Source organism: Gopherus evgoodei, chromosome 6 (assembly GCF_007399415.2).
Source record: "Gopherus evgoodei ecotype Sinaloan lineage chromosome 6, rGopEvg1_v1.p, whole genome shotgun sequence".
NCBI lineage: Eukaryota > Metazoa > Chordata > Testudines > Testudinidae > Gopherus > Gopherus evgoodei.
The window spans coordinates 63,666,526-63,738,614 of record NC_044327.1 but is presented as its reverse complement, the minus strand read 5'-3'; positions in this window follow the sequence as shown (position 1 = coordinate 63,738,614).

The following is a 72,089-nucleotide window of genomic DNA, read 5'->3' as shown; positions in this document are numbered from 1 at the left end:
CCTCCAGACCTTGGGAGTTTTGATGTTACCTCTGCAAGAAGTGCCACCGGAGCAGACTCCATAGCTAGTGATTAACAGAACATGGAGAAAACAGAGCGCAGGAAGCGTGCAGAATTTTTGAGCTCCACCATTGTCCTAATTTAAAAATACATAGAGCAGGGGGGGGAAAAACAGGTGAGAACATATTATGAGAAGAAACAGTTCAAGCAAGAGGAACAGCACAGGCTTTTCAGTTTCCCATTGTGTTCCCCAACAGCACTCTTTCTAACCATTGCTATATCTATGCATTTTGGTTATCCACAGTGCCCATTCTACAGTTCCCAGTATAGCTTCCTGAAGCAGGGGCTAATGAGAGAGAACCTGCAAATTACTGTGGCAGCATATTATTTGCAATAATGTATGCTGACAATATTTACAGGAAGTCCTTTACCTATATAAACTAACCATACAAATTGATAAGGGATTCATGTCAGTTGTGGTCATTGCAAGGTGGCAGATAGCACTATGGGATTGTAGTGGGAGGACCAACTGGACTAGTACTGCTGCAGCACCTCTGATTCCTGCCCACAACAGCACCAAAATGATTTGCGCTGAACTGGAGGAGGACAGAGGTATCCCCAAGTTTTGGTCAGAGGTGGTGGCTCATGTTGGTACTGGGATCACGTGAAACATTAGCAGCGCTTTTGTATATGGAAACTAAGGGTACATGCTACACTGCCATCGGAGGTGTGATTGCAGCTCAGGTACGCATACCCATGCTGGCTTTAATCTAGCTAGAGTGGCTAAAAATAGCAATGAATGTGTAGCAGTGCAGGCTGTACAAGCCCACCCAGAATCCGAGGTAAATACCTGCATTACTAGCTTGATCTGGGGTCTGTGCCACCATGTCTTCACTGCTGTTTATAGCCACACTAACTAGATTAAAGCTAGCCCTGGTATGCCCACCAACGATGCAATAACATTTCTAATCACAGTGTAGACTGTAAATGTCAGACAAGCATTTCAGGTATCTGAATTGGAACTGGAAACACCAATTTTCTCCAGCATAGACAGGGATGAAAAATAGTGGGACAGATCCTCCATGGGTGTCAATCTGTGTCACTCCATTGTCCTTAGTGGACCTTTGCCAATGTATAGTCCCTGAGGGTCTATCTTATAAATTGTTTGGGTGAATTAATGCCACATTCAATGAGTATTCTTGAGCCAAATCAGCTCCAATAACAAGGCTCTGTTCTCACTATTTTTTTCTTATGTCAGAGATGTGTCCCTTTCAAAGCAGAAAATGAACACAGGCCAACAAAGCACTTTTGGCTAGCCCCCAAGCATCGCAAAAAGAGTTGTGTGTCAAGCTGATGTTTTCAGTGGAAATGAAGAGAGCATCAAGATGTACCAAATACCTCAGCCTACATTGGAGGAGCAAATTTCCTTGACATGCATAATATGATATCCAATACATAAGGAACTGTAGGTAGCTAGAATAGAGCAGAGGCAGCATAATACAGTGAATAGGAAATACTCCAACTCTGCTATCAAATTGCTGTGTGACCTGGCACAAATCATAATCTTTGTGTGCACCCCTTCCCATCTTTACCATAGGGGAAATACCTTTCTTTGTGAAGTACTGTGAAACTATGGATGGAAAATGTTATGTAATTACTACGCATCATTATTGTTACATATTTATGTTGTTCTTAAAATAAGAGCCTCAACTTTATTTGATTATGTGGATTGAAATACAAATACACCAAATCATTTTGAATATCGCTGGCAGTTTCCCTCTCACTTTAGTGACATTGTGTTATCCGATTTAATATCTCTGTATTACTTGTCAGCCACATGTCTGAAAGACATTGTGCAGAAGATACATTTGACCAGACAAACATGCAGTCTGTGGACAGTAGCCTCTCCATTGTAACTAGCATGTATCATAAACCCTCGTGAAACAACAGCAGTTAGTTATATAACTTGCAGAAACTTGTTGTGACTGAAAAGCCATTGTAGGACATGGCAGCGACTGTGAAGTATGCTCATTTGCCCCCGTCACAGCACTGACAGAATGTTGTAGCAAAATGAATTATATTTTCAGCCACCAGGTATTCTGCAAAATTGCTCAAATAGTGCGGAAAGATGAGGGATGGTAAGCCTGATTCTCCTCTCATTTACACGGGTGTAAATCAGAAATAAGTCCAATGATTACACTGGCATAAGTAAGAGGAGACACTATCTGGCTATGAAATGTATCTTGGGAGATGAGTGAGGAGGGGGTATGAGCAACCATGCCATCTGTTGCATAGCTCACTGATAGCTTTAGCCAAAATGCGTTGAGCACTATACCGTACAGCTTTAGGACCTGTTAATCAGCTGAGACAGTTAATAGGGAATCACAAGGATAATGGCAGCATAGGAATTGCAGCAGATAAAAGTAATCATTTGTAGTGAGCTGAATGCAAGTGAACTGGAATCTAAAGACTGAGACCAGAAGGCTAGTAGTTTAAATGCAGGGTAAAGCAATATACTCATGGAGCCAGCTGCTAAATCAATCTGTGGTGATGTCTGTGAAACTGCTTAATGGCATGTACAGGAGTCAGTTTTTCACATTTCCCATTCATACTAAAAACAATAGTCCTCACCCCATTAATACTATGGATGTTTCTAGTGGCAGATATTATGGTTCTGATTCTTCTCTCACTTATATCAATTTAAATCAGGAGTGATTTTATTTTGCACTTGTGTGAGAGAAGAACCAGGTCCTGCAGATTTGGTCCAGGCTCACACTATGACCCTCTTTGTGCTGTTTTGGGAGCACAAAGGGGCTTTAATGTTGTTCTACATGGATAACTGAGGACAGTCTCATGCTGGCACTATCCCACTCACTGTCATTTTCCCTAGACTAACAGGTGTGGTGAGGACAAGCCAGTGGTGAAAGGGGGTATAGCTTCAGTGCTTAGTCCTTGAGGTCCAGCACAAGTTGTCATCATTTGGAGTCGCCTTCAGGCTGCTCCAATTTACGTCCAGGGCTAAACTACTCCCCGAGCAGTCCTGGGGGCATGAGAAGTACAAAGACAAATTAAAATTACCTTTGCCCCAATCCTACCTTCCACCCTGCAATAGTTATCTGATTTGTTCACGTCAGCTCTTGGTATCCACATACTACTGAACCAGCTTCTAGACTGCTAGGCCTGCTTTCCTTTCCAAAGGCACACAGTCATAGAACACCTAGACCCTTCTCAATGCTGTATAAAGAAAACAACTTACTGAAACAAAACACCATTCAGACTGACAACTTGCATATTAAAGCCTATGTTAAAAAGGGTATTAAACTGATGGCAGAGGACTGCAGTATTTCATTTGGTAATGTAAAGATTTGGAAAGCATCTTTCAGATAATCTAATTCAAGCAGAAAAGGACCTACCCTATAAACATTTTCCTCAGAAATCTTTAGTGATTGTTCTGCAACATCCTCACCATTAGGCAAATTGTTCTAACCTGCCTTATCTTCTCAGCAGAAAGCTTTTCCTAATATCCAAGCCAAATTCTTATTTTTTTCCAACTTGGCTACTTGTTTTATCAATTCATTCCACTATGAATAATGCTCTCCCCTCTTCTAAACCATCTCCTTTCAGTTAGTTAAGAAGAGTTATCATGTCTATTCTCATTAAATATAGTTTTCCTAGGAGGAACAAATACAGACCCTTCAGTCTCTCCCTGTAGGTCAGAGTCTCAAGATCATTTAGCATTTGTGTTGCCCTTCTTTGAACTTTACCTTTTGCATTGTAAGATTGTTTGTTTTGGTTCTGCAAAACCAATTCATGGAGAATTTCTAAAAAGTTTATCAAGTGAAACAGCCATGTGCTAGGTCCTGGGGATGTCTCAAATGGTTGTATGATTGGATCCTTCATTTATACTTCTGCTCTGTATTGTTCTTTACATTTAGAGGATCCTGATTCTCTGCCCAGCCCCAGTTTAGTTTAGAGCCGCTTCTGGGCTTCAGATTCATGGATTCCAAGTCCAGAAGGGACTATTGTAATTATCTCGTCTGGCCACAGAACTCCCCAAAATAATTCTTAGAGCAGATCTTTTAGAAAAGCATCCAATCTTGATTTTAAAATGGTCAGTGATGGAGAATCCCCCACTGGTTAAAAATGTTTGCATTATTTCCAGTATAAATTTCTTTAGCTTCACCTTCCAGCCATTGGATTGCATTATATATTTCTCTGCTAGATTGAACAGCCCATTATGAAATATGTAGGTGCTTGTAGACTATGATGACTCTGAACCCACTGAGGATCTCCTATGCTTGGACAGTCCCCAGCTGGGGGAATATGGGTGGTTTCCACTCTTTTTGCATCACCCAACTGGGACAAAAGGAACAGAGTGTGGTAGTGAATCGGGCCCATTATCTTGTACATCTTTACATTAAAGCTCTGAAGTCAGATCTTCCTGTACAGTAAGGCTGCTTTGTGTCATGCCTCAAAGCCACTTGAACAGGACCTGGAGGATTTACCCTATGTTGGGGGATCCTCAAGTGGCACAGAGCTACCATAGTGGCTCCTATGAGTTCCTTCTTCCCTGGCTGATGATGCAGAGGATGTGGCTGGGGAAAAGCTAGCTTGTCTGGAGCATCCCTATGCACTGACTGCCAAAATGTTGGGTTAGGGATATAAGCAGCTGGTGCAAAATAGAACAGTCCTGAAGTTGATCTCCCAGTGGTGCCTTGTTCTATAGCTTTTTGGGGGAAGGGATAGCTCAGTGGTTTGAGCATTGGCCTCCTAAACCCAGGGTTGTGAGTTCAATCCTTGAGAGGGCCACCTAGGGATCTGGGGCAAAAACCAGTACTTGGTCCTACTAGTGGAAGCAGGGGGCTGGACTTGATGACCTTTCAAGGTCCCTTCCAGTTCTAGGAGGTAGGATATCTCCTATATGATGGGAAGCAGCCTGATGGCTGGACATTGCCAGGAAGAGCACAGCTCACCTGCAGCTCAGGGTTTGGGGAACTCCTTTCCACCCTAGTCTCATTGTGAGCACAATGCATTATAATTTAGACATCTAATGACCAGGTTATTTCCGTGCACCCTGTTTCTTCCCCACCAGCTGCACTTACACATTACTGCATGAGCAAAACTGCATGGAATTGTGTGTCCCCAAATATCCTCTCACAAATTAGTTTGACAAATTTTCAAACTATGCAGAGTCCTCTTTTTTTCCTATGCTGCCAGGCTTTATATCTACAAATTTAATCTTTGTCAAATTTATAGTCTACACCAAAGGCTGGATCCTGCAACCACTTATACATGCAGCTAACTTTACTCACTTGAATAGTCCCCATTACTAACATAAGTAAAGTTATGCACATTCAATAAATATTTGCAAGGTTGTGCCCCAAGTTATTAATGAGTATGTTGCATAACACCAGTCTCAATACAGATCCTTAAGGGACTCCTCTTGGGTACATCCGACCATTCTAATTTAATGCCATTGATAATAAACTTATCTATCATCCCTTTATTTTCTTAACTTTGTTGTATAATATCCAGGTATGTCCCTATGAGCTTCCTCTGTAGTAATGTATCTTACTAAAATCCAAATAAATTACTGTCTGTCCACCCCCTTGTTCTAATCCATCTGGTCTGTTGCTGTACCTTGCAAGCCCTGTTGGAGGGGATAGTTTAAATTTGTAATCTGTATTTTTACAGAGGGTAGCCTTCAGCTATAGTTTGAAGATGTGGAAAATGAATAAAAATTCAAGAAAGGTATTTTATCTTAATTCAACCTGAGTTTTACTGTCCCCTGAAAGAATGACTGAAATCTTTATAAATATCCCAGAGGTATTTCTAAAGAAAAACAAAGCCATCTGCTGGGGTCATGATCGGCAATTAGGGGAAATCAGCAGCAAGGGAATCTACGCTGATTATCTGTGTCTCCTCAGTGCAGCTCCTGAGAATTAATACAGAAGAATTATTGCCAACCAAAATACACAAACATCAAGCTTTTTCACATCCGTTCCACTTGCCTAGTTGATGTTGTGGCAGATAAGTAACAGCTAGGTTTGGGTCAGAAAGTGTTCTGTAGTGATATCAAATCAGGCTATATTTCTCACTACAGTAAATCCACCTTAAACAACCACCCAACAGACAGAAAAAATGTTTGTATAATTGAGGGTAGTCTTCCCAATAAAGGTGAAATAAAATTGTACTAAATGGGTCAGATCCTGATCTGTGCTATGCCTGCTTTCCACAACACAGGCCTGGTCTACACTACGCGTTTAAACCGATTTTAGCAGCGTTAAACCGATTTAATGCTGCACCCATCCTCACTACGAGGCCCTTTATATCGATATAAAGGGCTCTTTAAACCGGTCTCTGTACTCCTCCCCGACAAGAGGAGTAGCGCTGAAATCAGTATTACCATATCGGATTAGGGTTAGTGTGGCCGCAAATCGACAGTATTGGTCTCTGGGCGGTATCCCACAGTGCACCATTGTGACTGCTCTGGACAGCAATCTGAACTCGGATGCAGTGGCCAGGTAAACAGGAAAAGCCCCACAAACTTTTGAATTTCATTTCCTGTTTGCCCAGTGTGGAGCTCTGATCAGCACGGGTGGCGATGCAGTCCCAAATCCAAAAAGAGCTCCAGCATGGGCCGTATGGGAGATACTGGGTCTGATCGCTGCATGGGGAGACAAATCTGTTCTATCATAGCTCAGTTACAGAAGATGAAATGAGAAAGCATTTGAAAAAATCTCCAGGCTATGATACAGAGTCCACAGCACAGTGCTGTGTGACAAGCATAACAGAAAGCCAAAGAATCAAATGGACGCTCATGGAGGGAGGGAGAGGGTACTGAGGACTCCAGCTATCCCACAGTCCCCGCAGTCTCCGAAAAGCATTTGCATTCTTGGCTGAGCTCCCAATGCCTGTAGGGTCAAACACATTGTCCGGCGTGGTTCAGGGTATATGTCATCAATTTACCTCCCTCCTCCCTGTGAAAGAAAAGGGAAAAAAATCGTTTCTTGACTTTTTTATAGGTCACCCTATGTCTACTGCATGCTGCTGGTAGATGCGGTGCTGCGGCAATGAATAGCAGCATCCTCTCCCCTCCCCTCCCCGGTGGCAGATGGTACTGTACAAAAGGACTGATAGTGGTCCTCATCATCCTGTGAGTGCTCCTGGCTGGCCTCAGATGAGGTCAGCCGGGGGCACCTGGGTAAAAATAGGAATGATTCCCGGTCATTCCTGGTAGATGGTACAGAACGGCTGGTAACCGTCCTCATCATAGCAACTGGGGGCTGAGTTCCATCAGCCCCCTCCCCCCCCCTTCATGTCTAAAGAAAAGATTCTGTACTGCCTGGACTATCATAGCAGCGGGATGCTGGGCTCCTCTCCCCCCCACCATTTAATGTCCTGCCTGGACTATCATAGCAGCTGGAGGCTGCCTCCCCCTCATTTTATCTCACTAAAAACTCAGTGTTTCTTATTCCTACATTCTTTATTACTTCATCACACAAATGGGGGGGACACTGCCATGGGAGCCCAGGAAGGTTGGGGGAGGAGGGAAGCAATGGGTGGGGTTGTTGCAGGGGCACCCCCTAGAATGGCATGCAGCTCATCATTTCTGCGGGATCTGACACAGAGTAGCTGTGCTCTCTGCTTCTCTGATACACTGGTTCTCTAGTACACTTGCCCCATATTCTAGGCAAGACTGACTATTTTTAGATAAACCATAAAGGAGGGATTCATTCTCATTTTTGTATTTGTGCCCCCGGCTGACCTCAACGAAGGCCAGCCAGGAGCACCCATGACAGCAGCAGACAGTACAGAACAACTGATAAGAGTCATCTCATTGCCAATTTACAATGGCACAGCAGACAGTACAGAATGACTGCTAACCGTCTCTGCTACCTTGCAATGGCAAATGAATGCTGCTGTGTAGCACTGTAGTACTGTCTCTGTCAGCGGCATCCAGTACACATACGGTGACAGTGACAAAATGTAAAAAGGGCTCCATGGTTGCCATGCTATGGCGTCTACCAGGGCAATCCAGGGAAAAAGGGTGCGAAACGATTGTCTGCCGTTGCTTTCACAGAGGAAGGAATGAGTGAGGACATTTACCCAGAATCATCCGTGACACTGTTTTTGCACCATCATGCATTGGGATCTCAACCTAGAATTCCAATGGGCTGGGGAGACTGTGGGAACTATGAGATAGCTACGGAATAGCTACCCAGAGTGCAATGCTCTAGAAATCGATGCTAGCCTTGGTACATGGACGCACACAGCCAAATTATTGTGCTTTGTGTGGCCGCGTGCACTCAACTTTATACAATCTGTTTTACAAAACCGGTTTATGTAAAATCAGAATAATCCTGTAGTGTAGACATACCCACAGCTAACACAAAGTACTCCTAAAGTGTGCATACCTGGACCTGGGATGATCACTCCAGTAGGGGTTCTTTCAGTGTGGTTGAGCTGGAATAGCAGCTCTGATTAGAGCTAGTCAAAAAAAAAAATGGGATAGAATGGTTTCTTAGGTCCAGCATACATATAAAGAGAGACTACCATACCACTAGCTCTCTCTCAAAATTTTTCAAAAGGTCTTGGTTTTGTTTTGATGCAGAACAAAAACATTTTGAAAACTTAAAACATTTAACGAAACTGAATTCTTGTTTTCTGGCCATCCCTAGCTCCTACACCACCTGCTTCTTCCTGCAACCTGTGTAGGGGGTACAGGTAGAAGACGTAGGAACTGCTTGTGTTATTAACAGCCAGTGCAACACACAGCAGGTCTAATTGTTCATTTCCACTGTTTGCTGCCTAGTTTTTATAACAATCACTATCAGATTTTGCTGAACTCATCTAAATTACACAAACATAGTTCTCTGTGGGGTTGAGGTCAATACTCAGCAGGCTTTGGGGAACACCAACTCAGAAGCTTGAAAGTTTGGCCCTTAAATGACAGATCATGTGACCCTTCAAATATATTTCACTTACTATATTAAAAAGTAGGAGCAAGCTATTCAAAGAACAAAATATGCAGGCTTTTAAGATGGTCCTTTTTGGATAAGGTTTGGATTGAGATTTGAGTCATTATCGAGGTTTTGGTGCTATCATTGTATCTGAGCACCTAAGTGCATAATAGATATAACAAGGAACTTTACAAAACTGCACATGATTTATTCCAATTGTATATCAGTGCATTACAGGAGTGGAAAGGGGAATACAAGAAGAGACAAAAAATGAAGATTAAAGTACAGAGAAGGAAAAATATTATTTTACAGAGCAGCCATGGAGTGGCATGGAGTGATTATGATATACCAAATGATTAAATCCATATAACTTTTATTATATAGATTCTGATCTTGGAAGGAATAAAATTTTGGATGTTGCCTCAAAGAGAAGCAGCTGTTACACATGCGTTACAGATATACTGTCCACTGAATGTCAGCTATGCAGTGCCAAGAGTTATTCAGGATTATATTGGAATAACAGGCATTTTTCTTAAACTACTATTTTAATCTTTGTCAGACTCAAAAATGCCAGTTTTTTGGGGGGGTGGGACTTAGATGTTAATAGATATTATCATGAGCAAAAGAGTCTTTAATGGATATTTTAATTCTTGCATACCAGCTGCTCAATTTTCCCATTGCAACAAATCTGTGGCTGCATCATAGTTGTCACCTATTGCACAATCCTGCACCATGGAAGGTAAAATCAACTTAGGCTGTTTTGTTCCAAAACCAAAGGCTCTACCATTTGAACTATAAAATATTTTCCCTCGACTATTAGCAGTAGTAGTAGAGCTTATATCTTTCATAGGCCAAGCTCTAGTGGGCACTAGTCCCTGTGCAATAATACATTCCACTAGCATGAAGACCAGAATTAGTAGTGGACTCACCAAAACTGTCAGTGTGAAGCAGTTAAACATGCATTTTCTTTTGAAGCATCTCCTCTGAAATGTCCAAATGACAGTGACACAGCAATAGCAGTATTACAGATTTTACACACTTTCAGCAAAACTACTCAAAAAATTATGCAGACAAGAAGCATGTTCATGCCTTATGCAGGCTACCCTAAGTATATTTAAGCCAGTCTGCAAGCACTTTGGTACATACTGAATTAGGCGGTTTACCTCCCATTACCTTCATAATTGCCCATGGCATATTAACAAAATAAAATCCATAATAGATTTTGTCTCTTAAAATGCAACTCTTTATAAAGACCAAAATAAACAATTTAAAGTTGCAAAACAAGAACTTGGATCTTCAATAGCAAACAGGTAGGGTTTATTATTAATTAATAACATCCTAATATTGTATAGGGCAGTGGTTCTCAACTAGGGATCTGGGGGCCTCAGGGGAGCCACAAGCAGGTTTCAGAGGGTCCGCCAAAATAAACCAGGGAGCAGGGTCAGCATTAGACTCACTGAGGCCCCGGGGAGAAAGCCAAATCCCAAGCCGCACTCCTTGGGGCTGAAGCGAAGCTCAAGCCCTTCCTCCCCAGGCAGAAGCTAAAGTCTGAGGAACTTAACCCCTGTGGTGTGAGGCCCTGAGCAACTGCTCCACTGATACCCTCTAATGCCAGCCCTGGCTTTTAATCTACTGAAAAACAGTGGTTGAGGTAAAGGTGGGCCATGGAATTTTTATAGCATGTTGGGCGGAGGCAGGGCTCAGAAGGGAAAAGGTTGAGAACCGTTGGTATAGAAGACAGTGTTCCCCAGTTTATATGCTCACCTCTCTGAGGATATCCTACACTCTGCATAAGCAGCCCTCTGGAAGCCCCATATCCACCCCGTCATATAATTAGTGTGTATGAGATTTTGCGGTATGGTTGTTACTGAAATATGTTGTAAGTTTGGGGGTCTCCTACTGCTCCTTCTCCAGTAACAACATAGGAGCTGATCTACAACCAGGCATTAAACAACTATTAATCAGAAGGGAAGTTGTAAACTAGGGATCTACAATTCTGTAAGACAGTTGTGCAAGTATCACACAATGAGGGATTGCTCACCTCTGTGACTCAGGAAAGCTCACCAGGACATATCTGGCTTAGTGTATTCCAGGATATAAAAGGAGGTCATGTAAAATATATGATAGAAGGATATAAAATAGGCAAAACATGATGGCACTGTCGCCTTTCTCCTACCCACCTATGCTAGAACCAACAAGAATGCTGGGAAGACAAAGACTTGAACTGAGGAGACTGGTCCCAGGCTTAACGGAGAAGTTCATGTATAAGAACTATAACATTTACTAGGGTTAGAAAACTGCTTGATCCAGTCTAATAAGGTTTAAGATTTAGACTGTTGCTTACCTTTTATTTTCTTTGATAACTATCTCTGAACTTTTGTGCATACCTCTTATAATCACTTAAAATCTATTTTTCTGTAGTTAATAAATCTGTTCTACATTTTATCTAAAACAGTACGTTCTGGTTGAAATGCTAGGTAAATCTCATCTCAGTTTACAAAGACTAGTGTGTGTCCCATCGAGGGAAGGGCTAACTGGGTAATAAACGTATACTGGTCAGGCTTCTGACCAGGGCAAGAAGGTACAGTTCTAGGGTGCAAGGCGGGGGGCTAGGGAGATTTGCTGATGCTTTTCTCTGTGTGATTTGTGAGTGGCTCAGGGAGCATTCATGCAGTTTAGATGAGTGTGCGGCTCCACAGGCTGTTGGACTAAGTGACAGTGCCTGGAGGGGTTTGCTGCTTGTCTCTAGCAAAGCATTGAGAGAGACAGCTCAGGCTGGAGAGTTAAGGGGGCACAGCAGTACCCAAGTTCCAGATTGTACCCCGGGGATCCTGTCACAGATCTCCAATAGCAAGCAGGTAGGGCTTATTATTAATTATTATATAACATCCTAATATGGTATAGGAGACAATGTTGTCCAGTTTACGTGCTCTGAATATGGCACTAAGTATATTACAGTTGTATGAATAGTCAATGTATTATGACTAGGCAAGTTCAGTGTTGTTGTCCACCTTGCCTGTTTTGTTAGGCCCGAATGTTTTAATTTTCTTGGTTTTGTTTTAAGACCACATATTAAAAGTCTTCTTGAAACTTTCGTTGAAGGATAATGAAACCAGAGCTTACCCACTAAACCATGATTTCAAAACAAAAGTCAATGTAATGATTCCTACTCATGAACTATTACGGTATCAGAAAGCAGCAGAAACTATTGCTCTAACTTCTATTTATTTTTCATACTGTTACAGCTTTAAAATACATGTTAACTTCTGGCTCAAAAAAACTAGTTTATCCCTGGTATTAAGGTCATATGAGAGAGTTTATGGGACAGGCAAGGTAAGGATTCCCACCACAGTGAAAATATAAGCACCTCTGCATACTGTGTGGAAAATCCATTAATGGTAATGCATGAGCCTTTTGAAGGATTTCCGAAGGGAGAAAAGGAAGGTAAAAGCTAGTGGTAAGAAACTGCCCCTATGAAAAACGATAACCTACCACAATGTAGAGGCATTGTTGTCAGCAAGTGCTAGCCAGAGCTGGCAAACACACACGAGTAGTTCCATTGATTTCAAATGGATTGTTTATAGGAGGGAGGATTTTCAGGATTGGGTTCTTTTGTTGATCAGAAAGACACTAAAGGTAGGAAAAAATCCAGTTAAAGTCATCTTGTTATTTTCAACTGCCTAGGGAATAAAAGGATAAAAAATTGGACTGTATAAGCTAAGCAATTCCAGAGTAGAATCCTTTGGGTTGCTGTTGGAATCTGTAACTAGTACAATGACTGCCCAGAGACACATGGCTCTGGCCAACCAATGACCTGAATTAGTTGTCAACATTGATAAATAGAGTGGAAATGTGCTAAGAACATAAACTTGACAGATATATTCTTACAGGTCTATTCTTTTAACAGATGTTCATAAAAGAGGGCTCCATTGTCTTGTAATGTGTGTTGTGAATGGTACTTAGTTATTTAATACATATATGTCTTTAACAGAAAGAGATTCAGTTTCTATTTTACCATCTGGAGCCCAATAAGGTTTATTCCATTCTTGATAAACAGGTGCCTCATTATACTTCTAAGCAGCTTTAACCTTGTGGCACAAAGCAATATGGTCCAATTTATACTTTTAACAGATATTCTTTAAATTAGCCCTTATTTAAAATCACCCTTGACTATTCAGAGCCTTTTTTCCTTATCAAGTGGTCTCAATACTTCTTGGAATGGAATAATTTGTAAAATATAAAGGCATAGGTGAATGTCAACACCTGAACCTTCATACTCATGAGGCAATGGACTCACTGGCACTCTTATTATTGTGATAATCTGCATTGCAATAGTAACTACAGACCCTAATCAGGATCAGGGCCCCATTGTGTTAGGCACTATTCCAGGAGTGGGCAAACTTTTTGGCCTGAGGGCCACATCAAGTTTCAGAAATTGTATGCAGGGCCGCTCAGGGGAGACTGTGTCTCTCCAAACAGCCAGGCATGGCCCGGCTCCCACCCCATATCTGACCCCCTCCTTCTCACCCCCTGACGGCCCCCCCAGGACTCCTGCTCCATCCACCCCCCTGCTCCCTGTCCCCTGACCACCCCCAGAACCCCCACCCCTGACTGCCCCCCCGCAGCCCCATCCACCCCCCCTCATTCCTGACTGCCCCCCGACCCCTGCCCCATCCAACCACCCCTTCTCCCTGTCCCCTGAATGCCCCCCACTGCCCCATCCAATTCCCCCTCTCCTGCCTGACTGCCCCTATTCAACCTCTGTGGTCCCAGCCCTCTGACTGCCCTGACCGCTATCCACACCCCTCCTCCTAACCACCACCCCTCTCTCTCCTCTGTCCTCTCTCCAACCCCCCTTGCTCCCTGCCCCCTTTCCACGCTGCCTGGAGCACCGGTGACTGGCGGCGCTACAGCCGTGCTGCCCAGAGCACCAGGACAGGCTGCTGCACTGCCCAGCTGGAGCCAGCCACGCCACTGTGCAACACAGAGCACCAGGTCAGGCCAGGATCTGCGGCTGCGCTGCCCCAGGAGCTCACAGCCCCGCTGCCCAGAGCATTACGCCGGCGGCAAAGCGAGCTGAGGCTGTGGGGGAGGGGGAACGGCAGGGGAGAGGCTGGGGGCTAGCTTTCCAGGGCAGGAGCTCAGGAACCGAGCAGAAGGGTCCCTCAGGACGGATCATGGCCTGTGGGCCTTAGTTTGCCCACCTCTGCACTGTTCAAAGGAAGACCCACTCACTGCCCTTAGAAATTTACAATCTAGCTTGTTGCATATGCGCAGCCCCCTGCTTCCATGCAGACAACAGGGCTCTGCAAAGGAGCAGGAGGTCTGCCCATGCAGACAAGTACAGGGGCCAAAGCAGAAAAGCAACATTAGAGGGTGAAGGAGAGGGAGACAATCAAATACATACAATTATCACTTGATTTCACCCTGGGCACTGAGATTCAAAAGATCTGATCAAAAGCGCAGGATGGAATGCCTATGAGTCATGACTAGCAATGGAAATTCTGATGTGGGCCTTGATCCTGCTCACACTGAACTCTCTAGCAAAACCCTAGACTTCAACAGGAGCTGACTCGGGCTCACAGATAAAGAATATAGGCCCTCTATCAAAGAACCCCAATTTCTGTGTAAAAATGACTATTTCTCTAAGGGGCATTTGGGCTCTGAAATTCTAAGCAGAGCAAATCTTCCTAAAAATAAACCCTTTACTCTTTGAAGAACATTGCTTTCACAAGCACTGCTTTGGGAGGAGACTTTGAAGTGAATGTTCCTCTTTTTAAACTCTGTTCTGAACCATGACAGATTTTTCACCCTTGTTTTTTGCCAGGACTTAACTACCTTACTAACAAATCATAAGTGCCAACTCCGTGGGTGCTATGGGGCTGGAGTATACATGGGGGGAAAAAGAGCGGTGACCCCACTGATCAACTCCTCCTCCTGCCCAGTGCCTCTGACATACCAGTGGACCCGGTTGATCAGCTCCTCCCCAACCCTCCCAGAGCCTCCCACCCACTGCAGATAAGCTGTTCAGCAGCATGCAGACGGTGCTGGGAGAAGAGGGCAGAACAGGGTGGGAAGAGGTGGGTGGGGTGGAGATGGGGCCTTAGGAGAAGGGTGGAGTGGGGCCAGGGCCTGAGGTGGAGCAGGGATTGAACTCCCTTGGGGAAATTAGAAAGTCAGCACCTCTGTAACAAATGATGTGTTTATCCGTTCTGAAAACAAAATAATTGCTGGATTTCAGAAAGAGTTCTAATGGAAGTAACTAGAATACTCATTTCTTTTGCTCCTACACAATTTTCAGTATTTCCAAAGGAACCATAAAAGCCTGAAACTGTAACAACTTCTGAGCTCTTTCAAACAGCTGGAAAAAAAAGGGTGGGAGGTGGCAGGTTTCCTGCCTAGTTTTTCAGAATGAAGAGGAAGGTTTTTAATTAAGGAAACCATTCAATTTACAAGAGAAAAAGGGCATGCAAAAGTATGTTTCTTTTCCAAGGGAACTTTACCAGAAGCTGTTCTAGTTCACTTTTAAAAGGGAGCAGCTCAAGCTGTCTCTACAAGTCTAAGTACCTGAATGGTTACGGACACCCTGAACCTTTCCTTAGGGCAAACCAAAAAACGTTTCTAACTAAAGTAAAATTTATGACTTGCTGTGGCTCAAAGTAGGGAGAGGCTAGATTAGCACAGATAGTTGTTATTAAAAACTGGGAATATACAGGTGTAAAATAATGCATGTCAGGTCAATTTCACTATCTGGCATATGTAGGCACAATTCCATTGAATAGATTATATATTTTTACTTCAGTATTGTAATTATCACATTCCGTTCTCTCTGCCTCAGTCTCCTGTGGGGTATCAGCGATACACAAGGGGCCTAATTCTGAACTAACCTAGAGCAGTTTTACATTGGTGTAACTCCATTGGCCGCAAAAGAGTTTGTCACTGAGATCAGAATCAAGCCCAGTATTATTCATTTCATGTCTCAAACTGTTAGGTAGTGTTGCTGTGCGTTTTGAGGGCCTGGTTCAATGGTGGTCTAATGTGAGTTGGATCAGGCCTTTAAACACTATAGTTGGTTGGAAAAATTTTGTGAAATATTATTTTGCCTTTTTTTTTTAAACTACCTCAGAAATGGCTGTATTTTAGTGGTGGGTAAAGAGGTTCTTGTAGGCATGATGCTGCTGCCCTGTGCAAGCTGGATAGTACTTTCTCATGTGGGTAGTCCCATTTGCCTCAATTGGAATATGCATCTAATTACTACTCAACAAGAGTAAAGGTCTCAGAATTGGGTCCTGTGTTTGTAAAGCAATTTAGAATGAAAGATCCCTTCATAAGGTTAAATGATTATCGTTATGGCAATATCTTTCTTGGTTTTGTATTTTTACTATTCATTCAGAAGACTTTCTTTTTCACAAAATCAACAGAAATCCCACTTATTAGGATACCAGAAGAAAAAAATAAAAGTAAATGACATTTTCCTGTCGATATCTGAGCTTAAACACGAAACAATATACTGTTCTACTCTTTTGTTCCTAAGGGGATATATTGTATAATGATTCTAAAAATATCTGTCAAGTAATTTGCAATTATAAGGAGAGTAACTCCACTGGGACTGGAGTCTTGTAAAGTGTCTAAGGGTTCAATGCCAAGATCTCTGCAGAAGGGCATTTAGCACTGTGTACTTTTCAGATCATACACAGTAGAGCCGCTGTAGTAAAACGATCATAATACTTCCTAGTTTCAGCTATTACCTGGCAAGGACATACATAAATCTGCTTAAGTGCTGAATATGAAACTGTTTCTGAGCCCAAATGTGTTATCTGGGTTTCAAAGGAACACACAGTGTAGGAACTGCAATAGCAGAACAGAAGGATGGTCCATTTAGTCCAGTATCCTATCTCCAACAGTGGTTATTGCCGGATACTCCAGAGGAGGATGAAAAACCCACATAAGTCACAGAATGTGCAATACTACTACACCATGGGGAAATTTCTTCCTGACACTAGACAGTGATCAGTTCATGCTCTCAAATTTAAAGCATACATATTAGATTTTCCTTGAAAGTTTAATAATTGTTCCTATGTAACTTCAAGCTATTCTTACTCCTATAAATGCCTATACCTTTTCTCCCTCTCAATCCTGACAGCCTAACTGTTTCCCTCCATTGAAAAAAACTCTTTGTGAATCAGTGGGTTTGCATTTAAAATGTAAATCTTAATGAATAAATATTTAGATTACTTAACCTCTTTACAAGATCTATAAGAGGAGCAATATAGCTATGTTAATACCGCAGAAGAAACAAAGTAATCTAAATTCACCTTTACATTAGAACAAACAAGTGAAGGTCCCATGGGGTGAAACATCTACAGGGCAGGGGAATACTACAGATGGCTACAACCTCTACTACTGTGTGGGAGGGACTCTTGCTCTTGGGACCTGGTACAACCCAAAAAGTGGATGGCACTGTCTTGGCAGGGAGCATGGCCTGAACAGCTGGGCTTGTGCTGATTTAGTTCATCCTCTCAGCGGCTTCCACCATAACTGTATCCACAGAGCTCCACTGGATAAGCTACCTCTGGGATGCAGAGTAACAACCAAACACACAGTGAATCCATAGCACACTGCATAACTGTGTGGAGAGACGAGACAAAAGGAAGAAGGAAGTGGAGCACATCAGGAGTTGCTTAACACAGCTGACTCTCCCTCGTGGCACAGTGACAAAGATTTTGCTGTCATTGGACCAATTTAATAGAATCATAAAATATCAGGGTTGGAAGGGACCTCAGGAGGTCAAGTAGTCCAACCCCCTGCTCAAAGCAGGACCAATCCACAACTAAATCATCCCAGCCAGGGCTTCATCAAGCCTGATCATAAAACCTCTAAGGAAGGCGATTCTACCACCTCCCTAGGTAACCCAATTCCAGTGCTTCACCACCCACCTAGTGAAAAAGTTTTTCCTAATATCCAACCTAAACCTCCCCCACTGCAACTTGAGACCATTACTCCTTGTTCTGTCACCTGCTACCACTGAGAACAGTCTAGATCCATCCTCTTTGGAACCCCCTTTCAGGTAGTTGAAAACAGCTATCAAATCCCCCCTCATCCTTCTGCAGACTAAACAATCCCAGTTCCCTCAGCCTCTCCTCATGTGCTCCACTTCCCTAATCATTTTTGTTGCCCTCCGCTGCACTCTTTCCAATTTTTCCACATCCTTCTTGTAGTGTGGGGCCTAAAACTGGACACAGTACTGCAGATGAGGCTTCACCAATGCCCAACAGAGGGGAATGATCACATCACTTGATCTGCTGGCAATGCCCCTACTTATACAGCCCAAAATGCCATTAGTCTTCTTGGCAACAAGGGCACACTATAGACTCATATCCAGCTTCTCATTCACTGTAACCCCTAGATCCTTTTCTGCAGAACTTCTGCTTAGCCACTCGTTCCCTGGTCTGTAGCAGTTCATGGGATTCTTCCATCTTAAGTGCAGGACTCTGCACTTGTCCTTGTTGAACCTCATCAGATTTTTTTTTTGCACAATAATCTAATTTGTCTAGGTCCCTTTGTATCGTATCCCTATCTAGTGTATCTACCACTCATCCCAGTTTACTGTCATCTGCAAACTTGCTGAGGGTGCAGTCCATGCCATCCTCCAGATCATTAATGAAGATACTGAACAAAACTGGCCCCAGGACTAACCCTTGGGGCACTCCGATTGATACCTGCTGCCAACTAGACATGGAGCCATTGGTCACTACTGGTTGAGCCCGAGGATCTAGCTAGCTTTCTATCCACCTTCTAGTCCATTCATCCAGCCCATACTTCTTTAACTTGCTGGCAAGAATACTGTGGGAGACTGCATCAAAAGCTTTGCTAAAGTCAAGGAATAACATGTCCACTGCTTTCCCCTCATCCACAGAGCCAGTTATCTCTTCATAGAAGGCAATTAGGTTAGTCTGGCATGACTTGCCCTTGGTGAATCCATGCTGACTGTTTCTGATCACTTTCCTCTCCTCTAAGTGCATCAGAATTGATTCCTTGAGGATCTGCTCCATGATTTTTCCAGGGACTGAGGTGAGGCTGACTGGTCTGTGGTTCCCTAGATCCTCCTTCTTCTCTTTTTTAAAGATGGGCACTACATTAGCCTTTTCCCAGTCATAGAATCATAGGGTTGGAAAGGACCTCAGGAGGTCATCTAGTCCAACCCTCTGCTCAAAGCAGGGCCAATCCCCAACTATTTTTTTGTCCCAGATCCCTAAATGGCCCCCTCAAGGACTGAACTCACAACCCTGGGCGTAGTGAGCCAATGCTCTAACCAGTCATCTGGGACTTCCCCCGGTCGCCATGAGTTTTCAAAGATAATGGCCAATGGCTCTGCAATCACATCCGCTAACTCCTTTAGCACCTTCAGATGCAATGCATCCAGTCTCATGGACTTGTGCTCATCCAGCTTTTCTAAATAGTCCTGAACCACTTCTTTCTCCACAGAGGCCTGGTCACCTCCTCCCCATGCTGTGCTACCCAGTGCAATAGTCTGAGAGCTGACCTTGTTCATGAAGACAGAGGCCAAAAAAGCATTTATTTTGCAGGGGAACAGAGAGAGAAATTAAAGGGCTAGATTCTTTACAAAAGAAATTCCATCCTCAGAAAAACGTTCAAAATCCTTAGTGGTATGGAATCAAAGCTTTACAGGGCCAATGGGCAAAAATACTGCCTACAAGGAGTAATGAAGCAACGCTGACTAGGGAGAACCTTCTCATTTCATGGAGAAGCCCATGAAAACATCAGATGAGTTGCCAAATGTCTGTTGAGCCATACCAAAAAGAGTTGATGGCCCTGTCTAGCAAAAAGCAGCATTTAGGAAACTCATGGGAATAAGTCTGTCAATAACATAACATCACAGAACTGATGATAGTGACAGTGAAACCAACACATACAAGCTACTATGTGCTGGAGGTTTTGTTTAGGATTAATCACAACTTACATTTTGTTTTGATGACACTGGCTGAGCTGAGTATGTGCAGATTATATGACTGAATGCTTGTTCTTTCTTCATGGTAAAATATTTCTATTGAGTTTTTTCCAAAATCTAGATGTAAAGTATTTATGGTTTAATATCAGAATGCTGGATGCCAACCCAAGTTCAGGAAAGAGTTTCCGCTCTGGCTGACTGTTTGTGTGTTGTGTTGAAATCTGCTGTCTAGGGTTCCTACTCAAAATCGATTAAGGTGTCATCAGCTTGTCTGTATGGAGTGACTTTTGACCTGATTCTGACTTTGTTTACATCAATTTTGCACCAATGTAATTCCACTACCATCAGTGGAGTTACTCCTTATTTACATCCATGTTCAGGGAGATCAGAATCAAGTTGTCTGTCTGAAGAATGAAAAGAGCTAACCGTAGGGCAAAAAAAAAAAAAAGTATATGTTGTGACAAAGTTCCTCCTCTGCCTTGGTGGGTCCTGCACTTATTGGCAGATCTGCTCACCTCAGTGATCTTCCCCACAGTCTGGATCAACTCCTGTGTCTGATCAGGAGTTGGGAGGTTTAGGGGGGAACCTGGGCCCGCCCTCTACTCTGGGTTCCAGCCCAGGGCTCTGTGGATTGCAGCTGTCTATAGTGCCTCTTGTAACAGTTGCATGACAGCTACAACTCCTTGGGCTACTTCCCCATGGCCTCCTCCAAACACCTTCTTTATCCTCACCAAAGGATCTTCCTCCTGGTGTCTGATAATGCTTGTACTCCTTAGTCCTCCGGCAGCATTCCCATTCCCATTCCCATTCCCTCTCCCTCTCCCTCTCCCTCTCAACTCCTGGTGCCTCTTGCTCCCAGTTCTTCACACACACTTCCTCTCCTCTGGCTCCTCCTCACCTGACTGGCGTGAGCTCCTTTTTAAACCCAGGTGCCCTGATTAGCCTGCCTTGATTGGCTGCCGGTGTTCTAATCAGCCTGTCTGCCTTAAATGGTTCTAGCAGGTTCCTGATTTCTCTAGTGCAGCCTCTGCTCTGGTCCCTCAGGGAGCAGATGCCTGCTTCTCCTGGGGCCAGTACTGGCTCTTCCTTCGACCGCTCTGCTGTAGAGGAAGGAGGGAGAAGGCTGCTGCTGCTGCTGTTTCCTGCTGGGCACTGGGCCCTCGCTGCTGCTGCTGTTGTTCCTGCTCCTGCTGCTCCCCTGGCTGGGCTAGACACCACCACCCACCCCTCTCTCTGCTGTCTGTTTGCTGGTGGTTCCCCCCCACCTGTTACTGCTGTTATTCCACCTACAGCCCCTGGGGGGGAGGGGGCTGCTGGCCTGCTTCCCAGAGAGGAGGGGAATGAGGGACCCCGGCTCTTGTTGCTGAGGACACCACCCTCTGAGCGGGGTCCCTCCTGTCTGGACGCCAGACCACCACCACCTGGAGCTGCTGGGGCTGTTGCTGGGGAGCTGTTGGTGCCAGGAGGAGGAGGAGGAGTAGAAGAGAACCACCTGCTGCTGGAGACTGTGTGAAGACCACTGTGGAGGGGGCTTTTCTGGACTGAGTCTTTTTCAAACTGTGCTCTTGTGGTGGGGGTTTGGACTGTGTCCGCTGGGGCACCGGGGGTGTGGCGTGGAGCCTGTCCCCAGTCCATCCGTGTCCCCCTTTGCCCCCACCACCATCGTTGCCCCCTCCACCATCCCGCTGGCTGTTTTCCTTCTGCTTTAGACTCCAGCCTCTGGGTCTGAGCTGCTCGCCTGGCTCACCACGCCCACTTCCACCATTTGGGCCTGCAGCAGCAGCAGCCAACCATTGACTTTTTGGCACAAGTGCCTGTGGGTGCACCACCTCCCCCCTCATACTGGACTGACCTCCTGCCCTTTGCCACATTTGTCCACCCCACCTATTTCCCTCTGCTGCCTGATAGTTCTGCCCCAGCCCTGCAGTTGTCCCCGTGGTCCCTCTACCCCAATCCCAGCTCGCCCTTTCCCCCCACCCAGTGCTCCCCCAGCCCTGATCGGTCACCCCCCATGTGCCCACGCCCCCTCCCAGGCGCTTGTGCCCTTCCCCATTTGGTTTTCCCTTGTTCACTGTACTCCCCCCTCTGCCGTTGTCCCCCCGATCTCCTAGCGCAACTGGAGGAGCTGGAACCCCCCCTCTGCGTTGGTGCCCTGAAACCCTCCCTCCCTTAGGTCCTTGGTTGCTCCCCACGCCCCTTTAGCCTTCCCCTTCTGGCGCCCTCCTCCCCTGCCTGCAGCCTAGCGGGGAGGGGTGGCCGCCTCCTCTCCTTCCCCACCCCTCGCTGTTTGTCCCCCTCCCCGCTCTCGTTATGGCGGGGGACGCGGCGGCGGGGGAGACCCCTCGTGATGCTCCCACTGCCCCTTCTCCACCTGCCCTCGTGTCCACTGCCCAAGCCTCTACCTCGACTGCCGCTGCCGATTCACCTACTACCGCCCCTGCTGGGGCACCGGCGGCGGCGAGTACTGGGGAGACATCCATTGCTGCCACGTCTCTCGCCCCTTCTGATTCGAGGGGAGCCCCCCAGCTGGTGGGGAGGGTCGGAGTGGGAAGAAGGGTAAGGGCCCCGCTAAAAAGACCAGACCCTCCATGGCGGAGAGTGCCCCCGCTGCCACAGCCCCACTACGGCTGCGGCATCCCTCCCCGCTGTTCCCTCCACCAGCGCTGCAGGTGTCCCTCCCCCGGCCCCCAGGGCGTACGTCCAGGTGGCGGCGGCCCCCCCCCCGCCTGCTGCTGCTCCTCCGACCGCCGCTTCCGCCAACATCTACAGCGGCTGGGGCCCCTTTCCCACTTTGACCAGGAAGCACGGCGTCAGTTGCCTCCTGGTTCCCGCCTCGCCCCACGTGGAGACCTACGTGCGGGCCCTGGCGAGGGTGGTGGGGTCCATGACCATCGTGGCGGCCTCCAAAATGTATGGAAAGGTGGTCTTCTTCCTGGTATCAGAGGCCGCCACCCAGGAGGCGGTGGAGACGGGCCTGGCGGTGGGGGGCGTGTTCATCCCCCTGGAGCCGTTGGAAGACCTGGGGGTCCGCTTAATCTTGACCTCCGTCCCTCCCTTCCTGCCCAGTGCCACCCTGCTCCCCGCCCTTTCTGCCCTGGGACGCCCTATCTCCGTCATCAGCCCTCTCCCCTTGGGCTGCAAGGACCCTGCCCTCCGTCATGTTCTCTCGTTCCGCCGGCAAGTGCAGTTCAACTGCTGCCGGCAGCGCGTGGCAGACAGGCGCTCGAGGGGTCCTTTCTGGTCCCTTACCAGGGAGCCCACTACCGGGTGCATTACTCAACGGGGGAGGCCCGGTGCTACCTCTGCCGGGCGATGGGGCACGTCCGGAGGGACTGTCCCTTGGCCCAGCACGGAGGAGCGTCCGGGACCCCCGAGCCCCGGCAAGGCGCCGGCCCTGTCATCGCCGGTCCCCCTGGCTGCCCGGCACCCAAAGCTGCCCCTCCTCCTCCTTCTCGGTCCACCTCTGTGGAGGAGGGTGTGGCGGGGCTACTGCCGGACGTGGGGGAGGGCTCGTCCCAGGGGGAGTCCTCCTCAGTTTCTGCTATCCCACCACTGCCTTCCTGAGTCCCTGAGCCATTGCCCTTGCCCCCCGAGCCGACCCCTGTTAACCAGCCCCCAGATGATGCCATGGAGGGCTAGTCCTTAGTGCAAGGGAAGTGGGGCAAGCGGAAGGCTCGAGTCTCCTTACATCCTTCAGATTCGGAGGCCCCCCGGAAGAGCAGGAAGGGGGGCACCGATGACGAGTCTTCCGCCTTGCCCCCTGATGACTCCCGTTTTTTGGTGCCGGCTGGGGATGCCGTGGCAGCAGCGGAAGGTGACACCGCCCCTCCTCCGGGGTCCCTTCCCGTGGAAGCCCCCGAGGGAGCTTCTCTCGCCCCATTCCCGCTCGACGCCTCTGCGAGCGCCGCAGTGGGTATCACCTCTGGTGCTGGCGGGGAGGGCCCTGGGGTGGTTGCCGGTGATCTCCCTCCCATCTACGCGGAGATCGAGGCCCTGGGTTTGACCCCGGTCACGCAGGGGGAGGACGACCCTCTGCCGGCGGGCCTCGATCTAGGCGACCTCACTACATCCCCCCTGTCCCTGGGTTCCCTTCCCCTACCCGCTGTTTCTACTCCCACCTCTGAGGGTCCCCTGGAATCTTCCATCGACCTGGCTGCGGGTGGCACTCTGTTGACAGCCGCCGAGCCCCTTGGGGCGATGGCCAGTGCCCCGCTGCCGAGACCCGCTTCCCAGGGGGTGTCCCTCTTGGGTGTGGAGGACCCGCCCTCCTTCCTCAGCGGGGACCCCATTGACCACCATCTCTCTCTGGATGCCGAGGCTGCCGCACGTGCCACAGTGGCTGAGCCCGGCATTGTTAGGGGTCCCCTACCCACTTCCCAGATCCTTGAGCCTGGCCAGGAGGAGCCACCTTCCGGCGTCTCAACTATGGAGGCTCCGGATCCTGCCTCTACCTCCTTCCCGGATTCTCTCCCTGATCCCTGCCCTACTCCTGTTGGCTCTGTCCTTGTCCCCCCCACTTCCTGTGATGCCAGTGCCGCCCCTGGGAATACCTCCCAGGGAGCGGATTCACTAGTTCTTTCCTGTCCCGACCCCCCAGGGGCTGCTATTCCCCTTCCACCGCCCCTTCTTGAATCTGGGAGCGGGGCGGGTCGTGTGGCGTCGGTCCATCTGCTGCCACGTTGGGGATCTGCCCCCTGCCTACCCGCCTCGGTGGGCCACGGGGCTGTGACGGGGGCCCCACTGGGGGCCAGTCATCGATCAGTGACCCCACCCCCCCATGCGCTGAGGGAGGAGCTGCGGGAGTTCCTCGAGGACGTCCGTGGCTCCCAGAACAAAGTCCATCTTGCGCTCCAGCGGTGGGGGGATTTCCATCAGGTCCTCCGGGCCGCGAGAGCCCTCATGGGGGAGGGTAAGAGGACCGGGAAGCAGGCCACCGCGGCCTACCGGCGGGTCCGTGTCTTCTGTGACTCTTTACTCACCTTCGGGGTTGGTCACGGATTGCTGTGTGGCCTGCTGGAGGCCGTGGGCGTGTCTGCCGGCGAGGATCCCCCCCAGCCCTCCTCATGGCGCCGATCGTCCTTGCCACCTTAAACACCTGGGGCTGTAGGATGGGTCTCCGCAGGAGCCAGGTGCTCTCCTTCCTCTGGGAGTGGGGGGTACTCTGTGGTTTTCCTGCAGGAGACCCATACGGATCCAGCCGCTGAAGCTAGCTGGCGGCTGGAGTGCCTTGATTGGGCTAAAGGGACGGGGCCTACTTTAGCCACTTTTCGGTCTGCGCAGCTGGAGTGGCGACCGTGTTCTCCCCCGACCTACGGCCCGAGGTGCTGGGGATCGCCGAGGCTGTGCCGGGTCGCCTGCTGCACCTCCGGGTCCACTTGGAGGGGCTTGTGGTTAATCTCGTCAATGTTTACGCCCCGACATCGGGCCCAGAGAGGCTACGTTTTTATCAACAGGCGTCCGCCTTCCTCGGCTCCCTGGATCCTCGTGAGTGCCTGGTCCTGAGAGGGGATTTTAACACTACCCTCGAGGAACGGGACCGCTCGGGGACCAAGCAGTGCCCGGCAGTTGCGGACGTCCTCCGGGAGATTGTCGACTGCCACTCCCTGGTAGATGTCTGGCGCGACCACCACCCTGACGATGTCTCGACGTTCACCTTCGTACGGGTGGAGGCCCATCGGTCGCGCCACTCCCGGCTGGACCGTATTTACCTGTCACGTTTCCACCTTTCACGGGTCCGCTCCTCCAGCGTTCAGCCGGCCCCCTTTTCGGATCACCACCTTGCCACTGTGACGGCCTCTCTCTGCGCGGAGAGGCCGGGGCTAGCCTATTGGCACTTTAATAATAGTTTGCTGGAGGATGCGGGCTTCGTGGCGTCCTTCCGGGAGTTCTGGCTGGCCTGGCGGGGGCAGAGGCGTGCCTTTTCCTCGGCGCGGCGGTGGTGGGATCTGGCGAAGGTGCGCACCCTGCTCTTCTGCCGTGACTACACTCAGGGTGCCAGCCAACGGCGGGATGTGGCGATAGGGCAGTTGGAGCGGGAGGTCTTGGAGCTGGAGAGGCATCTGGCCACCAACCCCGAGGATCCATCCCTCTGCGGAGCGTGCCGGGAGAAGCGGGAGGAGCTCCGGGCCCTCGAAGACCATCGGGCCCGGGGTGCTTTTGTTCGATCCCGCATCCACCTCCTTCGGAAGATGGATCGCGGCTCCTGCTTCTTCTACGCCTCCTGGCGGAGGACGGAACCCCCCTCACGGATCCAGCGGAGATGTGCCAGAGGGCCAGGGCCTTCTACGCCACTCTTTTCTCCCCGGATCCAACTGATCCTAACGCTTGAAGAGTGCTCTGGGACGGGCTCCCGACGGTCAGCACGGGCGACCGGGACCGGCTAGAGCTGCCTCTCACTCTAGCCGAGTTCTCGAAGGCCCTCCGTCGCATGCCTACCAATAAATCTCCGGGCTTGGACGGGCTGACCAGGGAGTTCTACCGCGTGTTCTGGGATGTCCTCGGCCCAGACCTGGTCACCGTCCGGGCCGAGGCTTTGCAGAGCGGAGTCCTCCCTCTCTCGTGCAGGCGAGCCGTGCTGTCCTTATTGCCGAAGAGGGAGGACCTCCGCGACTTACGGAATTGGCGTCCCGTCTCGCTCCTCAGCCCGGACTACAAAATTGTTGTGAAGGCTATCTTGATGTGGCTAGGGTCCGTGCTGGCGGACGTGGTCCATCCAGACCAGACCTACACCGTCCCGGGCCGCACCATCTTTGATAACTTGTATCTGGTCCGGGACCTTCTGGAATTGGGGTGTAGGGATGGTCTGTCGTTCGCCCTCTTGTCCCTGGATCAGGAGAAGGCGTTCGACCGGATGGATCACGGGTATCTCCTGGGCACTCTGCAAGCGTTCGACTTCGGACCCCTGTTTGTGGGTTTTCTCCAGGTGCTGTACACTTCTGCGGAGTGTTTGGTCAGGCTCAACTGGATCCTGACCGAGCCAGTCAGCTTCGGGCGGGGAGTGCGGCAGGGGTGCCCCCTCTCGGGCCAGCTGTACGCTCTGGCGATCGAGCCCTTCCTCTGTCTCCTCCGCAAGAGGTTGACGGGGTTGGTGCTTCGGGAGCTGGGGCTACGGTTGGTCCTGTCGGCATATGCTGACGATGTGCTCCTCATGGTCCAGGACCCAGGCGACTTGGCGCGGGTGGAGGCTTGCCAGGCTTTGTACTCAGCGGCCTCCTTCGCCCGGGTCAACTGGGTCAAGAGCTCTGGCCTGGTGGTCGGGGATGGGTGGCAGGCGAGCTCCCTCCCACCCGCGCTTCAGGCCATCCGGTGGAGCGCGGGTCCGCTGCTCTATCTCGGCGTTTACCTTTCTGCCACGCATCCGTCTCCGCCAGAGAACTGGCGGGATTTGCAGGGCAGGGTGACGGAGCGGCTCCGGAAATGGACAGGACTACTCCGGTGCCTCTCCCTTCGGGGGAGGGCACTGGTGCTTAATCAACTGGTCCTGTCCATGCTCTGGTACCGGCTCAACACCCTGGTCCCAGCCCCGGGTTTCCTGGCCAACCTCCGGACAGTGATTCTGGAGTTCTTTTGGCCAGGGATGCACTGGGTCTCTGCAGGGGTCCTCCACCTGCCCCTGGAGGAGGGGGGGCAGGGCCTGAAGTGCTTACGCGCTCAGGTCCATGTCTTCCGCCTCCAGGCCCTGCAGAGGCTCCTGTTTGGTGCGAGTAGTCCGGCGTGGAGCATATTGGCGCACGCCTTCCTCCGCCGCTTCTGAGGGCTCCGATACGACCGGCAGCTCTTTTACCTCCATCCGAGAGGTCTTCCGCGAGACCTCTCCGGGCTGCCAGTCTTCTACCAAGACCTCCTCCGGACCTGGAAGCTCTTTTCAACGGCCAGGTCCGTGGCGGCCACCGTGGGGGTTGACCTCCTCGCGGAGCCCCTGCTACACAATCCCCAGCTTCGTGTGCAGGTGGCGGAGTCCCCCACGGTGTGCCAGAGGCTGGTCTCGGCGGGAGTCACCAGGGTCGGAGACCTCCTGGACTACGACCGGGGAGACTGGCTGGATCCCCTGACGCTTGCTCAGCGCATGGGGCTCTCCAGACCTCGTACTCCCCAGCGCGTACTTCAGGAGGTGAAGGCCGCTTTACTGCTTGCTGCTCGGGCTTACCTCGACCGGTTCCTGTGAGACGGCATGCCCCGCCCACCCTCCACCCCAGGCCCCATGGACATTTTTATCGGGCCCCCACCTCGTGGACCCAATCGGCCCCCTCACCCTTTGACTGCCAGCTGGCTGCATGATCTGCAGCCGGTTTTGTTCCAGACCGCGCCACGGAAACATCTGTACTCGCTCGTGCTCCATACCCTTCACTACCTCACCCTCGCGTCCCGCCCCGATACCAAATGGCGGGACCTCCTGCCGCCTCTCGAGGGTGAGGAGCCCCGGTGGGCCAGCTTGTACTCTGCCCTGGTCCCGAGGCCCACCGGGGATATCGGTTGGTGGCTCCTTCACGGAGCCGTGAGCACAGGCGTGTACTTGGCGCGGTTCACGTCTGTCCCTAGCACCTGCCCTTTCTGTGGTGAGAAGGAGACCTTGGCGCACGTTTATTTGGAGTGCGCCAAGTTGCAGCCCCTGTTCCGGCTCCTCCTGAATATTTTCCTGCGTTTTTGGTTGCACTTTCCCCCTCACCTTTTTATCTACACGCTCCCCATCCGTGGCCCCACGAAGTCGCGGGATCTCCTTCTCAACCTCCTCTTGGCTCTGGCCAAACTGGCCATCTACAACACCAGGGAGAGGAGGTTGGCCGACGGGGTTTCCTGCGACTGTAGGGCCTATTTCCGTTCCTCCGTCTGCTCACGCATCCGGGCAGAGTTCCTCTGGGCGGCGTCCACTGGCTCCCTTGACGCCTTCGAGGAGCAGTGGGCGTTGTCCGGGGTTCTCTGCTCGGTGTCCCCATCAGGTTCCCTTCGTTTAGCCCTATGACCTCACTCCCGATCCTGTTTTTTTCATTAGTTGTCCCCCGTAATTACTTGGTGTCCCAGACCTGTGGGTCCTCCCCTTAGGCTGGGGGGAGGCCCTTTAGAAGTGGATGGGCTTCGCCCACCCACCCCCGCTGGATGCCAATAGGACCAGTATATTTGCCCTCTACCAGACTCCTGTACCCCACTGGTCTGGGTCTGTCACAATCTATAGTTTTCTCGGTTTTTGCTTAAAATGAGCCTGACCAAGTACACACACATTTATCAGATGAATGTGCATCATCAGGTATCATTTCCTAACCCACTTGGCTTTGATCATATCTAAATTCATTTGTGAAGCTTATCTTGTGAACGGAATAAAGGGTTCACACAAACATTGCCTGAGCAGAAAATAGACTTTGATCAAATATCAGAGGACAAGAACGGAGTTGCTGAGCTGGTTCACATCAACTTAAAGTGCAACAAACAGTAAAATGTCTATTGTGATTGAAGGGCATTTGCACAGTTTGAATCAAATTGCAAAACTCAGGAGTTAGGAATTATTAAAAAAAATACTTCCATTGGAAACATTGCAAACAGATACAAAAATCAAGATGAACCCAGAGAACATAGGAACATGGACAACAATAAATAAGTGTAGGAAGTGTATAACATTTGCATCCTACAAAGGCAAACAATCATTTGAAATGAAGTCAACTATAAGTGTTTCACGTTTGTGAAAGTCATTACTGTTTAGTTTGAGTCAATAGCTGCACCAACATATAATATCACGTGCCATCTTGTTTACTTTGTTTCATTTTACTCTTCTCCTGTTTTCCCTTGCAAATGGACTCAATACTCCTAGTAGTCAATGTACTGTTTGACGAGCCATTACACTATATAATTGTGTAGTGTAGAATTAATGTGAGCTGTACACTTTTGTTTGCTTTACTTTGTGGTTATAACTTCTTAAACAATAAAAAGAAATCTTAAAAAATCCTTTTGGGGGAGGGCAAAGGTAGTTCTATGCCACCTTTGTGATCTGCTTATCCTGGGGCTGGCTAGGGAATAGTCTGGTCCTCACCGAGCAGCATGAGGGGTGCTCTAAATTATGCCTGACTATCCAAGGGACTGTTCCAATGGCTGAGGGATTGCTGGGGCAGAGGGAAGCCCTGGCTTTGCCCCACTCCCTGAGGAATGCTCACTGCACCAGGGAGCAGGAAGAGGGCAGCACAAGAGTCACTGCACCAGCTCTATGTCACACAGGGTTTTTTGTACACCAGGGGAATCATCGAGGAAGCAATTAAATTGGCGGGCCGGCTGGCTGTTTTATGCCACTGGAGCAGTGCAAGTCATCCGGATTAGAACAGAGAATTGGCCTCTGCATTTATTTACATTTTCTAGTGTTTATATTTTTGTATGAATCATTTGTTATGGATTTTGCTAAGCGTTGATTAAAAAAAAAACAACCTTCCCATTTTCACCTGTCAGCACCAGCTATGCAACAATGCTTCTTCTAATCATAAATCATCCACAATGGCCTCTTTTCTCTGAGTTATGGACTGTTCTTAGCCTAGAGAATACTGTTGTTAAGCTCAAGTGTCAGCAAAAACTTTGAGGAGCTCAAAAATAGACATTGTACCCGCATTATTCAGGGGCAAGTCTGCTGCTGACTAGGCAAACCAGGCATTTTGGGGGCACACACACATGCCAGATTATGCTCTCAGCAGAGGAGCATATTTTATCACTCTGGTGATCATCTTAGTTATTTGGAAAGTCTGGAATTTCCTCTTAGATGTGAACACACATGGATCATTTCCATTGTCAGCAGGCTAAATTAGTGCAATTTGCTCCTTCTCAGACTTCTCTTGAAGTTGCCTGAAAGGCTACTGCTACATTCCAGTATAGTTTTAATGCTGAAATCATGGATAGAATCCCTATCTATGTATTTTATTTCATTGTTGAGGAGTCAACTTAAACACTGTCTTTGCACAAAAGAACATGATGGTTTATTTAGGTTTGTTCTGCAACCTGGATTTGTTAGTTTCTGGCCAGGAATATTTCTGTGACTTTTTCAGAAAAGTAAGAGTTGGGCTTTTATGAATAAATACAATGCTCTAGCTTGTAAATATTCCAAGGCATGACTGATATATGTGTGTGTGTGTGCCTGTATCCCCTAAAGACAGTCATGTCAGATGGTGTTGAATGCTTTTGAGTAGTTAATGAAACACATGATCAATGGGTGTTTGTCCACCTTGCATCTTTCAACAATGTGATGGATATTCATGATATTCATCCCTCTCTGAGACCAGCTTGTTGTGGTAGTAGTTCCACTTCTATCAATCACTTTATGTGATCATGGATTATGTAGTGCAGCATTTCATTCACATGTGTTATCAGGGAGATCTTATGGTTGTTTACACTGTTATGTCTCCCTTCTTTGGTAAGGGTAGAAAGTTTCCTTTCAGCCAGTTGTCTGGCCAATTTCTAGTCATTCATACATTGTTGCATGTTTTCCACATGAGATCAATACCACAGTCAACAATCACTTTTAGCAATTCTACTGGTACATTATCTGCTCTGGTGCTTTCTCAGGCTTCATTTTCATCATAGCCTGCATCAGTTCCTCTGGCAGGTTTGATGGCTTCAGTTCCACACTCTCCTTTCTGTTTTTGTGTATTGTGAATGGCTCTTCAGATGAGGCATACAGATTGGTACAATAATTCTCCATCAGCATTTGATATCATCAGTTTCAGTGAGGACTCTGCCATCATAATATTTTATTATGTTCGATCACAGGGAAAACTTTTTGGTAAGAAGTTTGGCCACTGTGTACAAACCTTTTATATTATTTTTCTCTTTGTAATTCTCAAGTTCTGCACAATTTGTCTCATCTAGTCTGCCTTTGGATCTGTCTGCTCAGTTCTTTATACTCTCTCCTATGTTCTTCAGTCTCCAAGCCATTCTCATTCATCCCATGTTGTTTTTCCTCCAGCTCAAACATCTCAGTTAACAATGGTGCGATCTGATGCTGACTTTTCCAAATGTGTGTTTTGGTGGCTTTCAGCATGACAGTTTGCATTTCTCATCCTAAATTTTGCAGTGCGCTGTTAAATAGCTGCTGCCTCCCCCTATATCCCCATCATACCTGGTTTTGGTAGTGAGTGGTTTTGGTATTTGATTCCTAAAGCACTTTGTGATCCTTTCAGATGACCGATGTTATATAAGTGTAAGAAGTTATTAATTGCTATTACCTTATTTGCATGAGATTATGGTGGGGGAAAAGGATATGAAATGTAGAGACCCAGGGGAAAATTCTGAAAGACTAAAGAACTCCATTGGAAAGCATGAAAAGTACTTACCAGATTTTTCTAGACCAGTTCTATCACTTTTACTCGGATGAAAATAAAACCATCTGAAGCTTATCCAGTGGTTTCTGGAGAGACTGTGGATAAACCAGTCCTCTTTAGCTCATTACCAAAAATGTGTGATTCTTCAGTACTCTCTCCATTTTGGGAGAATATTCATAATAACTAACTAAAGAGAGTCTAGGAACACTGGGACAGATTTTTCAGAACTCTGCAGCAGTAAAGGAAGAACATGCATGCATTTGGGTACTTAGGTCATGATCCTACTAAATCCTTCAGCTGGTCCCTCAACCAGGGTGGGTGCAAGGATATTTCGTGCCCTAAGTGAAACTTCCACCTTCCCTGCCCCCCCCCAGCCCTGTGGCAGCTCTCCACCCCCATGCCCTAAGGCATCCCACCCCAGTGGCAGCTCCGCCCTGTGGCGCCCTCCTCACCCCCCGCAGCAGCTCCCCCAGCCCGGGAAGCTGTGCAGTAACTCTCTGCCCCAGCTCACCTCTGCTCCGCCTCCTCCCTGAGCGCACCGTCGCTGCTCCACTTCTCCCCCTCCCGGGCTTGCAGCACCAATCAGCTGTTTGGCACTGCAAGCCTGGGAGGGAGAGAAGCAGAGCGGGGCAGCATGCTCAGGGGACGAGGCAGAGCAGAGGTGAGCTGGGGTGGGAAGCGGTTCCCTTGCAGGCCGTGCCCCCTCTTACTTGCTGCAGGCGGCCCTTCCCGCATCCCCCTGCACCAGGTCCCTCCACCTAAATGCCGACAACGACAGGAGCGGCTGAAGATCTGGCCGCCGCGGTCGCCACTGAAGGACCCGAGATGCCACCTCTCAAATGCTAGTACCCTAGGTGACCGCCTAGTCGCCTAATGTGTTGCACCAGCCCTGCCCTCAACTCTGATCTGATCCTTCCTAGGAGATTTTAGTTTGAGATTACATCAGATACAATCTTGAACCTTCCCCAAATCAGACTATTAACAAAGCAAAATGCTATTCAGTTGCTGGAAATTTTTCATTCATGTACCAGTAACTATAATAAAATAGATAGTCAGTTCAGCCATAAATACTCTATGATATGGACTCTCTAGTATCCAAGGAAACAGAGAACAAAGGCAACTTGTGTTATAAAAAGCTAAGTCAATTATCCTGTGTCATTTTACTATCCAAAGTGCCTATTCTGTTGTTGAAGTGAACAGGTCTAAAAATACAAACGCACACACACAAAATCAGAAGTCAAAATGGGCCCAAGATGAAAAATTCAGAACCCAATTTCACACACCCCTAAAATCTACGTAGGTGTTAGACCTGGGGGTGTTGTTTGGTCCATTATAGACTGAGACAATTTGAAAATCTTGAGTATGATCCTAGCAAGAGTTGATCTCTCAGGCTCACATCTAGAGCTACATTTGGATTCCAAACACCCGCAAAGTCAGCGTATACAGTAATTCCCTACTTAATGTCCTCTCGCTTAACGTTGTTTCGATGTTACATCCCTGCTGCATTACAGAACATGCTTGTTTAAATTTGTGCAATGCTTCGCTATAATGTTGTTTGGCCGCCAGCTTTGTCCACGGCTGGCAGCCTCCCTATCAACTCCCCTAGCACCTCCCACCTGCTGGTAGACCCCGTAGATCAATGCCTTCCCCGCTTCCTCCCCTGCCTCCTGCCCGCGGCAATCAGCTGGTTTGTGGCATTCAGGAGGCTGGGGAGGAAGGGGGAAAGCTGCACACTGCATCCTCACTCCTCCCCTCAGTCTCCTGAATTCCATGAGACAGCTGATTGCCGCAGGCAGGAGGCTGGGGAGGGATAGGGGAAGCTGCGTGCTGGGTCCTCACTCCTCCCCCCTCCCTCCTGAACACTGCAAGAGAGCTGTTTGCTGCAGGCAGGAGGCAAGGGGAGCAGGGCAAAGGCGCTGATCCGCAGGGTCTGCCAGCGAGTGGGAAGCGTGCGGGGGGAGATTGGGAGGCGTGCGGGGGGGGATAGGGGAGCTGATGGGGGGCTGCCGCCAGCCTGTTTAATACCTGTATTAAATTGCTTGTTTAAAATGTATATAATGCCTTTTGTCTTGCAAAAAAAAAAAAATTTCCCTGGAACCTAACCCCCGCATTTACATTAATTCTTATGGGGAAATTGGATTTGCTTAACATTGCTTCGCTTAAAGTCACATTTTTCAGGAACATAACTACAATGTTAAGTGAGGAGTTACTGTATTTTAAACTGGAGATATACTTCAAGCCCATCAGTAATCATCATTGTAGGAAAAATATTAAAGTACTATCCAACAACCTCATAAACAACAAAAGAAACCCTTATACTGAGGCCTATTCCTGTTTGCATTGCAGAAACACAAATCTATGAGACTTTCCAGCTGTTGGCAAAAGAAGATGCGGAGATCTGGAATTTCTCATGCCAATTGTTTACTCTCTTTCAGGAAAGCAGCAAGGATAATTTTGTCTTTTGCTCTGCTTTGCATAGCACAGGAAAACCTTTATTATGCTCTTAGTTTTGTTGCTTGTATTATATATAAACAAGCAAAGAAAAGCAAATATGTACTTTCTTGCTGTTTTTCCACATACAAAGCTTAAAAGGGTGGGAATAGTGACTGTACACAAACCTTATGCTTTTCCAGTCTCCAGGGCTGCTGGGGGCCTGTTTGGCCCCTGGAACATGTTACGTTGGCTGGTGATAACCCCCAGGGAGCAATTATGTCAGTTGAGGATTCCTATGGTACCTCAGCATTCTGCCCATTTCTCTTCCCTTATGTAGTCCCCTTATTCTGGGAGTGAGAGGCATAGAGCCAGGGATCCTCCCCATGGTGGAGAATTGCTGAGCTTCTCATTTAGGGCTTGTCTACACTTTGAAATAGTAATTATTCCAGAATAGTTATTTCAGTGTAACCCCTGTGTGAACACACTTATTCTGGAATCAGTGTCCACATGGAGGCTTACACTAAAATGACAATTCTAGAGTAATTACTCTGGAATAGCTATTCTGGTAAGTTTCCAAGTGTAGACAAGCTCTTGGGCATGATGAAAAGGGGCCAAATGGGGGCTCAGGATCTGACTGTCAGTCTAGATGACCTACTGTAGATGAAGGAAGCTAAGGAAGAAAGACCAAAAGTAAAAGCTCTGTAACCCTGCCAGGTGGGGCACCAGCAACAAGGGCCAGGTTTAATATCTAACATTTTAAGTCCCTCTTAATTTTTTTTTCACGTGGAAAACACTGACCCAGACACAGGGGCTGAGCTTTAATAAAGTGCCCTTCTTTTTTGAGTCTAGATGCCCCTGTTTTCCAGCGACTGCTTAAAGCTCTTCTTTGTTAGTCAAAATATGACAATAGCTGAGGACTAGGAAACAAACCTTTCATAACTAATACCGAGTTCATTTTTCTTTACACTAGAGAACAAAATATTATTCTGTTCTGAGGAGAGCAGCATATTCATTAAGAAAGATAGGGTGACAAGACATCATCGAAGTGGGGAAATGTACGTTTAAGATTCAAATTAATTGGACGCTCTTTACCAGTTCTGTAGTTTCAGTCCCTGGCAAACAGCTCTCCCCTTCACCATCGGATATTCTATAGGCAGAGCTGGCTGTGATGCCTATAGTTAAGGTATCCTGTTGCTTCCCATTATTAGACCCAGTTTTCAGTTACTTCTACCTTCCACTGGTCAGGCTGAACTTTTCAATTCTAGGCTTCTGCCTTTATATATATTATATATATATTATATATATATATATATATATATATAATATATATATATATATATATATATATATATTTGAAAGTTGCAGCACAAAGAGTCCTGCCATTTCTCAGGGTGAAATTAGGGCAAAACACATTGCTTTCCCTATATTAAAACAATATTACACTCATGTCATTGAGATGGTCTAGCACTCCCATCCTTTACAGCAGGGACTTAGACAGAGCAGCAAAGGAGTCAGACTCAACTAAAGAACAGTGAGGAGGTTTAGTCCTGGTTTGGGAAGGGCAGAAAAGAGGAGATGAGGGAGAATTAGAACATGCCCATATCCAGAGCTGAGCACTGCATGGTACAGGGAGGGAAGGAGGGATCTGAAGGAGAATTATAGCATGTGAACATCTTGAGCTGGGCAGTTATTTGCTGACCTTTGCCAGGGAAGCGTCACTGTAATTGAAGACACCAAGTGAGGGTGTGTAATGAGGTAAAAGTATCCCAGCACTAAGAGACCAATACTTGTTTATAGCGTGACCTAAGTGCACTGAGAGGTTGCTCAACACATTTAGAGCAGCAGTGATTGATCACAACCACCAAAAATAAAGCTGCTGGCATATTCCACTGTATTACATATCATTCTAATGCTCACCAAGTTTGGGGGCCAAATGGAGACATTTCAGTTGCTCTGAAAGTTACCTTTATAGGAGAATCCTACAGAATTCAATAAAAGCCATTTCTTTAGGCTTTTCAGCCATTCTGTAGAATTGAGCAGGACATGGTATCTCTGCAATAGAATTCTATAGAGTTCTTCAAAAACTATAGAACAGAAAGATCCTGCATCTGGAGACTCAGGTACTACTTGTGAATTTCTCCAGTTAAGAATGGATGCCCTGGGGAAGTGCATTGGCAGTGAAGGACTGCACTGCTCCTAAAGGAGGAGATGTTGAGGATGCCCCAGGGATTGGCCTTACTGGAACAGCCGGAGACATTTTCAGAATCCAGGAAGCTGGAACTGAGATTTCTAATCCACCCATGCACCCCTGGGTGGTGATGTTTCTACATCCTCCTATGTGACAGCACCATATCCCCTGGTGCTAAGGCTCTTGTGGGCAGAGGAGAGTAGAACCAAGTCTCTTGCAAGCAGGTCTGACTGACACCTTGGATCTGAGGGAGGCTCAGCACTGACAAAAGCATGCTAAGCCAGAGGTTTCCCCAGTGCTGAGATGATCTCTGGCACAGAGGGAATTGCACTAGCCAGTTCCAGCCCTGAGAATTTTCAGAGCCCTTGGCACTGAGGATACCCCAGCACTAATAGATTCAGGCAATGGATTTAGTTCCCTCCAGGGAAGCCCCAGAAACAGACAGTGTTCTGCTGGCTTGGAGCTGCAGGAGGATGCCAGTCCTGCCACCAAAGTTTTCTGTTTCCCTACATTTAGGGAATTTGAAACCAGACAAAGGCCTACTCTTTTCTAGCAGGGCAATGGGGCCCTAACCCAAGGATGGATCTGGCACATAAAGACTCTGTCTTTGGGAAAGCCTTAAGGCAAGAGTGCCTATCCTTTCAGGATCAAGGTGTAAAGGCATGGGACAAAGAACAATGATCCAGAAAAAGGCCCTCTCTAAGCCACATCAATCAGTGGGAATGTGGTCCCACTTCGGGAAGATAGAAGGGCACAAAACACAGCTTAACCCTGGTCTTTTTCTCTTAATCTTTGGGGTCCAGTTCAGATAGGCTCAGCCCAGAATCACAGGAAGAGCCAGGAATTTAAACTGTCATGGCACAGAAATGACCTAAAATTACCCAAAGGATGTGTAAATAATCTATTCCATGTAAAACTACAATGCCACTACACGATATTTGGTGATTTGTGTCAACAACAAACTCACTCGTCTTTGGTCATGGAATAAAGGCCCCTATCCACACAATTAGCTGTGAGCAGGAAGGAACTGAAGGAGCCGGGGACCATCTAGTCTTTTATAAACTTGTCTGTAAGCATGGGGCTGACCCATGTGGTCCCAACACACGCTGCTCTTCCAGAAGGTTCCCAAAACTCAGTTGCCTTAGAGGAACGAGCCCACAAGTGAGAAGATGCAGAGGCCAACTTGAAGATGAGGAATAGTTACTGATTCTGCTGAAACAGGACATAGCCTCCCACCTGCCATTCCACCTCTCAGCAAAGCAGTTCATATTGTCCTAGGCAGCACACAGTCAATTGTCATGGACTTCTTGGGTGTTGCCTTTGCAGTCCCTGCACTAAGCTTACTTCACTCATTATCACATTGTAAAGCGCCTTAAAATGTTAAAGAAAAGAATCACATGAAACTCAAAGCTATTTATTCCATGGTGATCCCCACATCAGATGTGAGGAGGCCCACCTTCGCAAATCGTGCAGCTGTCATTCATTTCTACAGCACAACAGTGAAAAGACACCCACCGGCAACCCACACTATGGTGCACAGAGACACAAGAAAGGTAGGATGGTGTACGTGCTCAGAGAGATTAAGTGATTAGCTGTTATCTTTACAACTTGTGATTCAAACAGTCGAAAGCTTTGTGTGTTTTGGGGGGAAAGCAACTAATAGCTAAAGAAATAGTAACCTCAAGACTCAATTCTGCAGAATCTTACTGAACTGAGCAATCTTTAGTCATGCAAGTAATCGTACTGAAGCGAATCAGATTCCGTACATGAACTGACCTTACGCAGGATCAGATTGGCAGATCAGGTTGTAATTTAGATATTCTTTATTCTTTCAGTAAAACATCCTTTTGTTTTGGGATGAAAAACTATTTATTTAAATTTCTTAGACTATACACAAAAAAGGCTGTTATTTATTACTTTGTGCCTTTGACATGATACCCCTCCCCAAAATCAAGTTAAAAAACAAGCAAACCTTCCAGTAGCTCCTACCAACAGTCTCAGGGAACCCAGCCAGTGGCAACACAAAGTGGGTGGGCAGGGGATTACTTTAACCTGCAGTTAAAAAAAATTTCAGTAGAGAAAGACCACCTCATTGATTTTTCACTATTCTGCTGCATGTGATGTACTCTGCTGTGTACACTAGCCAACTCTCTGCGGTCAGTAGAGAAGAGGTCATACCTACTGCCGCTAGGCAGAGAAATCAATACCCTCTACTCAGCTTATCCAAAGTGCTGGGTTGGTTTAATTCATTAATAATTACCGACAGGTACCACCAGAAAAGCAACCTCTCTTATCATACGTTTGAGCAAGGCTTTTAATTTTTTATTTTGAGTGAAATGAGATGACGGCAGCCTAATGAGCACATCTCTGACAGGAGTGTGAAAGGATTCTGAAGCACCCCAAAAATTACAGGAGACACAATAAGTGGGGGATTGCAGGGGAAGGAGCAAACTGTTCCCTCAGCTAACAAAGTGTCATGAAAACTTGCTCTGTTACATTCTACAATTATGCTCTGTACTATAATTTTGTCACTCACCACTTTCACATTTTCAAGAGCACACCAATTACCTTTTCTGGTGCTGGGTTGCCATCTATCAGTAAATTTATTGCCAGTTAAAACAAAACCACCAAAAACAAGCTGTCAGTAAAAGTCATTGAAAAAAAAGCAAAGTAATTTCAACACAAGATTTTTTCTTTTTTCTGACATCGGTTTCTGGAGCACACAAGCACTCTCTAAAATAGACAAACTTTGCATTTCAGTTGTCAGACCTCTCAACAACATTGTACAATGATGACTGCCATGCCTGATGAGACAATGGACCAGATCATCAGCTGGTGCAAATTGGGGCAGCGTCATTGAAATGAATGGTGTGATTTCAATTTACGCCAAGTCTCTCTCTAACTTGACTCTCTCATTTAACTAGTCCAAAAAGCCCTCCTGTGCAGCATATAAGTGGGAGCAGACCAGAGCCTTTCATGTCTGCTCTATAAGACTCTGGAAATATAGAGATTTAAAAGGAAATTTGTAGATTGTAAGCTCTTTGGGACAGGGATTTTCATTTTGAATATATTTGTACAGCACCTAGCACAACAGGGCCCCACAGAGGTTGGCCTGTAGCTACAAAATAAAATAGTATTAAACATTCACATTATGGTAGCACTTAAAGGTCACAAACAGGTGGGGCCCCATTGTTCTAGGCACTGTACAGGCAAATAGTAAATGACAATCTTCAGTAAGAACAATAAAAGAAGAGACACACGTTGTAAAATACCTCCTTCTCATATCTTTAGTTTTACAAAACTTATCTATGCCTCACAGACAACCTGATCCTCTCACCTGCAACATTCTGCCTCAGGTGTTCAGTACTGACATTCAATATCTTAAATAAAGGAGGTATTTTAGGGGTCTCAATCTATTCCAGAGAAGAGAAAAGTTATTTTTTACATATCCAATTAGTCTCACTCAGCACTATTAATAACATAATCCTAGTAATGCTAAGTTATTATTATTATGCAAAATACTAGATATAAATTACTGTATTATCTTTTCTTTTTTATAGATAGACCAAAATTCCATCAAGCAATAATTTACCATGTAAACCTCTTTTTCATATGCTAATTTTACTTCTTTTATGTAAAGCAATAACAGACATAAATGTAGGCAGGTTAAAATAGCATTTAAGAGAGAGAGAGAAAGAATTAATGTCCTAGACTGTATTAGGAAGCTACAGCAGTTTCACTCTTTTTCTTTTAATAAATCTCAAGAGTATTTATTTGCACAGCAAAGTGTTATGATCTAGTGTAAGGCTCCAGATAAGGCCAGGATGCAAACTGGGCACCGCTTTTGTTGATAACCAGTTGTACTGAACTCAGCAACCTAAATTTAGGCAAGAAGGCTGAGCTAGGCCAGTGTGTCCTGGAAGCCTAATCTCTTGGAAGAACTGTGTGCACTGGCATGAAAGGTAGATAATGTAACATATTGGCTTAAAATGAGTGTATGAGTATATAATGTCGCTCTTTAGTAGCCAGCATGTACCATGGTGTTAGACACGTTAGAGATATTGATGCAACAGGGCTGGCAATATTGGTGAGTCCCACTCATAGGCTTGGTACAATTGCCTGTGGCCAAGTGGGGGCAAGCTGGTATATGGGACCTTTGCAGAATCATCCTTTGTAAATGTAAATGCTTTATCCCAATATGCTAGCAGCTTTAGGCCCCGTCCAGCAAACATTTACTAAGGGGGTGCAGATCATTTGATTTAGCTGCTCCCTTCTGAAGACTCCACACCTAGAGACAGAACAAGCAAACAAACACAAACTGCCCCAAACAAATGGGTGTACAGTGTCTGCGGAGAACAGCAAATACCACCCACAGATGAAAAGCCAGTCTAATAAGCCAGAGTCAGGGCAGAGAGAACCTGATGGAAAATTTCCTTCCTGAACCAAGAGGAAGCCAGCGATAAAGGCAGGGATCAACAAAAGAAAGCTGAAGAACATGCAGCGACAGAACCCTGGCAGAGTCCATTCTCATAAGGGGGCATGCTATCAAAAACAAAACAAGATGCTGCCTCCAGCTGTGAAGAGAAGTGGGGAAAGATATGCTACGGTTATAAACCCTGAAGGGAAAGTCCCAGGCCTGTCAAGACTCTAAGCCTGGCTACCAGCCAGTCATGTGCCAACCTTCAGACAGCTGGGGGGTAAAGGTTCAGTCAAGGCCCTCAGCCCAAGATCTTTGTCCATGTGATGCACCCCGGAGGTACCCAGGGTTGTGAGGCACCTCACCACTATCTGCCCTTAGCGTTAAGAAATCTTGTCTCTGCCTGCTGTGGATCAGCTTCCTGAAATCACCAACCTCTGGCAACACAAGCACTGGTGTTACTAGTTACTTACTGAGCTACTGAAGTGCACCAGACTGCCAGTAAGAGAGGTATTATATTCTGAGGTAAGACTGACGCTCTCTCTCGCTCATGTCCTGCTTGCATTCTCTAAGTGTGACTATAGAAAGTTGGCAGATATGGATTGGAGGAGAGAGCTGGTTGACAAATATAACATTTTCATTCTTTCTAAATGTAACCCTTCTGCCCCTCTGAGTTGGCAGCAACAAGGGCCGGGTTCAGTATCCAGGGGTTCCGTTCAATAACCCAATACCAAACCAGCTCGAGCCCCCACCCAGTGACCTGGGAAAATCTTACACACACCCCTAGGCGCCTCAAAGAGGCAATGCTTCCCCTCTCGCAAGCACAGAGTCTTGGTGTAGCAGAAAAGATTTAATACATGAGATAAACAACAAACACTAAATTGGGAAAAACACCTCTACTAGAGTTCATAGACCAAACCGTGAGCAAAGACCCACCCCAGGAAATTGGGCTGTGTCCTCTTTCCTGGGCTCTTGAGTCCAGCAACCCCCAAATCACCCACAGTCCCAAAAGTCTCTGTCCTGGGTCAGTGCAGCCCCAAAGTTCGAGAGTCTATCTGCAGAGGTCTCCCCCCCCCAGCCTGGTAGAAAGGGGCACCTTACGTGGTCCGAGGCCAACTGTCCTGCCTCTCCGTGGGTTCTGCTCCCGCCTTCTCCACGAACTGCTGCGCTTTACCAGCCGCTCCACTCTGCTCCTCCAGCCATTCTCAGAAACTGCTCCGCTCCGCCAGCTGCTCTGCTCCACCAGCTGCCCTGTGAGCTGCTCCAGTTGTCCCTGCAAACTGCTCAGCTCTGCTCACTCTGTGGGCCACTCCACCCGTCTCACAGGTACTCCGCTCTGCCAGCCGCTCCGCTGCCACCAGCTGTCCCGTGATCCGCTCCAGCCGTCCCCACAAACTGCTCCACTCCGCCAACAGCTCTGTTCCACAGTATAGCTTTGGGCTCCCCACTAGTTAGCACTGTACTCAGTGCTCTCAGCTCAGTGATTTTAGCTTTTTAGTGATTTTCAGCTCTTAGTGATTCCAGCTCATAGTAGGGGAGCCCCAGTGCTAGTGCACCATTAGCCCAAAGTGATTTCAGCTCAATAACCTGTATTTAAATTCTTAAGGAAATAAAAAAATCAACTTTGACATTCCACTGTGGAGAGAGGAGGAGGTGAAACTGGTGCTACTAGCTCCACAACAAGACTGCACCACCAGGCACAGATACCTGTCCCCAACCTCTCTCAATTCTCTGGGTTTTGGAACCCATGTCCCATGTCTAGCCAGTACCACCCAACTGAGGGTGAGCAATTTGTCACCAAGCAGTCCCACAGCTTGGCAGTCTGGGATAGGGTGGGCGTACCTATGCAAATACACTCTCTGAACTTCTTTCCACCAGATGTCAGTGTAGAGCTTATCCTGACTCTGCTTACATAAATTATTTTTAAAGTGATCTTATTGTTCCTGAGAGTACCAAATTAGCCAGATTGTAAACTGAAGTTTTCTGTCTATCCACAGTCAGAACAGGTATAACATGGCAAAGGACAGGCCAAGTTTTTCTGAAATGCCACAACTCAGTTCTAGGGGTGAGACAGAGAGCGCAAACAAGAATGGAGCGGAGTCTGTTGCCTACCAGAGAGGAAGCAGAGACAAGCATTCCAGCCAAATCAATTTGAAAAATTCTCCAAAAACAACACAAAGTGAACTGTTTGCTCTCCCGGACAGATGGTGTAAGAGTCTTTGCTGCTCACTGCTGCAAGAGTAAGCTAAATGTTCACTCAAGCTGTTGGAAGCAGGGGAAAGTCATAGAAGTCTAGGCAGCAGTGGAGAGCACCAGTGCCATCGTGCACTTCTGGAATGCAGGCTGCAGAAAATGGGAACTCAAAAAGTTCAGTAAAGAAAGTATTTTGGCTCAGCGTACCAATATGGACCCTACAAAACTCTCTCTTCTCAGTGGAGGAAGACGTGGTTCAGTTTCTGGAAAAGCCATCAGCTTGAGTTTCAAGACTTTCCAAAAAGAAGCAGAAATAAGACGTGGAAGAGAAACAGAGGAAGCTTAAAGAGACAGAAGAAACATCAAAAGGGAATTCCAGACTTGCTAACTCACTTATTTAAATCAATTATTTGCTGGAGAGAAAACTGGAAGCACTTAAGAAGCAAAGCAGAGTTGGAAACATAGATAACAGGCCTGACTCACAGCCCTGCTCTGTCCCCTTTGTGCTACTTTGACAGGTGGCATAACATCACCTTTGCCTCTTCTTGTCTGGCCTCCTCCAATCCATATCTGCCAGCTTTCTATAGTTACACTTAGAGAATGCAAGCAGGACATGACAGAGAGAGAAAGAGAATCACTCTTACCTCAGAATATAATACCCCTCTTACTGATAGTTTGGTGCACTTTAGTAGCTTATTAGGTAACTAGTAAAGTAAGGATCCAGATCTTTGGAGTGTCCATATTACATTGATTCTGATCCTCAGACCACAGAAAAACACATCTCTGAACTCTTAAAACTGGATGTGGATGATCCCATATATGTGAAGTGGGCTATGTGACAACAAGAAATAGCACAATGGAGAGAGAGAGTGAGATCTATTACTGATACCTTACCAGCAGAGAAAAGCTATAAATAGACAATGCCATAGAGGCAATCATTTCACTTACCAAGACCAGAAGATACTGCTCTTCCCTGCCCCAAGTTCTTTATATCTTTATCTTCTGAGGCATTAGTTCATTGAAGACTCTGCTGACAAAGAGCCCTAGAGCCAACCATTCAGCTTCTCTGAGTTCTCAGAAGAGGACTAATATTTTTCCATTTTAATTGTTGTCTACTTTAGCAGTATTTTGGATCCTAATCCCCCAATTTGCCAGATTCTTTACCCTCACTGAACTGCAGACACTTGCTAGTTTCTAGTATGCTAATTATTACCAGTTGTGCTGGTGATTTGTGACATAAGGCTTTGATTATTAAGAATCAGCCTGGGATCATTGCTCATTTCACATAGATGACCGTTCAGCTACCAGCTGGTGGTGTTAGCATTCTGAATACTTTTATTTACCAAAAATACTCAAACCGTTTCATGCAACATATAGAACTTTTGAAAAGTTATCAAGGTTTTGCAGAGACTCTGAGTCCTTTGGGTTCTTTCCTAGTCAAGTTTTACAGCAGTTACAGCTGGGTTGTACAAGGGATTTAGTCTGCTCAAGTTAGCATAACACAACCCATTGATACTGCTGTCAGATTTTATTGATCCAATTAAAAGAGAGGAGTTCTCAGATGGAAAGCTCTGGTTAAAAAGATCAGTGATATGTTCCTGTGATAACCCTGGTGGGTTGTTTTTTTTGCTTTATCTTTTAAATTTAAATTTGAAAAATGGCATGGAAAACAAATGTGGAGCAGATTCACTGCTAAATTTTATAGCTGGATTGAGAATCTGCTTGAGTTCCAAAATGCCCTAGAGCCTTTGGGGTTCTAAACCTGGGAAGAAGTTACAGGGAAACTAGCAAGTCCTGCAGTAAAGTCTTGCAGCAGAAATACCACTGAAACATAAATGGAACAAACGTTATGTTCTTATGTTAAATAGTTGCAGGGAAAATGTTTAGTACTCAGAAAAGAGATATCAGATAAATAGAACTGGCTGTCCATATATACACATTTTATCACAGCTCTGCAAGTCTTCAATGACAATCCATTTAACTCCAATTACTTTGAATCAATATTTGCATGTATTTGGGTAGTAGTGTCACTTGTGATCGCATACAACCCCTTTCTGCTGTTGCCCTGTGCTTTGACTACATGAGCATTTCCACAAGTTAGTTCCTGTTAGGAACTGAAGAAACTTTTCTGTTTGCCAGAAATACAGAAGAAACATAGCACACTAACCCATCTACCACGACACTGGATTTCTCCTCATGTCACCAGCTTGTGTGTCCTGAAAGCATGGCAAGTCAAGTCTGGACTACACTAGAAAATTAGGTCAGTTTAACTATGTTGGTCAAGGATGTGAAAAATCCACATCCCTGATTGGTGATGGTAAGTAGACTTAAGTCCCAGTGTAGACTGGGCTAGGTCGATGGAAGAATTCTTCTGTCAACCTAGCTACCTCCTCTTAGATGACATATGCCATTGGGAGAACACCTCCTGCTGGCGTAGGTAATGTCTAAATAGAAGTGCTATTGTGATGCAGCTGTAGTGTTTCAAATGTAGACATACCCTAAGTAATGTTCTCCATTCCTGGTGTAATTTATTTATTATAGTGACTATGGACAAGCAATTGCTAAGGGATCCCGAGTGATATTATAGGTTGTATAAATAGGAGACCCTCATTTGGTATGTCTGCTGTCAATTTGGAGAAAAACAGTCTGTAAGCATATTGGGCTAGAAATGATATAGAAGCCTTTTTGTCCAACTAGTCTGTGTTTTGAGAGTGAGTTCATCCATGTGTTTAGGGCAGCACAAGGCCAATGAACCACTTAAGTCCTGCTTAAACTGTCAAGATAGGAGATAAGTGGAATTTCTGTGGTATATAGTAGAGCTGGTGAAAAGAGTTCTGTCAAAACTGTTTTTCATAGGAAAATTGAATTTTTGACAGCCAGGAACTCCCATAGAATTATAGAAATGCAGGGCTGTAAGGGGCCTCTAGAGGATGTCTAGTCTAGTCCCCTGTGCTGAGGCAGGACCAACTACACCTAGACCCCCAGACAACAACACTGCAGGTGTTTGTCCAACCTGTTCTTAAAATCTTCCAATTATTTCATCTTAATTCCAGACTAGTTCTCCATGGTTCATGACTGAGCATGATGCACTGGTTTCCCCTCTCTAAGAGGGGAGACCACGGTGCATCATGGGAGATGTAGTCTGATCAAAGAGATATAGAGATGTATGGGAGCATGAGGCACCTGAACTACATCTCCCATGAGTCACTATGGCAGCATTTCCAAATTGAATTTTTTCAATTTTCTGCCAAAATGTGTCAGTTTTCAGTCAATTTTTTTCAGTATTTGAATTTTTGCTGAAAAATTTAAATTTTCTGTAGAAAAAAATCAAATTTTTCTGACCAGTTGTTGCGCCTAGACCTTGTGCTGGCCCTTGGCACAGGGAGAATTGTACCCTTAATGCACAAATAAAGCCCCCTACCAACTTCCCACTTGTTTAGCATCTATAAAACACAGTTACAGGACATCTGCCTTATAATGGTTCACAAATGGTACACAACATATGAGCATGGGAGTAATTATTATTTATCCAGCTGTGCCATTAACTGTAGAAGCAGGCAAAAGAAATGGCATCTGCCATTTTGGTTTGAGGCAGACCATCCTAGACTAAAAGGTAGCTGTGATCAAAGTACCATGACTAAGCAGTGCTGTTGGGATGTTGTGTTATTGGGTTTAGTTTTATATATTTGCATGTTGCAGTTTGGCAACACGTAGCTTTGTGGGGAGAACTAGGATTTATACGGCCTCTTGGGGAAAGCGTGTTGTCCGAAGGAACTTGAAGGAGAAGGGAAGAGGGCATGATTGACTGGGCTGGGGAGAGGGTTCCAGGCTTAAGAAACCACTTGGAGGATGGCACAGAGAAAAAGTGCACTAAGGGTATAATTAAGCACATGATTTGGGCAGGGAGAAGCAGCGTGAGATAAGAGCAGAGAGGTATGTTGGAGCCAAGTTGTTAGAACCAAACACAATATAATATAAGTGTGAATACGTACTACTGGGCATATTCATTAAACATACAAAAAAAATCACAGTCTTGTTTCTTTTCAAAAGGCACAGGATGATTATCAGAGGCCAACACACTAGCTCTGAGAGAGTGAGTCAGTTATCCGAATGAGCTCACCCAACTACCCCTAAAATAAATTGTATATGCTCATGTTCTATGAAATACACTTAGCTGCTCTATAACAAAAAGACAAGTATGGGAACTGTTTAGTATCTCTAAGTTGCTATGTATCGAGAAATTCTCTATTCACTTACTGGCTGTATACCCAGAAACCAGTGCAGCACGGGCAGCCTCACGTAAACAAACAGTGTGTATGCCAGCTGAAGGCTGGATGGTAGCTCAAGGCAGCCCTAAGTGCTACAGGGTTCATGCTGATGCAGTTTTGATCTAGAGCAACTCATGAAGTTTTAAATGTCATGTGGAGTGCAGTTTACGCTTTGTCAGGGTTTCAGTTTTTAAGCTGAAAATCAGAGTTATACTACTATTGCATTGTTTTCCTTATCGTGACCCTGTAGTGGGCTGGCTGGAACCCCTTAGTGACTAGGGTCATTCTACAGGCAGCCTGCCTCAATTTTCCCCCTTGGACCAGTCAAGAAACTCAATAAACTCTTTTGTCCATCCCCATCCCTTTTCAGAGTGAGCTTTCTTCAACTTACAACCACTCAAAGTAAAGTTTTCAAGTCCATCCAAAAGTCCACACAAACAAAGGTTTCTTTTCTTCCTGCCTGGGGCCTTTCCTGCTTTGGCAGGCCACTCCCAGGCCCGCCCTGGTTGGCAGAGGCGGCTCTATGTTTTTTGCCACCCCAAGCACGGCAGTCAGGCAGCCTTCAGCAGCGTTTCTGTGGGAGGTCTGCCGGTCACGCAGATTTGGCGGTGGTTCAGCGAGTGATCTGCAGGTCCCGCAGATTCGGTGTTACCCACTGGTGAATTACTGCCAAAAACGCAGGACCAGCGGACCTCACAGCGACCGGCAGGCTACCCCCACGGCTTGTCGCCCGAGGCACGTGCTTGCTGCCCTGGTGCCTGGAGCCACCTCTGCTGGCTGGAGTCTCAATCCTAGCTCTCAGGACTCTCCTGAGTTGCTCACTCCAAGCAGTCTCTAATCCCTAAGCATTCCCCCCTGCTGCTCTTTATAGGGCAATCACCCCAACCTCTGCCAGGTGTGGTGAGCCACCCTGTTACAGACCCAAATTAAACAAAAAACAAAACCCACAAACCCGTAAATACTGTCCCTTTCCATACCTCACTATAGGTCCCCTACACAATACAGGCAGTATCCACTGAACAAAGCTTTAGGGACACTAGCAAATCTGCTGGAAAGGGTACAGTGCCTTCCAGTTTAACACATTATATCCAAGGAGATCAAAGTGTTGTGCCAACATGTATATCTGGAAACGGAGAGATTGGGAGATACATTGCCTCCATCCCCCCTAAAAAACATTTTCTTCTGTAAACGCCCCCACTTTAAATACTTTCATCTGTAGCAGTCTCCAAAAACTAAGAATATTCTGCTCCCAATGACTGTAGCAGACACCCACTGCCATCACTTGGATGGATACAAGCTGAACTTGTATCATGCCAAGGACAAACAACTGTTCATCTTGAGCTGATGCTATATAATATTCTTAACAGACAAAGCAAAGAGGAGTCACAGAGCAGCAAGCAACTCTTATATAAACAGTGGCTAGCAACATTAAGAGCCGTGCACATCAGAAAGCAAGAATGTGTCAGGCTAGCGTGAACCCACACCTGTCATGCTGTTATCTCTGCTCCCTCTCATTAATTCACCAGTGTAGCTTTTGGCTTGACTAGCTGGTATTAAAAATAACAAGAGCTCAAATTACATGTTCTTTTCTGCTTTACCAAGGAATGAAAGAACAGACCTTCCAAATGAAGGCCATAAAAGCAGACTGTCTCTTAGTAAACAGGTGTCAGTGCTGGGTGATAACTTGGAAATGAAACAGTTCCTTACATGTCTGATAAAGTGTGTGACTAAAACATCAACATTCAGAATCCCTCAGAGGAACCTAACATGGTGGATAGATTCTGGTTTATACTTGATTAATTTCTTGTACGTTTTGATTTTTTCCCTCTTTTGTTAAAAACATGGGATGACTCCTCTGCCCTTCCCCTACCGAAAGCCCCATTGAATCTTTCTATTTGTTAAGACCAAACCTGGCTAAATTCTGCTCTCAGTTACATAGGTGTAGCTCTCTGACCCATTAAGTGTATGACTGGGTAGAGGGACAGAGTGCGAGAGTGGGTAAGATTGGCCTGAGAATGTACTTGTGTCTCTGGAACCTGTTTTAGGGCAATGCTAAGAAGAGAAACTTCCAAAGATGCTGAGCAGCTGCTGCTTCCGTTGACTTTCGATGGGATTTGTGGGTGCTCAACACCTTCGGAAAATCAGACCATGACTTCTGAAAACTAACAATCAAGGTGGGTTATATAATCACAGCAGTGGTTTTATTTTTCTACATATATATAAAATATTGTCTACATTTTGTTCAACAAAATTTTACATAGAACTGCAGCCATCTCTAAGAGAGAAAGTCCACCTTCTGTTGATGCAGCATTCACATCTCACTTGGTATGTATCATATGGGACCAGGTCAATATTTGGATGGGTGAACTCCCAGGAACACCTATGGACAGTATAGGAAGTGGAGTATTACACACTTCCTTCCCAACCAGTACTGAATCCATATTCCTATACCATTCTAGGAGACATTGTGCTGTTAGAAAGTGCTGTCTTTCAAATATGAGATAACACTGAGATCCTGAGTGCCTGTAGCTATCCCCTTGAAATGTCCATGAACACAGGGGGTGTTAACCTTGCTGTCCTAGCAAAATTCCAAATTGATGGATTACATTCTGCTTCCCTAAATTCCCCTGAGCATTTCAATTGGACACGGTATTCTTCCTGCCCCAAGTAATTATGTAGCGTTGCTCTGCACTACTAAACAGCTGCTGTGTTTCACCCCAAAGATGATTGCATTTGAGTGGTGTGCAAAGTGATTCCTCTGCAGAAGTTGTATATCAGCAAATGGTAAAGCAATTTGGGATCCTATAGGACAAAAAGTTCTCACAAACACACGTGTAGTGTACCCATAGTGGTTTGCGTACCTATGAAAAATGCATGGGTTCGTACAGATAGATCTCCCCTTCCCCCTTTCTGCTACTTCAAAGAGCTGAGGATTTGCTGGTGATGAGTCATGCCTTTGAGCATCTGAGTTCTGGAGAGAAGGGTTGTGATCTACTATAACTAAAATAATTTTAACCCTGGCATCACTAAGCCTTCCCTTTGCAATGGCCTTGCACACTATATCCTTTGTTCTTGTGTACTCCCTATTATTATTAACACCTATAGCTATAGCCACACGCAAGCAGTACTTGCCATTTGGTCCTACAGCTGCTAAAGGCTAGTTCCTTATAGGGTATCTTGGCTCTTCATGATGATAGCTTGGTTGTTAGCTAGGGAATAAAATCCAAGGCTGTTTAAGGTTGTACTCATGCAAGCTGTACTGTTTCTGTCTTTGGATATCCTATTATCTTCAGACATACTTTTCATTTTAATGCAGTCCCCTGAAACATTAGCTGTCTCTCCAATTATACAATAAAGTACATGATTACTAGGAGTTGGGTAAGACTGAGGAGAGGGACTCAAGTGGTGATTTTTTTGTTCATTAAATTTGTGTAAAATACTATTTTAGTATTTTACCTTTGATAAGGGGGGGCAAAAGCATGGAATAGTTGCTCTTTTAGTGAGTGTAGTAGAGCTCCAAACAAAAAATACATGCTATCAATTCAATGCTAGCCTTCCTTGTCCTGAGGCATTTTACTCTGATGCATCTGGTTTCAGAACAGAGCAGCAGCAAGATCACAATTTTTTTGCCCTATCAACATAGTGAGGATTGTCTCTGTAGAGAGGACCTAGGATGTCATTGCTTTTGAGGTTATAGACCTAGTCCTCAGAGAAAAGCAGTCCATCAGTAATCAGGATCCATTTCTTGTGTGAAGATATAGCCGTACACTGGAGGAGAGCCAGACTCCTCAGCTTGAACTTACAACTTCCGTCTACAGAAGTGAGCTTCCAACATGCGATTAATTAATTTTCTATGTAGCAGCTGTCAAATTATTCCTTTTTAAAGAAACTGATTAAAATATGTCCTTTCCCCCCATAGAACTAGCTATTGTATAGCACATTATAAGCTGCTTTCTGCTAAACGTGTAACAGACAGCTTTAGTGACAGTAATTTTGTTTTCATAAGCAGTGTTGAATGGTAGTGTAGTGAGGCGGCCTGGCTCCCAGCCGCCCTGGAGGATGAAGAACCCAGCTGGAGGCCGGACTGGGCAGAGCTACAGAGCTCTGAGCCCGCCCCACAAAGGGTCAAGCGCCAACCTGGAAGTATAAAGGCGGGCCCTCCGAGCTCAGTGAGGCCCCAGCGGCTGCAGCGAGCGGACGTCCCTCCGGGAGCTTGGGACTGGGAGACTCCTGCAGCCCAGGGTAGCCGCCCAGAGTGGCCCGAACTTCCCCGTGCTCGCTACCCAGAGGAGCCGCCGGAGCTCCCCCGTGCTACTTATCCAGAGGAGCTTCTGGAGCACCCCCATGCTCGTTATCCAGAGGAGCTGCCGGAGCCTCCCTGTGCTCATTATCCAGAGGAGCCACCGGAGCTCTCCCATGCTACTTATCCAAAGGAGCTGCTGGAGCACCCCCATGCTCATTATCCAGAGGAGCCGCCAGAGCTCCCCCGTTCTCATTATCCAGAGGAGCCGCCGGAGCCCTCCTGTGCTCGTTATCCAGAGGACCTGCCAGACCTACCCTCCAGCCCTGGCTGGGACGAACCCATGCACCTGGACCCTACGGAGGACGACCTCAGGATCCAGGTCAGCCCTGAGGGGGAGTCTGGAAGTAGCCCCGGGGGCACCCAACCCTAGTCTGGCTGCAACTGAACCAGAGCCAATGTCAGTGTGTTGCAGCCAGGATCCCCACTGACACAGCCACAGTTTGCCTGGGCTGGGACACAGAGGAGCTGGCGGGCCTGCGTCCCCCCTACTCACGGGTGGCAGTCTCCCCCTTACCCCAACGCTCAGGCCCAGAAGCCTGGGCCTCTTACCTGGTATAAACTGAACTGTTTTCTCAGCCCCTGCCTGAGGGTCTGAGCCCTGCACTAGTGTTTGTTGCCCCGCCCTGATCCAGGGCCTGGGCTCTATAAACTGAACTGTTTGTTCAGCCCCTGTCTGAGGGTCTGAGCCCTGAACTGTCGTTGTTGCCCCAGGTAGTGAGGTGGCCTGGCCCCCAGCGGACCCAGAGAGGGCAAACCCCAATAGCAGATCCCTACATGTGGTACCAGAAGTGGGGAGCTTCCGCCCAGAATGTGGGCCTGAGCCCTCGACCCTTGTGAGAAAGGGGTTGCAGGGGAGAGAACCCCCCCCCGAGACATGGATCTGTCCCAGCTCTTCGCTTTCTTGACAGAGAACCAGGAATGACAGCAGGAGGCCCAGTTGCAGCAGCAGCAGGACCAGCGGGCCGCCCAGCTCCAGCAACAACAACAGCTGGTCGAACAGCTAGGAGCCCAGAAGCACCAGCTGTTCAGGACTTGACCACACAGCATCAGGACTTCCGGCGGCAATGCTTACAACAGTTCGCGATGGCGCTGTTCTGACCCATAGAACCCCAGCCGGGAGGCCCGGAGGAGACCCCGCGGCTAAACCCGCCTATCCAGCTAACAAAGATGAGCCCCAGCGATGATCCAGAAGCCTTCCTCGTAACGTTTGAGCGGGTAGTGGTCGTCGCGGGGTGGGCCCAGAACCAATGGGCTTCCCTCCTGGCCCTGTACCTGACAGGGACCACTCAGATGGTCTATCGACGCCTGTCCGCGGAGGCGGCCCACAACTACAACCAGGTAAAGGCCGCAATTTTAGATGTCCTGGACATGAGTCCGGAGACATTCCGGCAGCGGTTTCGGAGCCTGGCCTACCCCACTGGAGCCCGGCCCCGGATGGTGGCCCAGGAACTAAGAGAAGCATGCAAGCGGTGGTTGCAGCCCGAACGCCGAACACCGGAAGAGCTCACAGAGAAGATCATATTGGAACAATTTATCCACATCCTTCAGCCACGAGGAAAGGCCTGGGTCTTCTGCCATCGGCCTATGATGCTAGCTGCTGCTATCACCCTGATGGAGAACTTTCTGGCAGCTGAGACACGGGTAGGTCCGACTACTCAAGTATCCCCCTCGGGGTGGGACGCCCCAACCCCGAGAGACGGGGGACTCCCGCCTGGGCTGATTCTCGAGTTCCTACTGGGGTCCCGAGCCCTGACCTCGACCCGCGGAGGCTGCAGGGTGACAAGCTCCAGCCCCTTCTCCAGTGGCGCAGGGGGCCACCCGGAGCCCTCCTCGGGGAACTGCAGGAACACGTCTCCAGCCGGGACGAGCAGACCTTGGGCCCTGTTTTTCCTGCAGGGAGTACAGCCATCTACGACAGGATTGTCCAGCGGTGGAGTGCAACTTTGGCCAGGTCTGCTCTGGGGAAGCCCGTGCCCGATGTCCCCAAGCTGCCAAGATCACAGTGCCCATGGTCATGGAGGGTTACCCAACGGTGGCCCTCATTGATTCAGGCTGCGACCAGACGCTGGTCCGCCAAACCTTAGGCCCCCCAGGCCGACACCCACCTGGGAATGATCCGGCTGCAGTGTATCCACTGGGACATTCGGCCATACCCCAGTACAACTAGCTAACAGTAGAGGGGGTCACCCGACCGATGGTGGTGGGTCTAGCCCTGCGCCTTGCATACCCAGTGATCCTAGGGCGGGACTGGCCAGAGTTGGCAGAAGTCCTCCACTGCAACACCAGCAAACGCCCCAGGGTCACGCCAGCCTTGGAAGGAGATCCCCCTGAGACCAGGGCAGAGGAAGGGGAAGCACCCGATCCCACTGAGCTGACGAGCGAATCAGAGGACTTTCCCTCGGAAGCGGTTGAGGAGCCCCCGCTTCAGATTGACTTTTGCCGCGATCAAAGGGCCGATCCCATGCTCAAGCGGGCGTACGAACAATTGGCCGCTGTCAACAGCACCGTCACTGATCCCCACCGGGGAGCCCAGTGGCCACACTTTGAACTGCAGCAGGAACGCCTTTATTGCATTGAGAGGGACCCCCGTACCGGGGAATCCCAGACCCAACTCCTCATGCCCTGGTGCCATCAGCGAGCTGTCATGAAACTAGCCCACAACGTCCTGGCAGCTGGACACCTAGGCCATGAGAAGACTCTGTCCCGGATTTTGACGCTCTTCCTCTGGCCGAGCGGGTAGCCATGGACCTGGTGGGCCCGCTCCCCAAAAGCGTTGCAGGGTTCCAGTATATACTGGTAATGGTGGATTATGCTACCCGGTTCCCCGAGGCCATACCCTTCCGAAGCATCACGGCCCGCAGCATTGCAGGCGAGCTTGTGAAGATCTTCGCACGCGTAGGCTTGCCCTGGGAGATCCTTACAGACCAGGGCACCAACTTTACTTCTCGGCTATTGTGGCAGGTGTGCGAGGTCTTGGGAATCAAGCAGCTATGCATGTCGGTCTACCACCCCCAGACCGACGGGTTGGTCGAACGATTTAATCGGACTCTTAAGAACATGCTACGCAAGTTTCCCCAAGATGATCTCCGCCACTGGGACCAGTTACTTCCACCTCTGCTCCTGGCGGTTCGGGAGGTTCCACAGTCATCTACCAAGTTCTCCTTGTTCGAACTACTGTACGGTCAACGCCCACGGGGCCTCTTGGACCTAATGTGGGAGACATGGGAGCAAGCCCCATAACCCGCCCAGGGCCTCTTAAAATATGTACTCCAGCTCCAGGAACGCCTTGCGCAGGCTGGGGCCCTGGCGCGCGAGAATTTGAAGGACGCCCAAGAGACTCAGGCCCAGACCTACAACTGCGACTTCCAGCCCGGAGATCGTGTTCTACTCCTCCTCCCCTCCAGTGAATCAAAGATTCTGGCCCGGTGGCAAGGGCCTGATGAGGTGGTCCGAAAGATCGGGCCTGTCACGTACGAGATCCACCAGCCCGACCGGCACAAGAAAAGGCAATGCTACCACGTGAACCTTCTCAAACCGTGGCGGGAGCGAGAAGGGCTGTTAATTAACCCCTACCCGCCGGAACCCAAGCTGGGCCCCCAGGTAACAGGTTCAGAGGACTCCGAAGGACCCCAGCTTGGAGAGACGCTGACGGCGGAACAACTTAAACAGACCCGGTGTCTCCTACAGGCATTCCCTCGCACCTTCACAACCCAACCGGGATACACCACCCTTGTCCAGCACACCATTCAGACCGAGCCCAGTGTGGTGATCCGAGGTGTGACCAGGCCCTTGCCGTATCACGTCCGACAGGTCGTCGAGGAGGAAGTACAGGCCATGTTGGACTTGGGAGTCATCGAGCGGGCACAAAGCGAATGGCGCAGCCCAGTAATGCTGGTACCGAAGCCGGATGGCACCCAATGGTTCTGCATCAATTTCAGATGCGTCAATGCCATCTCGAAGTTCTACACATACCCGATGCCCCAGGTAGATGAGCTACTCGGCTGGTTGGGAGAGGCCCGTTACATTACCACCCTTGACCTGAGTAAGGGGTATTGGCAGATCCCCCTCGAGCCAGCCTCCAGGCAGAAGACCGCTTTTGCCACCCCTATGGGTCTGTATCAGTTTACCCGGATGCCCTTCAGCCTCTATGGGGCCCCGGCCATGTTTCAGCGGCTGATGGACCGCTTTCTCCAGCCCCACTGGGACTACGCGGCGGCCTACCGGGATGATGTGGTTATTTATAGTCGCCAATGGGAGATCCACCTCGAGCAGGTAGCCACGGTTCTGAGGTCCCTGCAGGCAGCTGAGTTGATTGCCAACCCAAAGAAGTGCCGTATTGATTGGCAAGAAACGACCTACCTGGGATATACTATCGGGAATGGAAAAGTAAAACACCTCGTGGGAAAAGTTCAGGCCATTGCAACCTGCCCTCTGTCAGCCACAAAACACCAGGTACGCCAGTTCCTGGGACTGGCCAGCTACTATCGGTGGTTCATTCCCCAATTTGTGGCTATTGCAGCCCCCTTGACGAGTTTGTTGACCAAGGACAGCCTGCGGCAAGTAAGATGGACCCAAGAGTGCGACAATGCATTTCAGACACTCAAGGCAAGCCTCTGCCACAAACCGGTCCTATATAGCCCTGATTTTGACCGGGCATTCGTCCTCCAGACAAACGCCTCAGAGGTGGGACTCGGGGCTGTCCTCTCCCAAGAAGTCAACGGAGAAGAACATCTGGTTGTCTATATAAGCAGGAAGCTGTTCCCCCAGGAGAAAAACTACATGGTAATGGAAAAGGAGGCCGTCGCCGTAAAGTAGGCTTGTGATGCATTGCGGTATTATCTCCTTGGAGCCCCATTCACGCTTGTTACTGATCATGCCGCACTCCAATGGCTGGCCCAAATGAAAGACCATAATATGAGGCTACAGCGGTGGTACCTGGCATTACAGCCCTATGGCTTCATGGTTCACCACAGGGCCAGACCATGCTAATGCGGACTTTCTTTCCCGCGTGGGAGGCATGGAAGGGTCTGGCCCCGCCACACGGGAGCCAGACTTGAGTAGGGGTGTGTGTAGTGAGGCAGCCTGGCTCCCAGCCGCCCCGAAGGATGAAGAACCCAGCTGGAGGCCAGACTGGGCGGAGCTACAAAGCTCTGAGCCCGCCCTGCAATGGGTCATGCACCGACCCGGAAGTATAAAGGCGGGCCCTCCGAGCTCAGTGAGGCCCCAGCGACTGGAGCGAGCGGATGTCCCTCCAGGAGCTCGGGACTGGGAGACTCCTGCAGCCCAGGGTAGCCGCCCAGAATGGCTTGAACTTCCCCGTGCTCGCTACCCAGAGGAGCCGCCGGAGCTCCCCCGTGCTCGTTATCCAGAGGAGCTGCCGGACCTACCCTCCAGCCCTGGCTGGGACGAACCCATGCACTTGGACCCTATGGAGGATGACCCCAGCATCCAGGTAAGCCCCGAGGGGGAGTCTGGAAGTAGCCCGGGGGCAGCCGACCCTAGTCTGGCTGCAGCCGAACCAGAACCAATGTCAGTGCGTTGCGGCCAGGATCCCCACTGACACAGCCGCAGGTTGCCTGCCGATGTTAGGGCCCCGGGCTGGGATGCAGAGGAGTGGGCGGGCCTGCATCCCCCCTGCCATCCCACTCACGGGTGGCAGTCTCCCCCTTACCCCAACACTCAGACCCAGAAGCCTGGGCCTCTTACCTGGTATAAACTGAACTGTTTGCTCAGCCCCTGTCTGAGGTTCTGAGCCCTGCACCAGTGTTTGTTGCCCTGCCCTGATCCAGGGCCTGGGCTCTATAAACTGAACTGCTTGTTCAGCCCCTGCCTGAAGGTCTGAGCCCTGCACTATTGTTTGTTGTCCCACCCAGACCGAGGGCCTGGGCTTACTAGACAGAACTGTTGGCTCAGCCCTTGTCTGAGGGTCTGAGCCCTGAACTGTTGTTGCTGCCCCAGGTAGTGAGATGGCCTGGCCCTCAGCCGCCCCAGAGAGGGGTGAACCCCAATAGCGGACCCGTACAAGTAGTGAAGAAAGTAGCTTTGTGCAGGCTCACGACTGTGACATTATTAAAGGATCACATTCTGAGGTCTTTATACAGGCAAACTATGGGAGTTTGCCAAGTAAGAGCAAAGTAAAAACTAAACCAGACTGAACAGTTTGTGGAAAATTATGTCATTGATAAGTACCAGTTCTACTGTGTGAGGTCTGCTTGTGCCAGACTTTCATTTGTTCCGTTGTTTGGGAGAGTCACTGAGAATGTGTGCCACAAACCTATGTATTCAAACACTTGTTTTCCGAAATGTTGTCTCAGCTACATACAGTGTTCTACTCAGGGAAGGAGAGATTTTCAAAGGCATAAGTGACTTTCAGTAGAAGTCAGGTGCCTAGCTGCCTTTAGGACCTTCGAAAAACAACTCATGCAAGTTTTCCCCCTTAGAATTTGCAAGCACAACAGTGAAAAAGTTGGATCTCAGTAATAAATTCCCCCCTTACTGTTACTCACACCTTCTTGTCAACTGTTGGAAATGGGCCATCCTGATTATCACTACAAAAGTTTTTTTTTCTCCTGCTGAGAATAGCCCACCTTACCTGATTACTCTCTTTATAATTAGTATGGCAACACTCATTTTTTCATGTCCTCTGTGTATATACATCTTCCTACTGTATTTTCCACTGCATGTATCAGATGAAGTGCATTTTAGCCCATGAAAGCTTATACTCAAATAAATTTGTTAGTCTCTAAGGTGCCACAAGGACTCCTCCTTGTTTTTGCTGATACAGACTAGCCCGGCTACCACTCTGAAACCAGTAATAAAATGCAGAGTCAAGTTTTCAGAAAGTGAAGCCTAAGATCAGAGCACAAAAATGTTTGTTCATCTGTGTTTGTATATAAATGTATTGTGTGCCACATTATATACAAACATAGGTGAACAAATGTACTGTACACAAGTCCAATATTAGCATGTGCAAATGGCTATTTAGGCGTACAGCTAGCCATGTATCTGCACACCTATCTGATTTGCACATGCATGTTTCAGTGTAGCTTCCAGGTTTCTCTTTCTGAAAATTTAGCCCACACTGTTTACTCAATATCCAGTATTCAATCAAGCCATGTTGTCAGTTGCACAGATGTAAGTTTTTTCCATACCCACATTTTAAAAGCGGGGTTTACATAAGGTTGTTTTTCATAGCGATACATGGACAATATAATCACCTACAAGTACTGTGTGATTTAACAGACTGAAGTGTTTGGTTGATTAAAACCACTAGATCCCAACAAGCTTTGTTTATACAACTGTGACTTTCCGCAAACCTGCCACATCATGCAAGTCTCATATAAATATAACTTACTGAGAAGTACTTGAGGCTATAAGCCCCATAGCAACTGATGCTATAAAAATAGTCTTCAGGAGTCCACTGTATATTAGACTGCCATTTCTTTTCCTCTGCTGGTAGCCTACAGACTACCATATTACTTCTTATAAACTGAAGTGAGCCAAACTACAGGCCATGCCCATGGAAAAATCCACAATGGGGAGCCAAGAAGCAGAAAATATCTGTCAGTGTTATACCTGGGTGGGGTGGTGGGGATGGAGGGAGAAGGGGTAGGGCATAAGAACATAAAAAGGCCATACTGGATTAGACCAAAACTCCATTTAGCCCAGTATCCAGTCTTCTGACAGTGGCCAATGCCAGGTATCTCAGAGGGAATGAACAGAACAGGTAATCACTCAGTGATCCATCCCCTGTTGCCCATTCCCAGCTTCTGGCAAACAGAGGCTAGGGACATCATCCCTGTCCATCCTGGCTGATTGCCATTGATGGACCTAAGCTCCATGAACTTATCTAGTTCTTTTTTTAACCCTAATTTCCAGAATTTCCTTTCCCCAAGGAACACGCTTTTGAGGGCAAAACTTGGATCACTAGTTCCTCTCCTCTGCCCCCTTCAGTTTCTCTCATATGTAATACCTCTTTATGTGAGAAGACTCCCATAGGTTGTTGCAGAGAAAGCATGCACATAGCATACAAGGTCCTCTCCCCACCAATGAAGAGATCACTGACCACAGTGGAATACCCTGCTTGCAGGAGGGAGGGGTGGAAGAGGAATGGTGAAACCGAGGCAGCCTGCCTCTGAGGCAGGGACGGTTTTTTTTTGTTGGTTTCCTGTACAGTGCCTTGCACAGTGGGGTCCTAATCCTTGACGGTGTTTCAAGGCACTGCCATAGCATAAATTGCAATAGTAATCAAAATAATCAAAAGCAAGTAAGGCAGCTAACTGGCATGGTCACCTTCTGGTGCTGGAATTTATAGGCAGCTTATTTAATGTAGGCCCAATCCACACTCAGGTCTTTACTCTGGGAAAGTTCCACTGAAGTCAATGGGAGTTTCCCTGAGCAAGATGTGATAAAATAGGTAACAAGGAGCACAGGCTTCAGCCAATGAAGATGGTTGTACCTGGCAAGCAACGATCCATCCATAGTCCACCCATGGGCTGTGCTTAACCAAATCTCCTGACATTCATTGTTCATAATCGAAACACAAATTGTCAGTCAAACTCTGTGTGAGTGTTCATCTGTTATATACTGTGTGACATTTATAGGAAGAGACTTAATGGTGCCAGGCTGAGTTTCTTTCACTGATGGTTTCACAGGAGAAGACCTGGAAAAGTCACACTCCTCTGATGTCAGTTATTTTCCCAGTAAGAAATTATGTCAGAAGACCATGACTTCAAAGGGAATTAAGAAGCAAGAGTCAAACTAGAATGTTTTCATGGCAATGGCCTTAGTAATTCAAAATGGGGAAGAATAACTCCATCCCTCCCATCTCCTCAGAAAATACTACCCAAGCATTTTGGCTTTGACACAAAATTCTTCATGAGACATTAGTGGATCTTTAATGTTAATGCTGCAGACATCATCATTATTGCTACTGAGAACACATTTCTAAAGCACCCATCACTTTAGGAACTGGATGCTAAAATTTTCCCATGCTTTCCAAGAGAACTGCAGCCCAATATCTAATACAGGAATGTGGAATTCCTTAGTTGCTGGAGAAGAAAATGAGACCTTTTCCTTGACACCCAGGATCCAACTGGCACTGCAAACTTCCAGGGGCCACTAGCTTCAGTCAAGGATATATTTTAATTGTGTAGAGTTCTTCATTTGCCAGCCCCATCCAGTCTTCAACCCCTTAAAACTTTGTCCTAGTAAAACACAGCATTTCTAAGGCATATTTAGAGTAAGCATAATACCAATATGCATTGGCAAATGGGTGGTATTTTTAATCTATTTTTCTCTTTACATAATGACACACATCCCTGTTCAGTTAGATGAATCATCATCTACTCCATCAGTAGCATGCATTAAAAACAGGGTAAAATAAATTCATAACAATTAACTGCTTCTTCAAAAACTTAGTCAGTCAGCTGTGTATGAAACAAGGTTAAATTCCATTGATGTCATTTAAAACGATAGCTTGGTCTATTTCATCGCAGCTCCCTCTTTTAAAAATGGCAGTACATTTTGTGATTCATATCCATACCCCCCATCATATAATCACATGTTTAGTTCTATTTTACTGCCTACATAGAAGGACTTGCTTTTTACCTTCATTGTGTTGCTCTTTCATGCTTCGCTTAGGCTCAGGCAGGTTCCAGGACTCTTAAGCATCAATAACAAAAACTGCTTTATTTTTAAGTTTCACATACAGAGTTGTACCTATTCTCAAAGCTGAAGTCATAGACATTTAATTGTACATTATTACTTTCCTAAAATGTTGTCAGAAAATGTAGCCAGTGTTAAAAGCACAGCTCAACCAATACAGTCACAGATTGCTTTGTGCAAACCTGACCATGAAAAACAGAGAACATAGAGTTCCTACTCTGTGCACACATTAACTTTTCAGCCTGTCCCCAGTAAGATGGCCTTGCAACAAAACCCCAGCTCTGACCCCTGCAGCGTGCCCCAGTTGTCAGGGACACAGTTTGGAATCAAAACCAGCATTTGGATCTGAATTTAGTGACTAGCTCCTACCTCTGTAATGGACCAAACCAACCCCCTCCCCTCCAGAGCTCAAACTTTGGGGGGATGCGGTTACATTTGGATCCAAATTTTGCAGCACAGCTCCATCTCAAGTTCCCAGAATTTGGAGACCAACTCCTCTGCATTACAGAGTTCAGGATATGCACACTTTGGGTAATAATATGAAAATGTCACCAATATGCCTCATACATCTCATTTTGTTTCTAGAATTCACATAGCCAGTAGCATCTAAAAGCTTGACTGTGCCTTGTGCCAGACATAACCCAGAGTAAAGGGTGGTACGTGAAGCCATACCAGCCCAAAGGAGCACTGGGCGCCGTTCTGCCTGACATATCTCAGGAATCCAGAGGCTTAGCACTCACTGCTGCACTCACTGCCACCCTGCATAAAAGGATGAAGCTTATTGCCTGCCATACTGCCAGCCAGCTCCAGTGACTGGTGTGTGAAAGGGGTGGAGCCATGGCCTTGCCTCCTTCTGCCCCTCCCCTCCTCTTTCTGGGTGCTAATCACACATATGGAGATGAGCACAGTCTTGGCAGTCCCATTGCACATTTCAGAGGAAGCACCGTGTGCAGGGATAGTGTGAAGCCGCTCATGCTCAGGGAGAAGGGCAACTCCTATATGCCAAGTGCCCTAAATAAGTAGCCTTTAGAACTGGAGCAGAGCTTACTGAAGTAATCAGGTGAACATTTCATCTCATTTCATTTCATTTCACCTTGCAAATGGTGCCTACCTTCCTAGGCACAAAAGCTACTCACAAGCCTTACCATGATGATTGCTGATAACGAGAACCCCAATACTATTTTAATTGCCCATCAAAAAAAAATTCCTTACCTAAGACTAGTAGGATGTTGCAAGGCTACTGCTAGGTGTTATTAATATGGTAAAAGATCACAGACAGACGTGATTACAAACTGGGTTGTTACCATATGTTTAAAAAAGACCTCGAGGTATTAGAAGTGCACCCAAAGATGCTGTACTTTTCTGTGCCAGGGTAGTTCAGTGGGTAGGAAAGGAAGGTGCACATTTGTTGTCCTTTGGAGAAGACATTAAAACAGAGGTAATTTCTGATGCCCGACCAGACAGAAGTTAAAGATTCACTGCAAAGTAAAAAGGAAAAATCAGCTGAACCCACATTGCTGTGCTTCCTGTTCCTCTTAACAAGACTGCAGAACATATTCAGTGCAGAAATAAGTTTTAAATTAATTCTTTCAATTCTTCCTCCCCTCCCCTTTTTTATTTTTTAGTACTTCCTAGTTCATGGATAGTATCTTAGAACATGACATGAAATACCAGGAGTTTCACTATAACCCATGCAGTCCATATTTATGAAGGTACAAGATGATCCATTCTACAACTTCATCAAACCAGGAAGCTGCACGAGGATTTCACAGAGGGAAAAAATTGTGAAAAGTTACAATAACTTTCCATGTCAGAGAGTCATAGTCATAGAGAAAGGACCATCAGATCACCTAGTCTGACCTCCTATATATCACAGGCTGTCAACACCCAGCACCACATGCTGTGTTTATAGATCTGCAAAGATTTCATGTACCTGTCACCATGATGTCTAGGCAGGGAGATATTCAGCACAGAGGATATGGCTTTAACTCAATTTTAATTGTTCATTTGCAGTTCTCTTTTCAAAGACTGGTTTATTTAGGGATTTATGCCATGCCTATGACTTTTGTATGCCCTGTGTTAAACAGGTGGTCAGCCTATGATCTAATAATTCTAAAAAAATCTGTATGTGCTTCATTAATTCTAAACATAGGGTCTCTCCATTATCATCTTTTTCCTCCACCCAACCTTATACAGGTGGAGTATTTTCAATGTTTTTGTTATTAATATATTTAGGGTTGGAGAACTATGTCAAAAAGAACAAGCTTTGTTGTGTCCAGAAGGATTTTGTTTAAGGTCATTCTTAGCATTTTTAAAGGGTGGAGGGAATGGAGTTCCACAGCTGCAGGCCAGCTGCTGAGCAGTCACTATCATCCAAATCCAGTAGTTTCACTATTGTAATTAACAGTTCTGTTGCTCCCAAGGAACAAAATTGTCAGCTTATGTCTTTGTCAGGGAAGAAGTTGCAGTCCCTCAAACAACCAGAGCTTTGGAAATCTAAATTAGGAGCTGCAGCTTAGCTCAGTATTCAGTGCTAAGCTAGTGCAGAGACTGGAACACCAGGGGAGATGTTTCCATTATGTCTTGCATAGGTGAACTGGGAGGATGTTGCATGATGCATCAGCCAGTACACGGTGGTTTCAATGCAATGCAATTCAGGTGCAATGCATTGCCATAGTGGAGCATTGAGGCCACAAAAGTATGGTCTAGTCACATGTCTGTCAGGATGGGAAGCAGTCTCCTGACCAATCATACAGTGGAAGGAGACCTTTTTTTCAGCTGTTACTGTTTGTGTATCTGGTATCACTAAGGAATACAGGAGGACATGCTTTGATGTCAGTTGGAGCTTTGGCCAAGTTAGGACTGAGTCAAAGCCAAAGAAGACTTCGGGATTTGACCCAGAGGCAGTGGCTGTATTTTTTTTATAATTATTATTTCATTTCTCAAGAATAGCAAGTTTAACAGTCAGTTCCTCAAAATAAATGAAATATCTCATTGTTTCTTATTCCTAAGAGACCCAGAATAAACTGAATAAACTAAACCAGTCTGCAGAAGGATCCCTGCAGCGGGTTGGTTACCCGCTTCTGCCCTGAGGGGTTTAAAATGCGACCTGGCAGGGCTTGAAAGCTGCAGCTCTAAAAGCTGGGCTGATTGGGGAAGTGGCCGCAGCTGGGTCACACCCCAATTAGGCCACAGCCGGCCCCTATAAAAAGGCTGTGAGCCAGGAACCCAAGCACTGTTCCTCTGCCACTTCATAAATTTTAGCTCAGTGGTGAGAGCACTCATCTGGGATGTAGAAGACCTGCCCTTCAATTCCTGCCTCAGGCAAGATGGGGAGAAAAGATTTGAACTGATCCTATGTTCTGGGGTGTATTCATTCTTTGGAAGCATTCTCCAGGTTGTTTATGTGAACACATTTCAGCTTATGGGCTGTTCATGAACTGTTCATTTGGTCTGTTTAGTATACTGAGATTGGTTCCTTAAGTCACATGGTTTCTGCTTATCCACTGTATAGGTAAAATTTTTAAAATAGAAGCAGAATGAATGACAAACAATGAACAAAACACTTCTAGCATGATTTTTCAGATAATGATCTTTGGAGCTAAAATTCATGAAATTTTCATGATCCAGAGGTTTGTCAGAAATAAACTGTCATCTGCATACTTACAAACAAATAAAAAATAGTATGGTCTTATGAAATTCAGACAGAACTCACCACATCTATTCAAAAAAAATTTGTAAATCACTTTGTATTAACCGACCAACTCTGCTATGCCTTACATTAGAAATATGTGTAGTGGTTTAATGAGGAGAAGCAGAGCTGATATCTGAAGTGATCATTAATACCCAAGTTTTTAAAGTGGAAATGGCACAGAATTAAAATAATGTACCATGTAATCTCTTGAGTTTTATTCTAATTCAGATTCATCTAATGCTAATCTCACCTGCAATTTATCCTCTTGGATACAACACTATTAAGTGGATAAAATAACTATAGTTAGGGGGTGAGCATCTTTTTTTTTTTTCCTGTGAGCCAAAATAAGATGGATTGAAATATTCAGGCTAACTTTTTCTTTTCTTTATATTTTCCATATTTCTCACTGAACTTTTGGATATATTTTCTAATTTTTCACAACCTTCAAAAAATGCTACAAATCTGGGAAGCTTTAGAACAAACAAGGGACGCTTGCAACTTTTTTCTAAATTGACTGCATCCAGACTCATTCCTATCAAAGCACTTCAAGTGAAACTGATCAAATCAGCCTCTTTGCCAGGTTCGTGACTGAATGGAAATGCTTTCAGTTCTTACCCAGTCTATTTTGCAATTTTCACTATGAGTGAAACTAAATTGTGCATAAGTGGAGGCGGTGGGAAATCTAAAGGTCAATGTTTAAATTCAGCAGTTCTCTAATCTACTGAGCATCTAGAAACCAACCCACCTTGTGTATGAAATGTGTCGGCAGACAGGAGAGAGAAACTGTGCAAACATGGGAACATCAACTCTGAGAGGCCACTTGAAAAATAACCAGCATTAGCACCATGCTAGGGCAGTACCAGAGCTCCAATGGCTTAAAAAGCAACCTTTATTAATGTCAGGTCCCACACCCCCACCCTCACATACCTCCCACTTCTTGCAAGTCAATTTCATCATAGGCGCCGACTTACTCAGATCCCGGGGCATGCTCGACCCTGCTCTGCATCAAGCCCTGTCCTACCCCTTCCTCCAAGCCTTCACCCCTGCACTGCCTCTTTCCACTCCTTCCCCCCATCCCTTGTCTCTATTCCTCCCCCTCCCCCTAGCGCCTTCTGCACACTGGGGAACAGCTGATCGTGGTGGGCAGGAGGCACTGGGGAGGGGCTGACCCACAGGGCTGCCAGCGAGTGCTCAGTATATTTTTTCCATGGGTTCTCCAGCCCTGGAATCACTACCTATGAATTTCACCGCAAGAGAAGCACCTGTGCAATGGGCTGCTAACAAGTATTAACTAATACACCTTAAAATGCAATTTATTTTCCTAGTGTCTACATGCCCCCATTAACTCCCGGAGGCTTTAGATCAGGACCTACAGGTTTGGTCAACTGTGAGCAATACATAGTCAGTACTTCAACACTGATCTGGAGGGTCATCTGTATGTAACACCTGCTCCTTGGAGTTTTTTAGAAACTGGATTTAGAGGGTAGTATAAGAAGTGGTTAGACAGACCTGGGATTTTTTTAGCCCTTATACTTGGATTTCAACTTAAGAAAGGCTATAGAAAAAAAGCTATGCAACCATATACCATACTTGTAAACTTAATTCAGCAGTGGGGAAGGTTATGGCAATATTAATCAGAGATGGAAGGGCATGGCTATAAAATTATCATGGATTCACGAAATAAAAATCCTACCCTAATGTGACAGTCACTTACAAAAGAAACTAAAAAACACTGAGAGGAAACAACTGAGGGACATCCTTACCTGAACTTCTGGAAAAAGAGATGGGTACAATAGCAATCAAAAGATTAATAGAATCAGTATATTGTAAAAAAAACAACTAACCCTGAAAGCTTATATGCTAAGTAGCACAGATTAGAAGAATCTGGTAGCTAGAGTGAAACTTTCAGCACTGCAGTACAGTGCTTAATAGTATTAAACATACAATGCTGGAATATAAAGAGGTGCTGTGGTGAATAAGTGAGAAAAAATGTCTGACACAGAATGAAAGACTTCTCACTAGAGAGACCATATTAGGATACAGGGTGGAGAACTGATTGCTTTATTAGATTAAAATTTACCACAGAAATAGAGAAGGTGTAGTGATGGGAAACCAGAATTGTACAGAGATTCAAAGAGCTAAGGTGTTCAAAAAGGCTAGAAAAACTAAATCATATATAAACTGTTAAGATGGAGTAATTATGGGTGAAAGTACCTATCAAATACTTGAGTGTTAAGATCCTCACAAGATGTTATGGTTATCAAAGGTCAAGCATTAAGAAGCCAAAAATTTCAGAGGTAAAGTTAAACTTACAAGAAAAAAACATACATATGAAAGTATGGAAATGCTCAAGTAAGGGATCGGGACAAACTTAACTCTGCCCCTATCAATGTAATGTCTGAGCACTTCACAATCTTTAATGGATTGATTGTCACAACATCCTGCAAGGTAAGGAAGTGCTGTGATTACCATTTTACAGATGGGGAGCTGAGTCACAGAGCGGCTAAGTGATTTTCCGAAAGTCACACAAAGTTTGTGGTAGAGCAGTGAATTTAACCTGGCCCCAACTACTGAATCATCCTTCTTCTGCCCAGTAGCAGTGCACTCAGTCAACAAAAGGACTATTATGGGTGCTGGATGCATCTAAGGGCTGCATGTTACATAGGGACTTGCTAGTTCTCTCTTCCAGGCTGCTAAATAGCCTACTGGTAGTTGACCACCCCAGGTGGGACTCCCCCTACACCACTATATTCAGCTTACTTATGAGGTCCCTGCTTCTCCCAGTAATGAAACTTTTGAGGTCCTCATTACTAGGTGCAGAAGTGGTACCAGGAGATATGCAGCTTTCCCAATAATGTGAGTCTTGTAGATCTTGCATGTCTGAAGGAAAGGGAGTTGTTGGAGAAATCAGATAAACTGCAGAGCCTCCCAGTACCTGCATAACAGAAGCTGTGCTATAACAGAGCTTAGGAGTTGTGCAAGGCAGGCACTTTCCTCAGCAACAGACCTCCTAAGGGCCACAGGAGCAAACCAGAAGTCAACCAGAGCATGTACCTGATCATGCTGACACATAATGGAATGGGTAGAAGCTTTTGCCTCTCGGAGAATGGACTGCTCAGTGACTGCAAGCTTCCCTTCACTAGAGTTAAAATATCTAGAGACAGATGGTAGGCTGTAAATGCCTTTCTGTAGATTGTTGGGCAGGGACTCTGGGTCTTGTAACATTGAGAGCAATGTCAGCACTTCAATAATAAAAACAAAATGTGTTTGTCACTAAATGCAGTGTGTGCTATATGTGAATCATGCATAAAATATTAGCAGTGAAGTTCAGAACACTTCATTTGCTTTGAAGAAGTGCCTGAACCCTTGTCCTTAGCTACCTAGCAAAGAAAATAGACTTTACACTTGGGTCAAAAGAAACCTTAAAAAAGTCTCCAATGGGAACTTGGTCTGATTTTTACCACCTCATCCTAGTGTTATAAATGTGATGGAATTTTAAGGTACTTCCTTGCAGTTCTGTGCATGGCTTTAAACCACAGTGCTTTCTTGCTCCATACACCAGCTGAGGGAGGGAGACAGAACACACAGTAAGTGTGACTTTTGCTCCCCTTAAGCTGATTTCTCAATTAAATTTGCTGCAGTACAATCTGTTCGAGTAAAAAATCTGTAATCGTTTCCACCCAGAATCTTGTCTCTCCAGAAAGGATTGAAATTTAGAAGTCACTCAGATTTGTTTTGAAGGGAAAACTTAGATTCAAGGTTTACTTGGCAATTCAAATATAATCGGCAATTTTGTGAGGGAGTTAGGAGAGTGTACACACAGTACTATCCATTTCCTGGCTCTTCACAGCCACGACATTTATTTTTCCTTATCCTCTTAGAGGTTTTCCCATAGTTTGTGTTTTAGTTGCTAGATTTATGATGACCTCAATCTGTAGCAATGAGATCTTTACCACTCTCCTTCAAGGAAATTCACAGTAAAATCATTGAAGCTGGAACAACCTGTTTTTTTTAATTGCATCGGAAGCCAGTTGCACTCCTCTCCGTAGTTCATATTCAGTAGTTTGATTGATGGGAAATGCTCAGTCATAAAGCTGCCAAAAAAAGTGAACGATAACAAAGTAGAGACTTGAGTTATTGTGGATATCTTCCAACTGCCAGTTCAAGAGCCTTCTGATTATCACACCAATTTGAGCAACAGAAAATCACAATTCTTCAGCCCCAGCCGTCTCCCTCTGCAAATAAGGACTCTGGGTAAGTCTACATTAGAGTCCATTCAAGTTACTTGATTGCTGATTAAATCTAGTTAGATAACATGTTTGTATGCTAGTCTGCACACCTCACAAATGTTTGTGGTTTACCCTCTGGTGAGCCCTAGACTAAACCACAAATGTTTGTATTAGGCATTGTCTACAGTAGCAAGTTTCTGCACAGTAAAGCAGCTTTCTGCAGTGTAACTCCTGAGGTGTACGCACTGCCAAGCCACTTAGTGCACAGAAACTGCACAGTTGCAGTGCTGTTAAAAAAAACCCACCCCAACGAGAGGTGTAGAGCTTTCTGCACCAGGGCTACAGCGCTGTAGTGCAAGTATAGACACCCTGCTTGATTACAGCACTGCGACTGGCCTTCGCGAGGTGTCCCACAATGCCTGTTCTCGCCTCTCTGATCATCGATTTGAACTCTACTGCCCTGAAGTGACCAACTGTGAGCCCCACCCCTTAAATTCCTTGGGAATTTTGAAAGTCTCCTTCCTGTTTGCTCAGTGATGGTGCAGTGGTCTCAGCACATCTTTCCAGGTGACCAGGCCTGCTCCACGCACCAGGCAATCCCCCGCTTGGAGCAATGCTGAGCTGCTGGACCTCATCAGCATTTGGGGAGAGGAGGCTGTCCAGTCCCAGCTGCACTCCAGCCATAGGAATTATTATACCTAAATATGCTTTACTCAAGAACAAGTTATTAGGCTCAATACAGGAGAAACTGAGTGGAATTCTCTGACCTGTATTATAAAGGAGCTCAGACTAGATGATCTAATTACCTCTCCTGACCATAACATTTATGAATCTATGTACCTGGAACAAACATTTGTGGAATTTCACTCTGGCACATACAAACATGTTAGCTAATTCGAGTTAATGGCAATCAGTGAACAGAAGTTTAAAAACTCTAGTATGGAACCTTGTGTGTCATCTGAAGGACATTTTAAGCTTAGAAAGAAGAAGTGTTTTCTAAAAGGTTAACTAACACACGTTAATTAAGTGCTGTTTAACAATGTGTTAGCACTTAGGGTATGTCTACTCTGCAGCTGGGAGGAGTAACCCAGTTTGAGTAGACACACACTTTAGCTAGCATGCTAAAAATTGCAGTGTGGTCACAGCAGCAGGAACTGCTGTGGCTAGCCACCTCAGTACCTAGAGTATTGGACAGGACTGTACTGTGTACATTTACCCAAGATGGGAAATACCCCTCCCAGCTGCAGTGTGGATGTACCCTGAGTGTAAGCAGGGTTAACTACTCCTGATCAACCTTTAAAAATGTGTTAGCTAGTCCTGGTAAATCTTCTGCTCCCCCATAGGGCTTGTTTTGATGGGCAAAAAGATTTTGTTTTTCCAATTGTGCTAGCTCAGTTTAGTTAGTGAGACGCCCTTAACCCTTGTTAAAAGGCAGACTAGCATGTTTGAAGCCATGTTAGCTGGCCATAGCGTCTAGCGCAGGCACCCCCTAGGCTTTAACTCTACCAGTTTTGCACATGTTAAAGGTAGCGTGCCTTGTCTACACTAGACTTTCAAAACTTGTTTAGCACATTATAACAATTCTCAGTTCATTCTAGTCTAGACACGGCCTCCATTTGTTTCCAAGGCAAACCTTAGATTCAAGGTTTACTTGGCAATTCAAATATAATTGGCAATTATGTGGCTATTTTGGAGGCCTGCCTAAAGAACTCCTATACATGCCACAGTTGGGCTCACTGGCATTCCATTGTTGAAAAAATTATACTGCTTGCAGTTCATGCTGTCCCTGAATTGAAGGATTTCATTTGTAGTTCTATTAACGGGGTATCTTCAGCAAGCAATAAAATTCAGAAAGGAAACAAACAAAAGCCAAAGGCCCCCATATCCAGTTTCCCTTTCCCTTAAAAAAAGACCTCAAACAAAGTGCAGTGCACAGAAAGGTACAACTTAAGCATGTGTTTTCTAGAAGAATAATGCATCAGAAAAGCAACATGTCATCTGATGTAGCCAACCCAGCTATTTGTACAAATAGGTTAACATCAAAGAAACACTAACCTTTGCTGATGCCAAGAATTGGGAGTCAGGGTTTTCCCAAGTGACAGTATTCCCAATATGGCACATGTTGGCAATATCGTGCCAGCACCCAGAGCCTGTTGTGAGAATGCTTTGGAATCAGTCAGGCTCATATGAGCAAAACATCAAAGCCACACTTCATGAGATGATTCTTGGAACTTGAAACAGGGATGTCCCAACTACTAATCCCTGAAGCAGAAACTGACTTCTGTATCCCATTTGGCTAATAGAAAGAATTGCCTGTGAAAACATGCAAATCAAAATAGAGTTTTAGAGATTGTTGCATTTGAGTAGCCTTGAAGGGAGAAGGGCTTTTGATACTGCAGTTTTAAAATTTGTACCAGTAGGGCCCATTAATTATGAAGACATTTTCTCTCTCTGTTAGACCCAGAGCTCATACTGAAGTCTTT